Genomic DNA, 72089 nt, shown 5'->3' with positions numbered 1-72089 from the left:
TTTAAATCCTGGGGTAACTTATATTTAAATGTTGCACCAAGTTAGTCCGGTTTCCATGCTGTCCTCTTCTTTCTGCTCCAGCACATTCTTGTCCCGGTTAGCTCTTCCACTTCGGGGTGGTCATATTTGACCACCACTACAGCCATCTTCGGAGAGGAGTAAAATGCCAAGCCAGGGAGAGGAGATGCGGCTCCCCTCGACCCAGTTGGCAGTCTCCTCTTTCTTCACCACCCCTCAAGGGTGGTTCTGGCCCCAGATGCAGATGATCAGGGCCTTCCAATGGGAGAGCACAGATTGAAGCTGCAGATGATTGTGGTCTCCAGTCCATCTTCGAGGAAGTCCAACTGGAAGTCCCCCAATCTTTGCACAAAGCTTCTGATGTTTCTACTGACTCCTTTATTTTTAGGCACTTGACTATCCAGTCCAAACCAAGGCCCCACCCCCGGTCCCGGGAGAAAAGCCGAGCGACCAAAACAGCCCCCCCCCCCTTGGTTGGGGCCCCCCCCTTTTTTGGGGGTGGCGACCCGGGGCCCCACAAAAAAAACCCACAAAAAAAACCAACAAAAAAAAAAGAACCACCACCAAAAAACGGCGAAAAAAAAACCATTTCCCCACCAAAAAACCCCCCCGCACCCCGGCCCCCCCCCCCGCCCGGCAACCCAACCCCCCCCCCCCCCCCCCACCCCCCCCCCCCGAGCCCCGGCGCCCCCCGGCGCGCGGGCCCCCGGGGCCGCGGGGGGGCTGTGGCAGAGAGTCAAATGCCTTTTTGTAGACAATCCATGCTACATTCAGGTTGGTCTTCCTTCTCTTGCAGTTTTCCAAAATCATTTTGTCAATTAGGAGTTGATCTTTTGTTCCTCTGCTATTGGGGAGATTTCCTTTCTGCTCAGGTGGAAAAAGATTGTTTTCAACTAGATGCTGTTGATCTGCAGCAGCTACCACACCAGTTAACAATTTGAAAGTTGTTGGTAAGCAGGTAATTGACCTGTGGTTGCTGGTGCTGCCCCTTTTGCTGGATCTTTCATTATCAGATAGGTTTTGCCAGATGTTAGCCACTCTTCAATTTCATCTCCTTGTATCATGTTGATAAACTATTTGGCAATGAGTGGGAATAAATCAGTTAGATATTTCAACCAAAAAACCATGCAGTTCATCTTCACCTGGTGCTGACCAATTCTTGATCTTCTTTGCTCTTTTCTCTACCATGTCTGTTGTTATTACTAGTTCTTTCATTTCTACTTCTTTTTTATTCTTATTCATCTCTTTTAACCAGGTTGCATCCTTGTTGTATTTCTTTGGGTTATCCCATATCTGTGCCCAGAACTGCACTGTTTCTTCTTTGTCAGGTAATGTGTGGAAGATTTTTTTTTGTCAGGTAATTTTTTTAAAAAAATTTAAAAAAAATTTTTTTTTTGTCAGGTAATTTTTAAAGATTTTTTGTCAGGTAATGAGTGGAAGATGGCGGCGGCAAGGTGGTGAGGAGCGCGGCCGGAGGGAGGTTTGAAGGGCCGCAACGAGAGGGGCTGGTTTGTCGCCTGGTTTAAACGGCATTTTTAATGAAAGAAAGTAGTCTGTAAAACAACTTGGGGGAAAAAGACAAGACAGAACACCAGAACGGCGCCGCCTGGCATGAAGCCTCTTTGCAGCCGACCCTGAGCGAGCGGTCCGGGAATCCCATCTTGAGCGGGCTTCCTTTTGTTGGGTAAGGCGATCGAGTGATCGGCTGGGATCTAGCGGGCGGCCTGGCGCGCGCGCTTGAGAGCCTCTGCAGCCCGAGACGCTCCGAAAAACTTTCTTCGCCGAGGCTTTCTTGGAGAAGTCCCATTTTCCGGTTGCTAAAGGCAGAGGACAGAGCTTCATTTTGCGGGGCCACCTGAAAAGCCGACCTGACCCGTGGGGAGGAAAAGTGCGAGGGTTCCCAGCGAGGGGATTTTGCATTTCTTGGACCTCCGAGTTCTTTGCTGCTTCTCCCGGAAGGAGGCGATTTCTTCGGCGCTGAGCCCGTCCGCGGCGCGAAAGGAAACAGCCCCAGAGGGGAAAGTGAAAGTGCCGGGAAACGATCGGGAAGGGCCGGCAGAATCATCTCCCCCAAGAGAAAGTGAGGACTGCAGGCGCGATCTCTGCTTGGCGCCCTCGGGACTCAGACTCGAATAGAACTAGTTTAGAGTAAATGTTTGGCGGATTGCTGGCCTTTCAAAAGATACAAAGATTCATTCGTGGCACAAAGCGAGCGTTCTCACGACCCGCGAAAGAGCGCTAACAAACAGCCCGGAGGCGCAAAGGCAAGCGGGCGAGGCCATCTCATTCATCAAGGGAAAACAAAAACAAATAGTTTCCTGTGAGCTGTTCAATCTTTCCTTCACTCAGATAAAAACCCTTGGATCATTGTGTTACAACTTCCTGTTTACAGAGTAATAGCGATCTGCTTTTCAAACAGCGATAAATTCCTCCCATTCAGCTGCCAGTTAAACAATTAACCTGTTCCTTGCAGACTCTTAATACTACCTCATTACCTCAAATCTTTACAACTTTTCTACCTCATCAGCTATATCAATGATTAGATAATCAATTTCTATAAAATATTTTATTAATGGTTTAACTGATTTATTGTTTTTAATTGATTAGTGTGATTAGAGTGTTTAGTGCAAAATAGTGTGATTACTGACTAGTTTAAAAGATCAAAATTCATGTAATTTAATTGAATAGCAAAATCATTGATCTAGTGAATTTAAATGAACAGTGTGGTTAATGATTAGTGTAATTAATTGATTAATGATTAGAGTAATTAACTATTCAGGCTGATTGTTGCTCAGGAATATTATCTGACTTGGAGAGATTACTGCAATTGATTGTTTGATATAATATTGGCTATATAGATTACCCAAAATTGTTCCTCTAATTAATTCAATCAACGTACTATTTTAACAATCCTACCATGCCAAAAGAAAATCCTACGTCAAACCACAACCTAAAGAGAAGATGATCCCACCAATGAACCACAAGACTCCTGCACATGCCTTAAATGCTACAAAAATCTAAAGGATAATGAAAACTCCATCAAATGTTCTCTGTGTAAAAATACACTCATCATGACTGCTTGGGATTACCTGAGCAGATGATTCAATACCTAAAATCATCCAATGAGTTTCCACATATCTGCAAATCATGCAGACCCAAACTGGATCTGTCTGAAAGAGTTGATACCATTGAAACCATTGAAACATCCCCTACCATCGAAACCATTACAACATCCTCAACATCATAGTAGCATCCCTGGACGCCGTAAAAGAAAGAATATCCAACCTTGAAAAAAGGACACAATGCAAAAACCTGAACATCCAATAGCTACTAACCACATCTCTACCAATCAAGCACAATCCAATCCACAACCCAATCCACAAATAAACACAACCCAGACAAATATTGATATCCCAATTCTCATCAGAGAAGCCGTTGAGCGTGAACGGAACGCCCAAACGCCATCTTATTTGGTCTAGAAGACATCAATGTCAATGATGACATCACAACTGTCCGAAACATCATCAGAAATTATCAAGCATCAACCATCTCCGCTGATGAAATACTTGACATTTCCGCATTGACCGAGAGCTCAAAAATAGAGATGGCTCTGTGGCCCCACGCTTGTGCAGGGTCATTTGCAAAATGAATCAAGCAAACGTAAATTCATTTATACTATAAACTCACTCGCCAAAACCAACACCATCCATAAGAACCTCCGTTGCCGCCCTGACCTAACCATACAGCAACGTGCCCGCTCCGTGCACTCCGCAGATCGAACTCAAAAACCGTCTAGACAATGGAGAGAAGGACCTGTACATTGACTACCATGCTGACTGTATCAAAAGTAAACCACTCAACCCAATACTCAGCTTTTACCCTCAACCACAACCCTACCTCAACCCATCCACCATCACCCAAGACTAGGCACGCACGCCCCAACTACCTCAATTCCAACTACTGCCGGCCTTAAATGCAAACTACTCAATGCAAGAAGCCTCGTGAATAAAATACCTGAATTTCTCTTCCTCCTAAATATGGCTAACTTCGACATTATATTTGTCTGTGAAACATGGCTCAATGCATCTCTCCCGACTCCATTACCACAGTAAGAGACTATCATGTTTACAGATCAGATCGTGAAAATCGTCGAGGAGGTGGAGTTGCTATATTCTATAAAAAATCCTTACATCTAAAAAATATCCAAGTTACCCAGGAGTTTGCCCTTCCTGAAACCATCATCTGTGAACTATCCTCAAATATCACAATTCGATTCTTACTATGTTACAGAGCACCTGATTATGACATCGAACATGTAAACAAGCTAAATACATTACTAACATGGGCTGCATCCTGCCCATACCCTTTATCCTTCTTGGTGATTTCAATCTACCTCATATTAACTGGACCCTAAATGATTGTACAACTGAAATCATACACACAACCTTCTACAATGCTATTACAAATCTGGGACTGGAACAACTAGTAACCAACAACACTAGACTAAACAACTGCCTCGATCTCATCTTCTGCAACAGTTTGAACCTAATCTACGGAATACAATCTAAAGAACCCTTTTCCAGTAGTGACCACAATATGATCGACTTTTGTCTCAACATACATCCACACAAAAATCACCACAATGATGTAATCCCCTATTGTAACTTCAAAAAAAGGCAACTATGATCTTATAGACAACGATCTCTCATCCCTTGATTGGCAATCTCTATTCACTGGATGCAATACCGTTGAAGACCATTATAACATATTTTTACTTGAAGTCAAAAGAGTCATCAAACTATATGTACCAACAACAACTCCCAAAACAAAACAAAAAGCAGATTACCCATATCAATAAGGAAACTTCAATCCAAAAGAGATCACTCTGGCGGAAAAACAAATCTGGTCACGTTGCCAATTTCAAAAACCGATACAAAAATCTATGCCACCAGATAAAGACCGAATGCACCAATTATCACATTAAACAAGAGGAAAACCTTCTAAGCACCAATTCCACCCGCGCTTTTTACAATTTTGTAAACAACAAACTAAAGACTCAAGGTCCATCCCTCCCTTGATAGGACCTGATGGTAAAGACTGCAACGACGACACCATTAAAGCCAACATCTTTAACACATTCTTGGCTCAGTATTTGTAAACAGCAATGGATCATGCCCAATATTTCCTAGCCGTACCACAGATAACAACAATGATCTAATACATATCGATTTCACAGAAGACAATGTTGAAAAAGCAATACGCAACCTAAAACCATCTCTATATATTGGACCGGATGGAATATGTGCCTACTTCTTAAGAAAGCTATCCACTGCCATAGCCAAACCTCTAAGCATAATCTTTGAAAATCTTTCAGAACCAGCTCCTTGCCTAACCTATGGTCACAAGCCACAGTCATCCCCATCTTCAAAAGGGAGACCCAAGCCTAGTTGAAAACTACAGGCCAATCTCCTTATGCTGCGTCACCTGTAAAGTCATGGAATCAATTATTAACCAATCCATCATCCTTCACTTAGAGACAAATAACCTACTCTCCAATAAACAATTTGGTTTCAGGAAAAACTATCCTGTAATCTGCAACTCTTACACTGCAAAAACATATGGACGACACAACTCGACCAGGGCAAAACAATAGACGCAATCTACATAGACTTCTGTAAAGCCTTTGATTCAGTGGTACACGACAAACTACTCCTAAAAATAAAATCCTATGGTATCTCTGGACAACTGAATAACTGGATAGAAGCATTCCTGTCAAACAGACAACAAATGGTCAAAATCGGGAGCGTCCTATCAAATCCAGTACCTGTCAATAGTGGTGTTCCCCAAGGCAGTGTTCTAGGACCAACTCTCTTCATACTCTACATAAACGACCTCTGTGATCATATTAAGAGCAATTGCGTTCTCTTCGCTGATGATGTAAAGCTGTTCAATACCACAGACAATACTGCTACCCTACAAAAAGATCTTGACTATGTATCCGAATGGTCAAACAAATGGCAACTTCAAATCTCAACAAATAAATGCTCTGTCTTACATATTGGCAAAAAAATCAGAAAATAAAATACAAGCTGAATAGTCAAGATCTTGTTGATGACCCAAGCTCTGTAAAGGACCTTGGAATACTCACCTCTAATGATCTAAGTGCTAGAGCACACTGCAACTACATAGCCAAAAAGGCATTAAGAGTTGTTAACCTAATCCTACGTAGCTTTTCTCTGGTAATATCACACTACTAACCAGAGCATACAAAACATTTGCTAGACCAATACTCGAATACAGTTCATCAGTCTGGAACCCACACTACGTATCTGATATTAGCACAATTGAGAAAGTCCAGAAATATTTCACAAGAAGAGTTCTCCCTCCTCTACTCGCTGTAGAATACCTTATGCCACCAGACTTGAAATTCTAGAACTAGAAAACCTTGAATTACGCGTCTTCGGTCTGACTTAAGCATGGTATACAAAATCATACATTGCAATGTCCTACCTGTCAATGAATACTTCAGCTTCAACCATAACAACACAAGAGCACACAATAGATACAAACTCAAAGTAAACCGCACCAAACTTGATTGCAGGAAATACGACTTCAGCAATAGAGTGGTCAATGTCTGGAATACTCTACCCGACTCTGTAGTTTCTTCCCCAAACCCCAAAACTTTAACCTTAGACTTTCTACTATTGACCTCACCCCTTTCCTAAGAGGTCTGTAGGGAGCGTGCATAAGCGCACCAACGTGCCTACCGTCCCTGTCCTATTGTTTCTCTTATTCTTTTATTTTTCTTATATGTAACCATTTCATGTATTCACAACTATGTATACATTTATACTTATTATCTTGTAAACAATTGGCAAATCAAATCAAATAAATAAATAAATAAATAAATAAATAAATAAATAATGACTAATTCAATGCAGTTTTTCAATCTAATCTTCCATTTTTGTGATGCACTGTTTAATTTTTTTTCTTCTCTGTTGATTTTTCATCCTGGATATTCAGTTATAATTGCAGCTGTGTTGTACATTAGTTGGTTTGTTTCATGCAGTGAGTTGGTGATTGTGCTTGATATTGTTGTATTTGCATCTTTTAATGCTTGTGCTAGCTGTTTCTTTGGAACAAGCTTCAATGCAGACAGCCTTATTTTGATGTTTTTGTGCTGTTCTAGATGCTCAGTTATTCTTTGTTTCAGTTCTTTTACTTCTTTCATTTTGTTCTTCCTGTGGCAAAAGAGTGGGTGTCTGATTTCTAAATGAAAACAACTGTATATCTCTGTTGGATTCTTCTACTAACAACTTTCCCTGGTTTGCCTCTACATTCTGAATTACTTCTGGCAAGACTTTGGTTTCTTTGCCCTGGGTGAACTTTTGCAGTTCTTCCAATTCTGCTTCAGTGAATACTTTATTTTGTATTATAAATAGACATTGATCTACTGGCCTCTGTTCTGTTATTTCTGATTCTGGATGTTGTTCTTTCCAGAACTGATGCAGTCTTTTCAAATATCCTTTTCTTGTTTGGGCTTGCTCTGTAATAACAGATCATTATTTCTTTTTTTTCAATCACTGTATATTTGTGACAGTTAAGCACCTTTTCTTCCAGTAGTTCTGCAATTGCTGGCCCTGGTTGCTCAGCCAACAGTCCTGAGTCCTGTAGACCATTTTTCACCAGATATCCAGGGACTCCAACATCTAGCATGGACCTTGTTAATCCAGGAGACATCCGAGCCAGTATGGCTTTCTGAAATGTACCATATTTTTTATGGGAAATATGTCTCACCATATTTTTATGAGAAAGGTACTCTTTGTCTGACTCCTCTGATGAGACCTGTCCAGTATGGTTGAATCTCTGGCATATCTCTCATCTTCCTCAGAGCACACAAGCCCCACAACCTATTATTATTATTATTATTATTATTATTATTATTATTATTATTATTATTATTATTATTATTATTATTATTATTATTATCATTATTAGCATTAGCATTAGCAGCATTATTATTAGCATTATTATTAGCATTAATTTTAAAATGTTTTTAAAAACATTTTTAAATGTTCAGTTGACTGAGTTTCATGTTTAATGAATAAAAGTTTATAATAATGATAACAATGCTAACAATGCTAACAACAACAACAACAACAACAATAATAATTTCTGCTGCTTAACAGAAGACTGCTGAAGTGGCACCAGAAAATACTTCAATAACATCTGGAGCCACTGAACAGCCTGAATTTGAAGAAAATGCAGATATTTTGCAAGAACGGGAACAGTAAGAGCCTGAAGTCATCATTTAAACACCAGGAGTACTCAATGCCTGGCAGAAAGAACTGAAGGCTAAAATCTTGGCACATGCTGCATCAAATGCAGAAAGAAGAAGGCTTCCAACATTGAAGACTGTGCCTAGAAAACATTTAGCACCATTGATGATGGATGTGAATTATGCACTTGCAGCAGTTCAGATAACATCAATTGAACAAACAAATCAGCTTGCCTACAGTACAGCAGTCATAGTAACAGAAGAACTGGGGATTCAACAGCCACAGCCCCCTAGAAAATCGACTGGGAAAACCACAGTGGAAAATCAGGTTGGAGTTAAAAATCAAGAGCCTGCAAGCAGCTGCAAGCAACTTGAAGAATTTGCAGGAGAAAAAGTTGAAGAACAGCAAGATCAAGAATCATCTGATCAAACAATACGGGCTCAGCACAAGAAAAATTGATGAAGCATTGGAAATTGTGAAGCAGCAGATAACAGCAACAGCAAGAAAAATTGAAAGATACAAAGCCAGAGAGCCAGAGTCATCCAGTACAAACAAAATCAATTGTTCCAATCAGACCAAAGACGGTTCTTATCAGAGTCTGAATCAGAAGTTGAATACGAAAATTGAAAAACCTGAGAAAACAGCAACTATTCAGTTTTGGAAAGACCTGTGGGAGACTGAGAAATGTTACAACAGAAATGCTGGGTGGATCAGAGACGTTGAGAAGAAATTCTCCAAGAACAAAATGGACCAACTGGAAATAACTACTGAAATGAAAAGCAACAGAGTGAAAAAAGTCAAGAACTGGACATCGCCTGGCAACGATCAACTGCATGGCTTTTGGCTCAAATACCTGACCAGCCTGCACGAAAAAATGGTGGAACAATTAAATTAAATGCTACAGATAGGAAACATCAGTGAATGGTTAACAGCTGGGAAAATCTACTTGATACAGAAAGATCCAGCAAAAGGGGCAACACCTGCAAATTACAGGCCAATAACGTGTCTGCCAACCATGTTCAAGCTGCTGACTGGCATCATAGCTGACAGGATCCAAGATTACCTAGAAGCAAATGGCATCTTGCCAGTAGAGCAGAAAGGAAACAAATGAAGAAGCAGAGGCACAAAAGATCAGCTCCTGAGTGACAAAATGATTCTCGAGAATTGCAAAAGCTGAAAAACAAATCTGTGTACTACTTGGATTGACTACAAGAAAGCATTTGATTCACTATCACACAGCTGAATCATCAAGTGCCTGGGTGTCATCGGAATATGCAAATGCATTGGCACTTTCACTACAAATGTGATGAAACACTGGAAAACAGAACTCTTCATTGGAAGTGAAAACTACGGACTGGTCAATATCAAAAGAGGGATTTTCCAGGGTGATTCTTTGTCACCTCTGCTGTTCATCATCACCATGACCCCCCCCCCATCAACAATTTTATAGAAAACAAACTGCTAAAAATTCACAGAAAATCTCTCACCTGCTGTACATGGATGACCTGAAGTTATATGGAAAATTGAAAATCAAAATCCAGTCACTGACCAATACAATTTGAATTTTCAGCACTGACAAAGTGATGGAATCGAAATGCCCAATGGACAAACCATCAAGTGCCACCAACCTGAAGCCCACAAATACCCGGGCATACTGCAGATGGACAATGTCAAGCATGGGCAAATGAAAAATGTGGTCAGCAAAGGGTCAGAAAAATTCTAAAAAGCCAACTAAATAGTGGTAACACCATCAAAGCTATAAATATCTGGGCCATACCCATCATCAGATATACTGCTGGGATTGTAAACTGGACACAGGCAGAGCTGGACAGCCTGGATAGGAAAATAAGAAAACTGATGACCATACACTATGCACTGCACCCGCATAGTGACATTGACAGGCTATATTTGCCCAGAAAATCAGGGGGTAGAGGACTTTTGCAAGTGAAGCAGACAGTCAAAGAAGAAAAGCATGCTCTGGCAGATTATATGAAAGATAATGTTGAACCAGCTTTGATGGAGGTCAACAATAGGAAGCTGCTCAAAGTGCAGCAAACCAAGAATCAATACAGGAAAACAACGATGCAAACTCGGGCTGACAGCTGGTGTAACAAAGCACTGCATAGACAGTTCCTTGAAAAGATCCAAGGAAAAGTAGATAAGCAAAAGATCTAGTTATGGCTGATCAATGGAACACTGAAGAAAGAGACAGAAGAAGGCCTGATTCTTGCAGCCCAAGAACAAGCCATCAGAACGAATGCAATCAAAGCCAGAATATAAAAATTGGCTGATGACCCCAAATGCAAACTCTGCAAAGAAGTGGATGAAACCATCGATCACACACTGAGCTGTTGCAAGACAATCGCTCAGACTGACTACAAACAATGTCACAACACAGTTACTCAGATGATCCACTGGAACTTGTGTCACAACTACCATCTGCCTGTAGCAAAGAACTGGTGGGATCATAAGCCTGAAAAAGTGGTCGAAAATGAGCATGCAAAACTACTGTGGGACTTTCGAATACAGACTGACAAAGTTTTGGAACACAATACCCTGGATATCACAATTGTGGAGAAGAAAAAAGTATGGATCGTTGACATTGCCATACCTGGTGACAGCAGAATCAACGACAAACAACTTGAAAAAATCACCAGATGTCAGGACTTGAAAATCGAACTGCAGAGACTCTGGCATAAACTGGTGGTTCCAGTGGTTCCAGGATTTTGGAGAATTTGGATTGTACAGACTGGTATCTGGAAGTGGAAGAGTGTGTAGAGGGAAAGGCAAGAAAGAGACAAGCTTCATAAACTAACTGTGAGGCTGGGATTTGTTGAAGAAACAGAAAGGTGAAGAAACTGATAGGCCGAGAGCTGGTAGAGTAGAATGGTTGGAAAGTGGCAGTTGGAAGGTGAGACAATGGAGCAGAGGAAGTGGGCAATTTTATGATTGTGTGGCTTCCCTGATCTCCCCCTGGACTCCCCTGACTGAAGCTAAACCCTGGTCTGAGAACCCAAGAGTCAGCAGCTGCAGCTCTGAAATGATGGTGTGGGTCATCTGATGGAGGCAGATGGTGTTTAGTACCGGTCTCATGTTCTGCCCCCTTGCACTCACCTCATTTTCCTGATCAGCAGATCTGTGATGGCCCTGGTCTTAGACTGCTGCTTTTAAATGTCAGATCAGCCTGGGGCAGGTCAGACATTGGGTGGAATCTGCTTGTGAAAGAAAATATTAAAATGTGCTTAAGCTTATAAGTAAACATTAGGTATTGGAGGACATATATTTATACAGATACAGATTCAGATATTCAAAGAAAAATGTTTATATAAGTATCTCCAATGGGAAATTATCTTTGAATATAATTTAAGTAGAGAATATAATTTAAGTAGTTTTAGCAGGCTCAATTTCACTAAATCATTAAACTGTAGAGTTTGAAGCAAGACCTTTTTAATATTCAATGAAACCATTTAAATTGTCCACAAGGGATGGCTGTCCAGTATGTGTATATATGTGTATATATGTATATGTGTGTGTGTATACACACACACACGTACACCCATACAGATACATTTTTATTAAGTTATAGATTATTATAAAATACAAAATACAAAAGTAAATAGAAGAACAATGACAGGGAGGGGAAAGGGGGAAGTGAAGTGAGGAAAGATAGGGAAAGAAAAAAGAAAAAGAAGCATTGACTTCTGACTCTCTGTTACAGTAAAATAAGGCATTAACATCAAATCACAACTTTTTGCTTTTCCACAATAGTATAAACAAGTCATTTCTATAAAGATCTATCAGTCTAATCTATAAAACCCAGAGTTTCATTCTTTTTCCACATAAAACACGAAGTTCAGAAGTGGTTTCCATGTAGAAACAAAAGTATTTATGTTCTTTTCTTTAATCAAAGTAGTCAGTTTTGCCATTTCAGCCATCTCCATCAACTTCTGCAGCCATTCTTCCATGGGTTGTTCAGCTGTCCACCTTCTTAAAAACTTCCAAAGATAGAGAATACATAACTACAGTTCAGCTGTTTGACTATTTTACAAATATTGTAAGATGTTTTTCCTTATAGTTAAATAAAATCTAAGTAGTATCAGCCCATTTCTAGTTCTAATTTCTGTGGCCTTGGAAAATAGTTTGTCCCCATCTTCCTTTCAGTTTCCCTTTAGATACTCTAACATGGCTATAAAGGTAATGATAAAAGTTTCCCCAGTTGTGTCTGACTCTAAGGGGAAGTCTCCATCTCTGTTTTTTAGTCAAGGGAGCCAGTGTTGTCTAAAGACACTTCCATGGTCATGTGGCCAGCATGATTATATGCCGAGGCAAACAGAACACTGTTACATTCCCATCAAAGTGCTACCTATTTATCAACAGCATTTCCATGCTTTTGAATTGCTACGTTGGCAGGAGAATATGACTATATGTATCCCCTAAATCAAAGTTCCCCAACCTTTCTGGCTTTATGGACCAGCGCAGGGGGGAGACGGTATGCTTCTATGAGAGCAACCATCAAGTGTGTATGCACAGTTCCATTTTCATGAGCGGTGAGCACATGCACCCATTGCTCACACAAATGGAGTGTGTGTGCATGCATTTACCCACTACCTAAGCAAGTGAAGGTGCATGTGCATACATGCATGCTGACCTAGCATTTCCACAACCCAACCCACAACCCACTAGTAGACCATGGCCCAGAGGTTAGGGACCCTTGCCCTAAATAATCTTATCTTCAGATAGAGTTGCAATTAATTCAATTTTGGCTCCCCAGATTAAGAATCCTATGTACTTGATTTTTAATTTCTATGTTATATGAATAAAATGACATTTTATTATGTCATATACTTAGAGGGAAAAAATGTCATCTGAACTCTTTTTAAATCCGCATAAATATTTCCTTTGTTTTCTGTAGGGAAAATAGTATTTTTTTTTAAAAAACAACCATTTATTTGTTCATTCTTTATAAAATTAAATGAGAAGTAATCAGGAAATAATCTCTGTCTGGAGAACTGGATGATTAAATATCTCTCCCTGAATAGCACACGTGAAAAAGAGAGAAGACTATCAGTACAATAGTCTCTAAGCAAATATTTGACTTACTGTTTATAAAGAAGTACCACTATTAGTAGTAAATACTTTCCGCTGCATTGTTTTTCAACTCATGTTGAATATTATTTGTGTGCAGAAATAACCATTTAATTTATCTCAAGAAAATAGCTTATACACAAGGAAGATTTATTCAAAATATTATTTGTAACAATTGTTCCATTGCTAAGGAAAACCAAATGGATTCAGCAGAGTATTTGCTACTTTATTTTCAACAGTGCATAACAATCTACAGCCCTTGCTATGTTTTAAAACCTGGCAGAAGCTGCATGAGTCACAGGACTGATCCTGTCATTTGGCAGGTATAGTAAGCCATTGAAAAGAAGCAAGTTGTTGATGATGCTGATGCTTCTCTTGTTTTGTTTTTTTTTTTACTTCCAGAGAAAGGAAAAGTTATCTATGAAAAAATCGATTCACTACCAAAATAATTTATCCAGCTTTTGATATTATTCACTTTGATCAGGCTGTAAAGAATGAGGAAGGGAAGGAATTGTTACAAAGTACACAATATTCTAGATTGGTACTGTTGAGTCAATAATATGGTACATGAGTTTATATAAGGTACATTTTAATGGTTTTGATCAGTGTACCATAGGACGCATTTAATGGATTAATTTAATCACTATTTGTTCTTCTTTAGCTCTGCTGGTTCCTTTTTGAAAAATGCAAATTTGGAAACTTGCTGTCTATTTAAAGGTCCCCCAAAAATCTCCTTTTCTTAATACTTTTGAAATGATGGTTTATGTAAGTACAGCTGTTGCTATGTCTCAAAAAAAAAAAAATCAGCACTATTACAGCAGCATGTAAGTTTCCCCTTCTCTTTTTAATTAATAAAAGCACTGTTCAGTTTTACTGCATGCCCATTGACAATTACTAAAGTAGCCTTATAGGCATAGATAAACTCATAATTTTTATAAAAACCTTTGTGAAAAAGCATGGCAACATCTCATTATTACATGGATTTTAAGCATTTTGGTTTTTTGAAGGGTTGCCAGGCAGTTGTTTCTTCCACTATTTTAAAAAATCTAATAAAGAAGCATAAGCCATGGTTACCCTAAAATATATTGTCTATAAAAACAGCTTTTAGAACTGTAGAGAAAAAAGAATAAACAGAACCAGTCTTTTATTCAACTTTACACAAAAGTAATAACACAGAAAATGCCTAGTATTTAAAGGTCACATTGTAGGAATATAGGAAATCCTGAAGACCTGTGACTTTTGCCAAATAGATTGTGCCTACTCACTCATTGAGTAAATTTACTGCTTTCTTAGAAAATGATAGGTATTAAGTTGGCATTTTAATTGCTCTGGCACTTTGCATTCAAATCTCAGTAGAATTCTCTCTACAAAAATTAGAATCTGTAAATCTATGGTGCTGAAGTAAGTAAAATCTCTAACAACCTGCAAATGACATTATTTTTCTTCGATTCTTTCATAAATACAATCTCAATGGCATACTGTGTACTTAGCATGTTCTGTACTTAATAATTAGCATTCTGCAAAATTCTTGGGTATTGATTGTCAATCAAAGGATCATTGATCAACTGGGAGTCTAATCCCTAACCAAATACATACATACATTCAGTCCTATCCAAGATGGAGAAAGATCCACAAGGGATGTCTTGCACTTAACTATAGCATGAATACATTACCAAACTTTTTTTTCCTGCCATGTCCTAACGAATTATCACATCCCAACTCATCCCTGAGTCATCCTAAAACCATTTGTAACCGTCTTGGTGTTCAAATGCTAGTTGTTGTTTTTTAACCAGGCAACTTGTAGTAGTTCAGCTGTGAGTAAACTCTGTTGCACTTCATTTAAACAGTGTTGCAGCCTAATAATTTTAGATGCCCTTGTTACTTAGATACAAACACAGCCATCTTCTTCTCCGATATGTGGATATTATCTTCTGCCTTTGGAAACAGGAGAATTGGGTTCTTTCAAGCTTGAATCAGACTAAACATCAGTTGATCAGAAATGGCAGCAGGGAGGTGCTACCCAGTAAAGTAGGAGAGTGACTTCTGGCAATTCCCCAATGCTAATAAATCCTTATACCAAAGAAGAATAGTAACTGGGAATTAATAATTAGGGAAATTCACCAATTCCTGTTCTTGATGTGCCTTGCACATGCTAAATAAGACACCATTATCTAATGGCATTGTGCTTGCAGCAAGACCAAGGGAAGAGGGGTTGCCACCTTTCATGTCAATGTAGTTTTATGCTAAAATGCAGTGAAGTGCATTTTAGCTCAATCCTAAATCACCAAGGAAATCAACTTCTAGAAAGTTCATTGCTAGCTGAATACTGAGAAACCAAGGAGGTTATGTATCTGACTATGGTTTTAGATATTCCTTCTACTGCAGATTTTCCTGAGGGAAAGCAGTAGAAAGTGCAGGATATCATACATCATGATATTTTTGCACACATGACACAAATTACACAACCTTCTACAATTGTGTGATAATTTAAATGGTGAACAGCAATAGGTTTTTTTTCTTCTTTTTATGACCCTGTAATCCCTTTTTATAGGGGTGAAGTTTGGTTTCAGGAAAAAATTGTCCTGCAATCTACAACTCCTACACTGCAAAAACATATGGATTACACTACTCAACCAGGGTAAAGCAATAGATGCAATTTACATCGACTTCTGCAAAGCCTTTGATTCAGTAGTACTTGACAAACTACTGTTAAAACTAAATTCTTACGGCATTTCCAGATCCCTTCATAAGTATATTACTGCGTTCCTTTCAAACAGACAACAAATAGTAAAAATAGGAAGCGCCCTATCAAACCCTGCACCAGTTAACAGCGGTGTCCCCCAAGGCAGTGTTCTAGGACTCACATTCTTTATACTCTACATAAATGACCTTTGTGAACATCTTATAAGCAACTGTGTCCTCTTCACTGATGACGTAAAACGATTCAACACCACTGACAATGCTACCTTCAAGCAACCTTGATTATGTGTCTGAATGGTCAAACAACTGGCAACTCCAAATCTTGAACAACAAATGCTCTGTCCTACACACGGGTAAAAAAAATCAGTACACCAAATACAAGCTAGGTGGATATGACCTCATTGACGACTCTCACTCTGTCAAGGACCTTGGAGTACTGATATCAAATAACCTAAGCACCAGAGCTCACTGCAACAGCATTGCCAAAAAGGCTTTAAGAGTTGTAAAATCTAATCTTAAGAAGCTTCTCCTCTGGTAACACTGAATTTCTAACTAGAGCATACAAAACATTTGCTAGACCAATACTTGAATACAGCTCAGCTCTCTGGAATCTGCACTGTATATCAGACATTAATACAATTGAGTGAGTCAAGAAGTATTTCACGAGAAGAGTACTACACTCCTCTGCTTGCAACAGAATACCCTACACCACCAGGCTTGAGATTTTGGGCTTAGACACCCTAAACTACTCCACCTATGGTTGGACTTAAGAGTAGTACACAAAATTATCTGGTACAATGTCCTATCAGTCAATGACTACTTCAGCATCAACCACAACAATACAAGAGCACATAACAGATACAAACTCAATGTAAACCACTCCAAATTTTATTGCAGAAAGTACAACTTCAGCAACAGAGTGATCAATGCCTGAAATGCACTACCTGACTCTTTTGTTACATCCTCAAACCTCCCCACTCCTTAACCTCAAACTATCCCAATTGACCTCACTCCATTCCTAAGAGGTCTGTAAGGGGCGTGCATAAGTGCACAATCGTGCCTACCGTCCCTGTCCTATTGTCCCCATTTATTTTTACCCCATTTATTTGTATTTCCTGTATTCATTCTCATGTTTATTCTTATATCTATTATCTTGTAAGCGATTGATAAATCAAATAAATAAATCAAATAAATAAATAGAAGTTGGGGCAACTGAATGGAGCTGAGAGTTTACTTCATGACACCTATGCAGAGTTCACAGCAGATAAATTATAAAAGCAGCAATTAGTACTTGGTAAGAATTTAACAACCGAAATGGAACAAATTGACTGGATAACAACTAAGAATTGAAAATTTGAAGGAAAAAAGCTGATATAATTGCATTATAATGCCCTAACCTTATATTATCAAATATGTACCTTTTTCATTTGCATCCTTCTCTGCAGACTGCTAAGTTTATAACTTAACAAAAACTTAAAACCTGATTTATTTACTACTTTAACTAATTCTTCTTATCACATCACCATTACCATTAGAACACAATACGACACGAGTACTGTAATGAAATTATCACCATGCAGCACTTCATTTTAACACAGAGAAAATTTATACATAGTTATACTGTTCCATTGTTCTATTTTTCTCTATCACTTTGATAGATCAATAAGAAATTTACCCTTTCGATTCCGAGAAATAAGATTGTCTATGTTCCTTTTGTTATTATTATTGCTGGAAGAAAATCAAAGCCTCATCTAAATTCAAATCTAGTTAGTACTTTAAATGGGATGGGCAACCTGCAGGCTTCCACATAGGTCTTTAGCCTAATTTCACAGTTTTGGGTTTAGTTTGAAAACATTATGCAGGATTAATATTTAATTTAATATTAATTTAAATAATCTGATTTCCCCCTCTTCCTGGTCTAGGTTCCTTGCTGCTTGGCAAATAGATAAAAGGATATCAGAGGGGGGGAAATGTCTCCATCCACTTTTTATTCTAGTTCCATCTCCGAATTGCTTTGGCCCAGTCAGCAGGGGCTATCTATCAGATCATCTTAGCTATACTAATTATCCCAACAGGAAAAAAAAAATGCTGATACTGATTTAGGCTAATCCATGGATGGTGGGACCACAGTTGCAATCTCCTTTGTTTCTGCCTGAGCAAAAATGCTCACTTCCTGTAACGTTCAAACCCACTTTTGATAGGATTCAGTGATACAGTACAAAGCTGGAAATGATTTAGATCAGGGGTCTTCAAACTTGACAGCTTTAAGACTTGTGGACTTCAACTCCCAGAATTCCTCCTCCAGTCATTTTAGCTCAGGAATTCTGGAGTTGAAGTCCACAAGTCTTAAACTTACCAAGTTTCAAGAGCCTTGATATAATGGGTAGCTAAGAAAACAAACAAATGACTCATTGAACAAATAACTAAAGAAGAGGACAATCAATAGCAAAGTTGATGGACTCAGTGATAGTGATAATAGCGCACTAAGGAAGTCCTTAAGATTAAGATACAAATCACTTGATGGCACCTATTCAATCAATCATCTGTATCTCCTCATTGAAGTTTAGAAATTGCCATCATATTTCTTTGTGTTCTTTTGTGTAATGGATCATTTAGTATAAGTAGCATACATGGAAAAAGAAGAAGAAAACAAGCCCTTTTCTTCCATTCTGATAGAAATAGAAATAATAGAAAAAAATACAATATAATAGAATACAATAAAATAAAATATCAAAGTTGTAAGGGACATTGGAGGACTTCTAGTCCAACTCCCCTGCTCAGGCAGGAAACCCTATACCATTTCAGACAAATCGTTGTCCAATCTCTTCTTAAAAACGTCCAGTGTTGGATCATTCACAACTTCTGGAGGCAAGTTGTTCCACTTATTACTTGTTCTCTCAGGAAATTTCTTCTTAGTTCTAGGTTGCATATCTCCTTGATTAATTTCCATCCATTGCTTCTTGTCCTGCCCTCAGGTGCTTTGAAGAATAGCTTGACTCCCTCTTCCTTGTGGCAACCCCTGATATATTGGAACACTGCTATCATGTTATCCCTCGTCCTTCTTTTCATTAAATTAGACTAGGGCTGTCAAATTCACTTTGTCACAGCATCATCATGTGACATATCATGACTTTGACCCCAAGTCTAATAGAAAAGCAATTTGGCAGTACTTTAAATAAGTTTTATTATTTTTTGTAAAGTTTCATTATGTAATAGTTTTTGATTAATATTTTAAAATGTTGTAACAATATAGTTTTGTGTACTTTTTATTATTTAAGCATTAAAGACATGACATAATAAACTACCTTTTGTTTTAGTATATCTTTTTTTAATACTTAAAGTCATTAGGGCAAAGAAGTGATGTTGAGCTGGCCATGCCCAGCCGGTTACGTGATCACCAAACCACGCCCGGCTGGTCATGTGATCACCAAACTATGCCCAGCTGGTCACGTGATCACCAAGTCATGACCACCCAGTCACATGACCACCAAGCCACACCCACAAATTAGGCCATGCCCACAGAACCGGTTGTTAAGAAATTTGAAGCCCACCCCTGATGGTCCAGCCAGCTGTATTGCTTCTGCTGTGAAGCACCCAATTTAGAACATATAGAACATAGAATAATAGAGTTGGAAGGGACCTCGGAGGTCTTCTAGTCCAACTCCCTGCTCAAGCAGGAGACCCTATATCATTTCAGACAAATAGTTGTCCCATCTCTTTATGAAAGCCTCTAGTGATGGAGCACCCACCCTTCTGAAGGGAAGCTATTCCATTGGTTGATTGGACTCAGGAAATTTCTCCTTAGTCCTAGGTTGCTTCCTCTTTTTGGTTAGTTTCCATTCATTGTTTCTTGTCGTGCCTTTTGGTGCTTTGGAAAATAGATTGATCCCCTCATTTTTGTAGGACCCCCTCAAATATTCGAATAGTGCTACTTTATTGTGCTATTTTATTGTGAGTTGTGAGCACTGTTTTACTGTGAGTTGGGCAGATGTTTGGAAAAATCAATTAAACAGAAAGAAGGGCATAGTTGAATTTGCTTTTTAAATCCTGTCAGCACTTCTCTAGCTAAAAAGTGAAAGATCATTAAAAAGATCACCAATATTATAGATCTGGGCAATTTTTGCACTCTCAGTTTGAATCTCAAAATTTCAAACGGAAAAGGCACATAAAAGAGGCTTTCCAATCCTACCTTTCTGTAGTTAACTAGGTTTTGCCAGTTTGATGAAAAGTGGATGTTTCAACTCCTTTCTCTCTGAAATCCTCTGCTTTTTGCACCCTAGTGCCTCCATCTTTCTGTCTTAATGTAGCTGCTTAGTGATTTTTGCTGCCATTGCCTGTCAGTCACACGGATGTGTTTACCTGATGTTTTCCCACATAACCCTGGCATGTGAGACCAGTAAGAATTTCACTATGCCATCATTGAAGAATAAACTAAAAAGTAGAGAAAAATAAAGTGGATAAAAATGAAATAAATGCAGTAATGTAAGGCATGTGACAAGGCAGTCAGCACCCCTTCTCCTTTAGATGGACATCATTCTCACAAATGAGTTATTTATTTTGTTAGATGTTTATCTTTGTTAATTTATAAGGAATTCAAGGTGGAGAACTTATCTAATTTCCTTCCACCTCTTAGTTTCCCCACAGCCACAATCTAAGGAGCTGGGAGAGAGTGACTGGTCACTCAGTCACTTTTTCAAGCCTAAAATAGGACTAGAACTCAGAGTCTCTTGATTTCTAGGCCAGCACCTTAACCACTACATTGTTTAAAAAGGAGGAAGGAATGTCAAAATAACTTGTAAGAATTGTGTGCGAAAACAGAGTTGGAGAAAAGAAACTTATAAAGCTTCAAACATCACAGATGTTTGAAGAATAATCTCCCATAGAATGATGCAAAAGTCAAGAGAGGTTGTACCAAATTACAATCTGAGATGGACCTGCTGGTAGGAAAGGAGACTAGAATGAGTAGTAATACTTTGCAAGTTGCATCAAACCTGAAGTCAAGTCAAACGTTTGTTATTTGTTTGCACAAGACAAGCATTCTTTTTCTTTGAAAACTACTAACCCCTGGAGTAGCTGGGAGGGGAAGGGTGAGGTGAGGTGCCCCTCGATGTGAGTGATATCGAGTTGGCCATACCCAGCCAGTCACATGCCCACCCAGCCACGCCTACCCAACTGGTCATTAGGGCAGAGAACCGGATGTTAAATTATTTGAATCCCACCACTGGACTGGAGGCTAAAACATATGGTGAATGGTTGCAGGGATTGGGCATGGCTAGTCTAGTGAAGAGAAGAACCAGAGGAGACAAGATAGCAGTGTTCTTATATTTGAGGGGCTGCCACAGCATGGAGGGGATCAAGCTATTTTCCAACACACCTGAAGGCTAGTCAAGGAACAATAGATGGAAACTGAACAAGAAGAGATTCAACCTGGAAATAAGGAGAAATTTTCTGACAGTGAGAGCAATCAACCCATGGAACAACTTGCCTTCAGAAGTTGTGGGAGCTTCATAACTGGAAGCTTTCAAGAAGAAACTGGACTGCCATCTGTCAGAAATTATGTAGGGTCTCCTGCTTGGCCAGGGGGTTGGACTAGATGACCTACAAAGTCCCTTCCAGCTCTGTTCATCTGTTAATTAATATCCCTTATAGAAATTAGTATTCAGAAATGCTTTGTTTTTGTGAAGCTCAGCTATATTTATTATGCATTTATTATATTTTTAAAATTCTGCCTTATTTCTGTTATAAGTAACTCAAGGCACTAAACATACATGATACTCCTTCCACCTCCTATTTTCCCTATCATAACAATCCTGTGAAGCGGGTTGGGCTGAGAGAGAGTGGCTGGCCCAAAGTCATCTAGTTCATACTTAAGGAGGGAACTGGAACTCATGGTCTTCCTGATTTCTAGGCCACCTTAGCCATTACACCAACTGGCTCTCATGAAACAGTATTAAAGCATATTAAAGTATATTCCAAACCTTCCCCAAGCTGGTAGGTATTGGGGTTTTTCTCTCTTAGAATCTGAATCCAGTAGTTATCTTAATACCTTATCCCTGAAATATTTTTTTAAAATTTGGCCTAAGTATGTATTTCAGTAACATTCAAACAATATAAATATTGTCAAGAAATACACTGCAGACTAGAACTTGGTAGGGTAGCCATGAAAGCCTTGGGAAATATATTCAAATGCCATGATGTGTATATATCATACTTAGAAAATGTCAGCGTTCCAACCAAACTCTCCACCCCAAACACTCAGAAACAAAGTCCATCCAAGTAAGAATTTATTGTAGAAGTCATATTGGCACATCTGGGGAAAACCCGAATCTGAATTCCCACATTTTCCCCTGCTACACTAAAGCTCACACCCAGCCCCTATTGATGATCGTCAAGTCATGCTCTCCAATCCATCTCAATTCTGAACTCCTGCCAAGTCCAGTTACTTCTCTCCAAACTCCAGTGACTCGACCTTGGTTCTGGCGAAAGAATGTTGTGGCTATCTTCCCTTCTCACTACCTTCTCATTCCCATAGCTGCCTATCCCCCCTTGTGGCAGCCCTAAATCTGAATCAAGATGGATCTGGGGCTGACATAAAAATCAGGCCCATGCTTTATTGTATTAGGATATTATTTTTGTTATATTACTTTTTTTGCAATAGGAACTACTTTTGGTGAGGCTTGGTGAAATATAAAAATAATTTATCTTCATGAATGACACATCCCTGAGCAAACTACCTTTAGTTCCACCCTCTGAAAGTTCATATAAAAATGTATTTTAGAACAACCTTCTCTGGCTTTAAAGAAACAAAAAATACCTGCATTTGAAAAAAGTTGCTTCTTTTTCTAAATAAAGAATAGAACAATGAATATTGAAAATGAAAAGGCTTCCATAAGTTACAGGAATATTATATAGTGAATTGGAATTAACATGCAGGCAAAAATGCAAGGCCTTGTTTCTGGAAAACAAGCATCAAATTTACCATTACACTACCAATGAGTCATGTCCATTTATTTCCAAATAACAGTAACACAGAGCAGACCTTGGCTGTTGATTTATTACATCTGGGTAAATAATAAGCAGGCTTTCAAACTGCTTACATATATACTCGCCTTTCCTGGAACAGAAAGATAAAGATGGTTGTGTAAGCAGCTGATAAGTCAGTTAGGCATTTTATGGCAAAAAGCCTACTTTATCTTTTTCAAATCCAAATGCAGACTTTTAATAAGAATATACCAACCTTGTCTGAATATTTCCCTTATCCATATAATTCACTTTTCAATAATGAGTCAGAATTATTTATGTATGTAGGCTAACAGAAACATTTTTCATGTAAAGTAAATAGCATATGATTTGCCAAAGAAGATACATTAATCTTAAAGCATGGGACCCTATAAGTTGAGGGGACATGAATCTAGCAAACTAACACTGGCATATTTTGCTGTTATTGATAATGTACCGTCATGAAGCAAATTAAGTGATGGCCTCATAGAAGCTATACCTATGAAATTCTATGTAAGATACTTTCCCTTACATAGTTATGTTTTGTAGGTTGGTTTGATATGATTCTTCCATGGGCATGTCAGATATGAGATGGCCTGAGCTTATTTTTAAGTTTTGCAATTTAGTATGGGGAATCCTTATATGGGGAACACATCATTGAAGCTGTTTCATTTGCCTTAGATTTCTGTCTGTCCATAGTTATTCAATTTAAGAGTTCTTGTTCTGCTCTAAGCACAAATCCAGCTGTGTGACCTTGAGCCAAGTACTCTCTCTCAGCCCGAGGAAGCTGGCACTAGCAAACCATTTTCAAAATCTTGCCATGAAAAATTTCAGGGACTTGCCGAGGTAGTCATCAGGAGTCAAAGTGACTCAAAGACGCACACAAATACACACACACACACACACAGAGAGAGAGAATCCTATTTAGAATAAATATAATGCCACACAAAATGTGTCATGAAAACTTACTTACTTCACTGCAAATCAATGGAAAATGAAAACAATCTAGCTAAGAGTTTATTTCTTCCAAAGAATATAAGCTGACATGACTGGGCTGCTGACTGAAACTATCTGAAATCAAGATTCAGAAATGATCCTAGTGTGTGAAAGATGCAAAGATACAGAGATTATCAATCTTTTTCTCACTTCAAGAATCCGATCTTTAAAATGTTAATATAGGTGCTGTGACTTTGCCACAGCCAGTCCTTAATCCTAACATTTGGAAGAAACCCAATTTAGTGGCTTATTAGCTTGACCATATGGTTTCACTTTACTTCACTTCCTGAAAAGCCGCTCAGAGGATTAAAATAAACTAAACCAAAGATCACAGAAATACATTAACAGGAAGGTTTCTGTGTGCATATGTTTCTGTATCTGTATTTTTGTGTATGTACAGTATGTGCATGTTCTATTGAAAATCCTATAAAACGTTTAAAGGATGATCAAGAATTTAAATTTGACAAACCTTTCTATGTGTCAGCTGGATCTCCAGCATGGGTTTCTGAAACTTGCTTGCTCTCGGCTGCCATAGAAACAAGGAGCGGGGCATGGGCATTTGGGTTGGGAAAGCAACCTTGTGTGAAGTAATCCCATAAAAACTGGAAGGGAGATTTGCACTCATGAATTATAGTGCTGCTGAGTGGCGTTGTTTATACTGGGTCAAGACCATCAGTCCTGAGACTCCAGATGCAAGAAATACTTGCAGAGGTGTCAACCCTGAAGCTGACTGGCTGTCGCCATCTTTTTTTCTGTAGCTTTTTCTATAGAGATTTTTCTTCACATGGCCTCAGGCTTGCCATAGCCTGGAGCTGAGATAACTGGGGTTTTGTAGCCAAAACAAAATAGTTCTCTTATGAAGCAAGGACATTCCAACAGCTGGCTGGCTAAAGGAGTAGGAGAAAAGTAACCAGGCAACCCGCCAGCACCCAAACTGGACAATGTGATATTGTTTGGGAGAACAGGAAACTTTCACTTTTTAATGAGGTAAAAAATGTGGGAACTCTCAGAGTTAGTTTTTCACCAGTTTGTGCCACGAAAAAAAGGAAATACTTTAGGGAGTGACTGGGCAGGAAAGAATGCAGTCAGCAATGTCGGCATGCGCCCAATGTTATGCATACGCGATAAGGACTGACTGGGTGGGGAGGGCGGGGAGGGGCCAGCCAGGGGCACGATTTGCCAGTTCTCTGAACTGTGCAGAATCATAATAACTAGTTCTATAGAACCTGTCCGAACTGATAGAATCCCACCCCTGATAACTGGACAATGTGATCTGTGAGAATGAGGGAGGGAATTATCCATTCTTTAATTATACTTAAAACCATGGGAAATATTTAGAGCTGGTTTTGTTTTCATGCGTGACAGAATGTTGTACTTAATAAAAGAGTTATTTCAGAAAGTTGAACATCTCGGACTGCTGCATTGGTTGGGTTCATTACTCGAACCTGGACATAATTATTCAAATTGGTTGAACATTTTTAAGAAATTGGGAAAAACTATCTGTTACCTAAAAAATACTGTCATTTTCCCTCCATTTTTCTTATGCAAGAAATTGTGAATCAATTTCTTTTGATAACTGCCAGATCTGTTATTATAAAAAACAGAAAAATAAAATATAAATTTTATTAGATCATTTCTATTTCAAGATTGAGAAACTGAGATTTGAAAAAACAAAGAGCTTTGCAAATGCAATGACAAATATATAAATTTACTAGCTAACCTCTCTGGGATTAGCCATTTGAATATGATTCTATTCTGATTTAGGTAAGCTGCTAAGAATTTATAATCTCGTCTTTGCTTTCTTACTTTTCTTGGTATTTGTTTGAGAACCAAGACTTCTTTGCCTTTATACGTGATTGTTTCATCTCTTGACATCCTATATATGATATCCCAGATACTCCTTTTCGCAAATCGTATATGGACTTCTCTTGGGCATTTTTGGCGTCTCGCATAATTAGTGCTAACCCTGTAAACTTCATCAAACTCCCTCAAGATGTCATCTTTATCCTTTTCCAATAGTCCAGACAATATTCCTGCCATTAGTTCTTCCAAGTCTTCTTCTTTGGATTCCACTACATTTTGGAATCTCAAGTATGTAGCAGCCTTATCCATCTCTAGGTAGACCAGTGAATCCTCCATTTCTTTACTTACATTCTTTAATTGTTCATCTACCCTTTCTAATTTCCTTTCAGTTCATTCAGTCCTTTTCTCTACCTCTTTTATTGTTGCTTCATTTTTCTCCAAGGCCTGCTGTAATAATCCAACTTTGGCCTTGGAGATGTCTGCTTTCATTTCTGCTTTTAATTTCCCCATCTCCTCTTTTAGTTCATTGATATCTGCTCTCATCTCATTATGGTTTTTCATCATTGTTTCTTGCAGCTTCATTATCGATTCCTGTAAAGTCAGCAGAATTGATTGGATGTTGGCATTCGAGATGTTAGCTTGTTTCTCCACTGGTAATGTTTCTTCTATGGTTTTTTGTGCCATGGGCGAAGCTGTTGCCAATGTAGTTGTTAACATCGGGGTGATCTTTCTTCCAGTTTTCAGATCTGTAGTTGCTGTGGAAGTCATTTCTTTTAAGATTTGTTTCTGTTGTTGTAATATATTAATTATATTATCCCAAATTAACATTCAGTGATGGAATCTCTATATTAGGATTGACCAGTATCTAATTACTTAATCTATTTATCTGCTGGATAGCTGTGCTCTTAACTGGTTACTGGAGTATAAGTTCTTATAGATAAAAGTATTATCACTGTATTATTTTAAATCCAAATTCTAAATCACATATATAATTTTGTAAGGTCTCAATGCTCAGCCTCTATACATAATTTCACGTTTTATATATATATATATATTATCCAAATCCAACTATATTTAAATATTATAAATAAATATATGTATTATCTAACCTTATTTTAAATATTCTTAAACACAAACAGTATTACATTCGTCCCCAAGTGGATTAATTGTGATCGCACAATGAATTATAATATTAATATATAAAATCCTATAGTTATTAATTAAATAATACTTAATGTTCTTATTATTTTCCCTATATATCTAACCAAAGTATAACTATCACTATTATTCATAAATCTATTAAATCAGTTAATTCAATTATTTAACAATCAATTACAACAATCAATTTTCCTTTCCCCAGTATACATATTTATAATCATTATAAAGAGAGATTGAGGAAGGAGAGATAGTTCATCATAGCGCCGGATGGTGGGGGAATAAAGAAAAAATGAGCAAATGTATACAGAAAAAGGGGAGTAAAGAAGGGGAAAAAGGAATTTTAAAGTAAGTTTTTAGCTTTTTGTCTCTAAGTTTAAGAGCTTTCACTCCAAATGCACCAGAAGTGGGGAGGTAAAAAATGCTGAGTAGTGACTGTAATTACACGGTATCTCCACGCATTCAGAAGCTTCCACTTTTACTTTTGTCTTAGCGTTCCTAAGTTCAATTTTCCTGATTTTCTTCAGATGGGACCACCTCCTCAGTTAGATCAGTATGCTCCCTGAAGGGCTGTTAAGTGGTTTATATCAGTTATATTGTTACGATAACTTCAGGGTTTCTAAATATCGCCTGTGGCACCACACTGTCTCTGTTCTGTCAGCTCTGATCTTCTTCCCGTCTCCTCTTTAATAAAGTCTTTCAGCATAAAAATCGAATGAAATAGTCCAAATCCTCCACGCCTTCCAGTCACCTTCCAGCCGCTAGATTCCCTTCTATTATTATCGGTGTGGTATATCTCCCTACCTCGTAAACTTCCCTTTTTACTCGTTATTGTCCTCTATCTTTCTTCTGTCTGCCAAGTCCCTTCACTTTCACTTGCCTCGCATCCGCTTTCTGGCCGCTCCCTTTTAGGGCTCCGGACAGACACTTGTAACAGCCTTATAAAAGTCTATAGCATTCCAATCATCCTCTCTGCCACTAATTTTCTCTGCCACACTCTTCACCAATGATCCCACAAACTGTCACTCACTCACTTCTTACATCAGTGGCAGTCCGGACTTCGGAGCTGCCATTGATAGGCGGCTGTTTCTTGCTCATTGGGCTCTGGAGGGCTCTTCTTCACTTCAGGGGGGTTGCCTTCCCCACACTGCAACCCGAGTCTCCCCCATGCCGGCACGGATATCTCCGGGACTTGTGCACCCTCAAAGGATCGCACCAACTGCAAAAAGAGATTAACTGAAACCACGGATGGGCTTCTGCACCTCTGTTCGTCCTTGCCTTACCACCGGAAGTCCCCAAGTTTTATTTTCAATTTGGTTGTGGCAATGTATTTTCTAAAAATGCTGAGTAGAAAAGACAAAAATACTCACCTCTCTAAAGACAACTGATGGATTTATCATATGCTGTTACATCTACTTGCAGCTTCTACAATGCCAGCTTATCTCTTTATTACTATTTTTTTTTTGAGTGCACATACTTTCAAATAACAATTTTATTCTCTAACAATGGATATTGGAAACTAGAAACATTCTCGAAATTTCTTGAAAATAAATATGATACTGGAAGCTACTTATCTCCTGAATAGTTGTCATCTTCCCAGAGTCCACTTGAAACACTTTTTTTAAATTAAAAATATGAGCTAATGCAGAGAAGTTGGAGAACATTATGTTCCCATTTCCAGATATAGATCTAGGCTTAATTTTTTGTAGATATCAAAGTATTACACCTTCTATAATTGTCAATTACTCAAATACTAATTTACCTGTTGTAAATTTCCTCTCTGCCAACAGGATATATACATTCGAGTTAGCAGATAGATTTGAAAAGAATACCCAGAATATCTAGTTTTGTTAAACTGGATTGTGTTGAATTTATCTTTACCAACAAAGAAATAAAGGCTCCTGGATTGAGGCAGAAAGGCAAAAGCAGAAGCAGTATGCTCTGTCCCATAATTGGGCAGACCAGGTTGCCCTGATACACCTGGTCTCACTGGAAAAAACAGTTAAGGTGGATTGTTAATGAAGAAAAGGGTTTTCTGGCTGGAAGCATCACAAAAACGTCAGCCCAGTTGTATGGGAGAGGACAGCTTCAAGGACACAATAAATAGCCAAAAGTGTAAGCAAGCCAGGTAGGCATTTTTATGTTCTACTGATTAAGTATGAGATTTTTTCCCCCAGTTACTATGACTTAAGTGTGGGTTGATTTTGAGTATTATTAATTTGCCTTATTCCTTCTGTTTATCATAATTTTTTCAGAATTCTGACATTTTCTTCCACTTCAGAAAGCTCTAACATGGTATTCTATCCTAGCAACTAACTGAACATTTATAAATATTTGCAGGTAGGAAAAGTATTTCCTGGTGAATCTTGGAAATAATTGAAGTCCCATTTCTTTCAGACCTAAAGCACTAAAGATATTCATAAAACAAATTAATGTTCAGTTAAGTTTTTGTGTATGGGATAGAAATTATTATACAACAAGGTACAATTAAGTTCTTTAAAAAGGAAAGTATTTGCATATACCTCATTGAAAGAAAAAAATAATTGTGTTCCTTTGTATTATTTATATTTGAATTAAAAGAGTCAAGTGACCACGGGTTGTTTGTTTCTGGACACCAAAGTTCGGTAACGTGCCTGACCTTCACATGTTTTATTTAGAATCAAATATTTTCCTTGAAAATTTGTTGTTCAATATGGTTAAGAATGGGATAAGAAGAAAATTAATGACAATCAATGAGCTTTTATTTATTTCATTTGTATCCTGACTTTATTATTTTTATAACTAACTCAAGGCAGAGAACAGATTCAAAATACCTTTCTTTCTCCTCTTATTTTCCTCACAACAATAACACTGTAAGATTAATTGGGTGAAGAGAGAAAGTGATTGGCCCAAGGTCACCCAGCTGGCTTTTTTCATTAAGGAAGGACTAGAATTCATGGTCTCCCACTTTCTAATCTGGTGCCTTAAGTACTAGACCAAACTGGATGCTTAGTGGATACTGAGCAAGGACTAAGGTGTGTGGTAATGTCCTTGGTTGTTTAAGCTATTTATGGATAAATGTATAAGGAAAGGTTGTGGTGATATTACAGGTCTTGGGGTTGGGAACATGAATGTATGTATACTGAGATGTTACCAAGTTGTTGTCTAAGAACTTGAATTATTTCAGCAAAAGTTAGAGGGTTTGCTGAAATGAAAAGTATGGAGCTGTAAAATGTTGGGAAACAAGGAAAGTGAACCATAATAAATTATACATAAATGTGGAAAACTAAGCAAGATGAATTTGTATGCTCATTAAACAATTATGATATTTTAAGATATGCAAATGATGGTAGAAAAATAACATTTATACAGCTAGAAATAGAATTTATATAAATAGAAATGCATTTATACAAATTTAACCAGACAGAGAATCCTACATATACTAATTCCACATATGTAGAATGTATTTTGTTTTTATTTATTAAAATTTAAGGGAAAAATACCCCACAAAATTCCATAAATTTTCAGTTTTACAGGGATATGTCAAGGATATGCCTCATACGGGAAAATTAAATGATAGCATTAGACTTAGCATTAAAACAAGTACAGATACAATTTATGAATATGGTGGATTTGATCTTGACTACTCCATTACTCCTGTGACTGTATGCTGTTTATCCATTTAGGCAGAGCCATTCAATTTTATTTCTTATTAGTGAATACTTATTATTTTTAATAATGAAATGTATTTAATTATTTATTCCTTTACTCATTATTTCTTCATTATAAATATTATTTTATTCATTTCAATCTTAATCCTGATAGAAGTTCAAGCCATAGGAGGGTCATAGAGAGTAATAATTAAGGGTGCAATCCAACAAGCATAAGCACAGTTCAATCATAATCAAATCATATATGCCTTAAATTTTTCTTGCTGAGATCAGTGCAACCTAAAAGTATTTGACTGTGATAAATGTTAAGCCAATATATTTTATACATGAATGGCATGCTTGGAATTCTTATTATAGACGACCTTCATACAAACAATATTCAGTTTTTATTAACAGCATGTAATGGTTGAATTAACACCCTTAATTGAGCAAAATCAAAATGACTTCACATCTTTGTAAAATGACATTTTTCTGATTCCTGCCACAAAATCCAGAAGAATAATTAATATCTTTGCAGTCTTTAATAATTGCAGGGCATTGCAGATTGAAATATTTGAAAACAAAATAAAAGGGAAAAGATAATAACTGAAAAAAATACTGGGGAATAGATCCAATTTCTACATTGTTAATTTGGCCCTTTCTCTATAAAATATTTTATCACATTCACTCATGACAATGATCTATTATGAGCCAAAGTGGTATCATTGGTAGACATGGTTAATATTTCAGCATATCCTGCAATAAAGTATGACAACTTCTCTTGTCACATTGCTCTTTATCTTTTATCTTCTTTGCTGACATTTACTAAAATTTCCAATTTATCTGAGAAGCAAGCACTGAAACAGGTTTATTTCCAAATGAAATGTCTCTACTGTAGCACCAAGTTTAATTTGCTCACACTTATTAGCAGGAAGCAGAGGTGGTGTCTAGTCAACATGACACATCTATATATTGTATATGCCTTTAGAGGAAATGGGCAGATTTTAATGCACTTTTCAGTGATGTATCATTATACCTTAATTAAGTATTGGTAAGGCAATGTACCTCACAAGCGAATGTTTTGGAGTATGTACAGAAGCCAGTGTTCTTCAGAAAAGTAAATAGCCCTGATTACTGATCTACTAATTGCAAGAAAGCTACATCTTTACTTGGCAAAGGTAGGTTTTCTTGAAACTCAAGATTTGCCCATGTTCATGTTCAGTGTGTTTTCCAGGAAATGGAAAAACATTGTAGAGAGCAAGAGACAGAGAGCAAGACAGAGATAAAAACTGTGTACAGTAGAAGACATTGTACTTGGAGAAGTTTGATGAAATGTTAGGAATGCTTTCCCTTTTTTCTATTGTTTAAAATAGAGAATATCCAGTTGCAGGACCATTTTAGGCTTTGCAGCATAAATCCTTTGCCTTAAAATTTTTACTTCCTTTAATCCTTATTAATCCTTTGCTTGCTTGTTACAAAAATAGAAAGTGCATTCATGCAATTCAATTTGTATGATCTAAAGAGTATCTGCTTCTATTTTCTATGACCAATATTAGCTACTCTTGAAATAATTGTTTCTTTGTCTCCTTCTGGAATGCATCAACTTTTAGTCCCACACAGGAATTTACTATTTAATTAAAGGACTCAAACTACCCCTTTCATTTTCTTACTAATTGCAAAACAAGCATCACAATATATTGAACTTTTAAGAAAAAAGTTTACTGTTCTGAATGGGGAGAAGTAAAACCAAATTTGGAGGTGTATATAGTTAAGCAAGCTTATGAACAGAAAATGCCTCATTGCACCTCCTTCCCTCTTCCCCTCTCTTCCCAAAACACATTTTAACATATTAATTTCAGATTAAAGAAAAATGGGATCTAGGATCAGAAATTACCTTAGAACTGATCATTTAGAAATTATTGTTAGCTTAGTGATGCTACCATAGTGAAGGTAGAGATGATGACTCAAAACACCCTGCTTTTGTATCCCTTCCTGTGGTGCTGCTTTAACCAGGCTCCTTCAGCTCATTCTATAACATTATTTCTGCAGGTTTGTCATTGGGTTTTTGTTTTTGTTTTACAAAAAGTATAAAAGATATAATAGCAGATTCATTCTATTGCACCCTGAGAGAGGGGAGGATAGATAGATAGATAGATAGATAGATAGATAGATAGATAGATAGATAGATAGATAGATAGATAGTTAGATAGATAGATAGATAGATAGATAGATAGATAGATAGATAGATAGATAGATAGATAGATATGGTAGAGAGCAAAGTTTAACATTTTTAATTAAAAATACATGGATGTTAAGTGTCATGCCACAACATATAATTTTATGTTGTTGCTCTCTAGCCTCATCTAATGGCTGGAGAGACAAATATGCTCCAATTATAATGTTTGAAGCTGACTCCAGCTATTTTACCCATCAGCATAGACTCTCAAACCAAGTGCATGCTGGGAAGCCATTTCCTTTAGCATTTAGGGAAGGCAGAAGCACAAAGCATCAGCCATTTTAATATGTGGCACATGGTCATCCAAGGACAAACCCACATCCCACACACAGAGCATCACTAGTGAGATTCAAACTGCTTGTATTTATTAATTGTTATGTTCAACAGTAGCTTAATACTGTCTATCTTATATTTGATTCTCACTATATATATCCTATTTTCCTCAGTTTCACCATATCCTTTTCTCCCAATAAAGCATTCAGACCTATGCACACGGTCCATTTTATAGGTGGGTTTAGATAGATAGGTGGGTTTAGCTGCACGTCAAGCTGCACACAGACTAATGTGTAGGGGGGACAGAACATTAAGCATATATTAAGCCATTATTTCCCATTTCTAACTATCTATGGCATATGCATAACTTAGTGAACAGAAGGTGATTCCTGTGAATACAACAATGCTAACTTTTAGCTTTATCATCACCATCACCATCATCACCATCTTTTAATGACCCTGGGCAACTGAATGGAGCTGAGTGTTTACTGGCCAGATGCCTTTCCTGTCTCCAATGCGAAGTTATATTCAGCAGATATAATCTCAACATGCCCAGAGAGAGAATAACTGACTCTAGCTAGGATCGAACTCACAGCTTCCTGATTGTGAGGCTAGAGCTCCACCTCTAGGCCACCACACCACTAACTTTTAGCTTTATATGGATATATATTTCCTTGTGCTGAGTAACAGACACACTGTCTACTTTTTAGTCTTTTGTTTTTTTATTTCTGCAGTTCCATAGCTCATGTTCCAATATGAATTGATACAGATTCAAAAATTGTCAAATAGCATAAGTATCCACCAAGCACAAAGTGGAACAAGAGTGTGAAAAATAAAGAGCCTTTTCAAAATGTGAAAAAAAGAAGGCAATTAGGAGGAGGGGAAACAGAAGGAGACTTATGCTACCCACATGGCAAGCATACAGATACCTTTTTCTAAGTAGTTTTATTACATCAAGTTACAATATAGGATTTGTTCTTCAAAATACCTTATTTGCCCTTAAAGTCATAGCCTTTAGTTTTCTTTCTATAGATAATAATAATATATCATAAAGTCAAAAATAAAGATTCAAATAACAACGGAATCTCAGCACATCAACACACATAACAATAATTTTCTTTGTTGGCCTGGTTAATATTTCAGTAATTAAGACAACACAATGCAATTATACCACTACCTTCATTGATCACTGAGAAATTTGTAGCATCCAAGAGCCATGGCAACCACATCATCAGCACCACACAATGAAAGTTCAAAAGTGACAGAAAAGTGTCTTACAGTTGATGTATGCTGGTACTTCCCACTGACTGCCATAATATGAGAATTCCCTAGCTATCACACTTAACAGACATGATAATAGAGAATTATGAAAATTGCATTTGAATGTACTCTGTAGCAAGATGTGACCTTTTTCATTTGACATTGGGCCAGAGAAACAAAATGAAGATGATGACCACCATACATTTCCTGATAATCTTCCTAGCTAAGCTTGCTATAATGGTCTCAGCTGTATTGAAAAAAATCCAAAGATATGACCCTCGAGAACCTCAGGATTCATGTGGATTTTACTTTGCCAGTGTATCTTTGGGGTATCATGCAGGGGTGGGATTCAAAAATCCCAGCAACTGGTTCGTTGCCCAGTTGCTGGGTGGGCATGGGCATGGCCTGCCAGAACTTCCAGGAGGGCCATTTTTCACCTTCCCAAGGGTCCAGAGGCTTCCCTTGGGCCTCTGGGAGGGCAAAAACAGCCTCCCCTCCAGAAGAGGCCCTCCAGAAGCCGGAAACAGGCCCATTTCATGACTTCTGGTACTTCCAGAAGGCCCATTTTCCCCCCTCCCAGAGCCCCCGTGCAAACCCTGCACTTACCTGCATTTAAAATGGGCCATGCAGAGACTCCTGGGTGGGGAGGGGCAGGTGGGTCCAGCAGGTTGGTTCAAAGACCGGTTTGGCGAATCAAATGCAAATTTAACATCCAGTTCACCCGAACTGGTCCAATCTGGTAGAATCCCATTCCTGGTATCAGGGCTTCCATGAGAAGATGGCATAGTCTCAGTATGGAGGACTGGTTAAACTGAAGTCCTAACTCAGATCCATTCTTAGCTATGGAAATGCTGACTGGCTAAATTTCGATTAGTCAACTTTTCTCTCAGGCAAATTGACCTCGGAAGGTGATGGTGAGAATAAAATTGAAGCAATAGATATTATTTATACCGTTTTATACTTCCGAGGAAAGATCAGATGTTAATGTAACATATAGATAAGTATGCATTGGGATTGCTTTTAATGATATAAAATTAAATAATTGAGATCCTAGCATATTAACATCCTAGCAAATTACATATTACATCTTTTTGTCAAAATGGGTTCAGATGAACAACTTCCTAAACTAATTTATTTGGACATTGTATCATATCCCATTATCCTGCATAATATAGGGTTAATTCAGAATAACATAAATGTAGAATTTATAGTTCCCTACTATAAACTTGTTTTATAGTAGGAAAACCAGAAAAGGTGAAAATGCATAAACAAATGGAAGTTATAAGCTTATAAAAAGGTGTTTTTTCCAATATATGTATGAAAATGTGTTCAAAACCCACCAACAGGAGGGGGATTTCCGGTTTGTCGGCTTTGCGAGCGGTAGGGATTCGCGAAGCTGGGCAATCCCTGCCACGCTAGTCGTTTTGGGGCTCCGACCCGAAAGGGTGCGGAGCAAGGCTGCACTGCAGGGGCAGCTGAAGGTAGGGGGATCCGGGAAAGGGTTTGGGGTGCTGCAGACCCCTCCCTAGCCGGCAGAACCTCCTTTACCAAGACGGTGCAGCGGCGGTCCGTAATGGCCGCCACAAAGAAGCCGGCAGCTGGGCAAGTATGCGCTGGAGGAAGAGGAGAAAGTTTTAAAAAGTGAAAGTCTTCTTGGTTGACCCAGGACTCTAAGATATATTTAATTTAATTCCTGAAAATGATGGCTTTTTGGATGATTCTTTCCACAAGAGGAAATAAGCGGCAATTCTGAGGTGCTGAAAGGAAAGTTTACTCTCCCCGACGGAATTAATAAATGGATATTGAGAAACCTGTTTTTTTTTTCAGGTAAAACTAGCTTTTGGGATAAGTCGGAAGGAGAGGACAAAAATATATTTATCTGGTTGGATTTTGTTGGAGGAGATGCCTTAAGGATTTGAAAACAGAAATAAAATCTTAATAAGGCTTCAAAACACAGATTTGAACTTTCTTTTTCCTTTGTCTGATACTACCCCTGGAAGAGAAAGGGGGAATTTTGGCTTGGCTTGGATTGATTGAGGATTGTGGACTTTGGGGTTGTCTTGTTTTTCTTTTGGAATATTTTGGTTGGTGTGAGAAGAAAGAGGGAAAAAGAAAAGAAAAGATCTATAATGGCTTTTTCTTTGGAGGAACTGAGGGATGAATATGAGCAAACAAAAGCAGCCTGCAAAGATGGTATGGAAAAAGCTTTTCTTTTTTAAAAATGGCGTTGGTTAACTATGAACAGACAATACAGATGGAAGCTGAAGAACAACAAGAAGAAGATGAAGACGCCATCTTCAATGAATCCCAAAATTCATCTAAGAAAGAAGGAAGGAAGAAAGCGAGGAAAATGAAGGACTTAAGATCTAAAAACATTTAAGAAAGAGAAAAATATGATGCAAAATAAATACAATGATAGCAAACAAGAGAAAAAGGGAATACAACAGAGAAGGGATGCCGGCAAGACAGAGGTTAGAAGAAGTGGGGGTAGGAAGATTTGGTGGGGAAGAAAGAAAGGGGAAAGGCGGAGAAAAGCCACAAAGTTTTAAAATTAGATGGGAAAAGAGGAATCCTTTTAGGGATAATGGGTAAAGCATAAATTTTTTAAAAAAGATTCTGCAAGGTACACAAGATGGTACTGTAACAGCCGTATTAGAAATAGAAAATTAGAATGGCTTAAGAGTTAATAAGAAATTAAAATGTTGAAATGTTTAATAATGATTGATTTTTAAAATGTAATAAAATATTGAAGGAAAGGCAATGAGAATGCTATAAGATTTATTATTTAGATTTATTATTTAACTACGTATTTAGGAGGATATTATGTATTTAAACATTTTTGATTTTTTACTCTGTTTTTATTGTTACTAAAAGTAAAAATTAGTAGATAGAATGTACCAAGCAGAATCAAATTGGGTATTAGGTGTTATTTTAAATGTTAATTTAATTAATTTAGGGAGAGGATAGAAAGGCATCATACTCTGATTAGAGATTTCAGGAGAAATTCTTTTTTTTTTTCATTATAAGGAATGAGATAGAGGGATAATAAAGGATGGGCAAAAGATACAATTATAATGATTTAAATCAAGATGGATTGAATAAGAGAGAATTATGAAGAGTGAAATGTATGGAGAAGTTTATATGGAAGATACAGAATGGTAAATAAAATAAGTAATGATCTGTAAGATGAGCATGAATATAATTAAAGCCCATATAAAGAGAGGTACCTGGGGCCAAGTTACTTTACTAAAAGATTTTTATATGTATGTTTGTGTTTGTTTATGTCTTTGAGAGTATTGGTGAAACCTTGTAGAAACATAGAAAGAGAGTGATGATAATCAAGTCAGAAAGAAATAGATGAAATAATATAGAAATGTATTGTATAAGATAAGGTTTTATCTGACTTGTTAAATCTATAATGGAAAAAGGTTCAAATATGTAATGGTTGATGATGATTTGTTTGTTTTTTGAAATTAATAAAACTTGCTTAAAAAAACAACAACCCACCAACAGTTGCAGATGGAACTAAATACGCTGGCAGTAGTGTATAGGTTTCATTTAATAGTACACATACAGAGACACATGCATAATATATTTACAAATTCTCAGTTTCTTATCTGGAACTTTCCAAAAATATGCATGGCTTGTCTTCCTTCTCTTCCCTTATTTATACAAAGTAACATGCATTATGTCACAGATAATAGCAATAGCACTTACTTATCTACCACTTTATAGTGGTTTACAGCCCTCTCAAAGCGGTTTACAGAGTCAGCATATTGCCCCCAACAATTTGAGTCTCATTTTACCCACCTCAGAAGGATGGAAGGCTTAGTCAACCTTGAGCCTGGTGGGATTCAATCTGCCAAATTGCAGTAGGAGTAGCCTGCAGTACTGTACTCTAACTATTCCCCATTTCAATTAATATGTGGACACTGAAATAACAGATAACAAATAATCAGAATTGGAAGGGACCTTGTGGGTCATCTAGTCCAACCCCCCTCCCAAGCGGGAGACCCTACACCATTTTTGACAAATGGCAGTCCAATCTATTCTTGAACGTCTCAAGTGATGACACTCCAACAACTTCCGAGGGCAAGCTGTTCCATTGGTTGATTGTTCTCACTGTCAGAAAGTTTCTCCTTATTTCCAGGTTAAAGCTCTCCTTGTTCAGTTTCCATCCATTATTCCTTGTCTGGCCTAGAGGTACTTTAGAAAATAGCTTGACCCCTTCCTCTCTGTGGCAGCACTTCATATATTGGAAGACCACTATCATGTCTCCCCTGGTCCTTCTCTTTACTAGACTAGCCAAGCCCAGTTCCTGTAACCGTTCTTCGTATGTTTTAGTCTCCAGTCCCCTAATCATCCTGGTTGCTCTTCTCTGTACTTTTTCTAGAGTCTCAACATCTTTTTTATAATGTGGTGAACAAAACTGGATGCAGTATTCTAAGTGTGGTCATACTAAGGCTTTATAGAGTGGTATTAGTACCTCCCTTGATCTTGATTGTATCCCTCTGTTAATACAATTTAGGATTGCATTAGCTTTTTTGGCTGCTGCTGCACACTGCTGGCTCATATTTAGCTGGTTGTCCATCAAGATGAAAGGGTAACACAGACTTTTAAAACAAGCTGAACACATTTTTTGAAATATTTGAGGCATCAAATAGCACACCTGCAAGGAAAACTGTGCCTCATCCTGACAAGCAAGTGCTTAGTTTTGATGTTACCTCAGTCCTGAGGACATTACAGAAAATTAACATTTGGAAGGCGGCAGGCCCAGATAATATCCCTAGGCATGTTCTTAGGGAATGTGCAGATGAATTGGCTTGTGTTCTTACAGATATTTTCAATCTTTCATTGCAGAAGGCAGTGGTCTCATTGTGTTTTAAGACAGCAATTATTTTGCCAATGGCAAAAAAGTCTACAATTATGGGTCTCAATGATTACGGTTGCACATACATCGATCATTATGAAATGTTTTGAGAGGCTGATAAAGGACTATTGTATCCAGCCTCCCTCCAGCTTGCTTCAGTTTGCTTACCCTTCAAATCACTCCACAGAAGATGGAGTGATCTATTCCATCAGAGCTTGGCGCACTTAGAGGAAAGTAATACTTATGTGCAAATGCTTTTTATCAACTTCAATTCAGAATTTAATACAATCGTTCCTCAACATTAAGTAGACAAACAGGGCCTTTTGTATTATAATTAATATTCCTTTGTGCAACTGATTTTTTTATTGACAGGCCGCAGTATGTGCGAGTTGGGACTAACATTTTTAACACCATTTTCTTGAGCAGAGTTTCTCCTCAGGGCTGCATCCTAAGTCTGCTTAGGACACCAGCCCTGTTGACCCATGATTGTTGTGAGAGGTTGGCCACCAACCACATTGTGAAATATGCAGATGATACAACAGTAGTGGGCCTTATTCAAGATGACAATAAGGGTCCTTACCACAAGGAGGTAGAGAGTTTGGTGAACTAGTGTAATAAAAACAGCCTTGTTTTAAACATTGGAAAAACATTGTCAATTTCAGAAAAGGCAGGCATAGCCACCCTTCTCTGTGTTTTAATGATTCACCTGTGGAGATGGTTAGCAGCTTCTAATTTCTGGGCGCGCAGCTAATGAGTAGGCTAGCTTGGTTGCTCAACAGTGAGACACTAGTGAAGCAGGCATAGCAGCACCTGCATTTTCTGCAACACATGAGAAAAATACATATTTCTTCCCCTGTTCTTACCATTTCCGAAAGAGGAACGATTGAAAGCATACAATCATATTACATTACAGTCTGGTTTGGAAGCATTACTGCTTCAGATAGGAAGGCACTGTAGGGAGTGCTGCAGATGGCAGAAAATATTATTGATAGTTCACATCCTTCTGTCCCGGGCATAGCAAATAAGCAAAGCTTGAGCAGGATCTGCAAGATTATCTGGGAAGCTACACATTTTATTTATTCATTTATTTTATTTTGTCAAGCGATTATAAGATAATAGGTATAAGTATAAACACAGTTATGAATACATGAAATGGATACATATAAGAAAAAAACCAGAACAGGGACGGTAGGCATGTTGGTGCGCTTATACACACCCCCTACAGACCTCTTAGGAAAGGGGTGAGGTCAATAGTAGACAGTCTAAGGTTAAAGTTTTTGGGGTTTGGGGAAGAAACCACAAAGTCAGGTAGAGTATTCCAGACATTGACCACTCTGTTGCTGAAGTTGTATTTCCTGCAATCAAGTTTGGTGAGATTAACCTTGAGTTTGTATCTATTGTGTGCTCTTGTATTGTTATGGTTGAAGCTGAAGTATTCATTGACAGGTAGGACATTGCAATATATAATTTTATGTACTATACTTAGATCGGACCGAAGGTGGCATAGTTCTAGGTTGTCTAGGTCTAAAATTTCAAGTCTGGTGGCATAAGGTATTCTGCAACGAATAGAGGAGTGAAGAACTCTTCTTGTGAAATATTTCTGGACTTTCTCAACTGTATTAATATCAGATATGTAATGCGGGTTCCAGACTGATGAGCTGTATTCCAGTATTGGTCTAGCAAATGTTTTGTATGCTCTAGTTAGTAGTGTGATATTACCGGAGAAAAAACTACGCAGGATTAGGTTAACAACTCTTAATGCCTTTTTGGCTATGTAGTTACAGTGGGCTCTAGCAATTAGATCATTAGAGATGAGTACTCCAAGGTCCTTGACAGAGTTTGGATCATCAAGAGGGTCTTGACTATTCAGCTTGTATTTTATTTTCTGATTTTTTTTTTGCCAATATGTAAGACAGAGCATTTATTTGTTGAGATTTGAAGTTGCCATTTGTTTGACCATTCTGATACATAGTCAAGGTCTTTTTGAAGGGTAGAAGTATTTTCTGTGGTGTTGAATAACTTTACATCATCAGCAAAAAGAACGCAGTTGCTCTTAATATGATCACAGAGGTCATTTATGTAGAGTATGAAGAGAGTTAGTCCTAGAACACTGCCTTGGGGGACACCACTGTTGACAGGTACAGAATTTGATAAGACACTCCCAATTTTGACCATTTGTTGTCTGTTTGATAGGAATGCTTCTATCCAGTTATACAGGTGTCCAGAGATACCATAAGATTTTAGTTTTAGGAGTAGTTTGTCGTGTACCACTGAATCAAAGGCTTTACAGAAGTCTATGCAGATTGTGTCTATTGTTTTGCCCTGATTGAGTTGTGTAGTCCATATGTTTTTGCAATGTAAGAGTTGCAGATTACAGGATAGTTTTTTTCTGAAACCAAATTGTTTATTGGAGAGTAGGTTATTTGTCTCTAAGTGGAGGATAATGGATTGGTTAATAATTGATTCCATGACTTTACAGGTGACGCAGCATAAAGAGATTGGTCTGTAATTTTCAACTAGGCTGGGGTCTCCCTTTTTGAAGGTGGGGATTACCGTGGCTTGTGACCATAATTTTGGAAAGGATCTGGTCCTGAAAATTTTTTCAAAGATTACGCTTAGAGGTTCAGCTATGGCAGTGGATAGCTTTTTTAAGAAGTAGGCATAAATTCTGTCCGGTCCAATAGATAGAGATGGTTTTAGATTGCGTAGTGCTTTTTCAACATTGTCTTCTGTAAAATCGATATGTATTAGATCACTGTAGTTGTCTATGGTTTGACTAGGAAATACTGGACATGATCCATTGCTGTTTACAAATACTGAGCCAAAGAATGTGTTAAAGCAGTTGGCTTTGATGGTGTCGTCATTGCAGTCTTTACCATTAGGTCCTTTCAGGGGTGGGATGGACCTTGAGTCTTTTAGTTTACAAAATTGTAAAAATCGAGGGTGGAATTGGTGCGTAGAAGGTGTTCCTCTTGTTTAATGTGATAATTGGTGCATTCAGTCTTTTATCAAGTGGCATAAATTTTTGTATCAGCTTTTGAAGTTGGCAATGTGACCAGGTTTGTTTTTCCACCAAAGTGATCTCTTTTTGGATTGAAGCTTCCTTATTGTTATGGGTAATCTGTTTTTTCTGGTTTTGGGAGTTGTTATTGGTACATATAGTTGCCAATCAAGGGATGAGAGATTGTTGTCTATAAGATCATAGTTGCCTTTTTTGAAGTTACAATTGGGGATCACATCGTTGTGATGATTTTTGTGTGGACGTATGTTGAGACAAAAGTCAATCATGCTGTGGTCACTGTTGGAAAAGGATTCTTTAGTTTGTGTTCCGTAAATTAAATTCAAACTATTGCAGAAGATGAGATCGAGGCAGTTGTTAAGTCTAGTATTGTTGGTTACTAGTTGTTCCAGTCCCAGATTTGTAACTTATTGGACTTCTAAAGCAAACAAGGAGGTGAAGGCTCTGGAAGAGTGAAGTCTGACTTTCAAGTGGTTACATGAGTGGGGCAGCTTTGCTGGGAACATTTATTGGCTTCTGTTGATCTTTGTTTTATAAACCAAGTTACAAGCACAATCATTTTTTTAAAAATTTCAGAGTTATGGACATGATGTGATATACCCAAAAATTCCATTCCATGTTAGGAATATGATGAAATGCTGAGGTAGTTCTGGAGAAATTTTTAGGTTTATATCAAATTAAAATACTATATGTGTAAAACCATGTTGGTGGGCTTTTTACCATTTGGAAAATAAGAGAAAAGAAGGGTAGAACAAAGTAAAAGAAATCTCTTGCCCACTGTCATAAAGCAATAATGTAGATCGTGTTAATTTTTCCCAGGGTATAAAATAAAAATATTTAGATAAGGTTAATTAACAACACTGCTCACTTCAATAGCCAACAAAATGTTAAATGCAGTTATTTCATATTTTCTGCTAAAAGTATAAGTGATCTTATATCTCTCAGTCTATGTAGCTTTATTAAAAAATAAAGTTTGTTTGCAAAGATAAAAAAAAAGAAATATGCTATTGATATTGAAATATGATCAGGAAAATCTATGATAATACTAAGACATCCAAAATAATATCTTCTAGGTTTGGAAGTTGAGGCCAGAGATAGTGACTTATCTTTCTAAAAGCATACACCAAAGAAATGAATTATCACTTCTCTGTGTAGGTTCTGAGGAGGGCACTTCTACAGGAAATGTAATTTTAAAAATGTCTTCTCCACTGACATACTACTTTTAGCAACAAACAAATGTTTCTAGATCCATCTCAATTGCAGCATTCTGGATTTCAAGAGTCACAAGTCATCATTTTAGCACCATTTGCTTTTATTATATTTACCACTTGTAATCTCCTTGTTGCATCTCAGGACTCTGGAGCAAATGAGAGAATTGAGGCTTCATTGAGGTCAAAATGTGAGTACAAAAATAAAATCCAGTCTGAACTGGGATCCAAATTTTCACAAATCCAATAAATGTATTTAATGTGTGGCTATATAACTTATCTAGGAGAAGTAAAAGATTACTCAAAGTTTATTTTCATACATAATTTATTCTGTCCTGGATGGACTACTACTACTTCTAATTGTTCACTCTATCAAGGAACTGGTAACACCCAAATATTTCCAACTGAAGCTACATTTAAAATGAATCAGCAATTTTGAAATCTTTTCAAGAACTAACTTCTGTTTTATTAAATTGCATTGCACTACAATTCTGTTAAATTTAGACATTGGCAATATTTGGCACCTTATTATAAAATATTATTCAGGCCCACTAGGAATCAACAAACAAGTTATCTCCAGAAGCAGTTGCCTTGACAACTGTAATGCTGCATTATTAAAAAAAACATTTTATGTCTGCAGTTGGAGAGCATTTACAGGGGAATGCCTGTAAAAAGAAAGAAAAAATATGCCTTTAAGAATAATATTATATGTGATATCCTGATCCAAAAATCCACCATCACGTTGTTAAATGAAATAAGTATCAAAAGGAAAGAAATCTGCTAAATTTCTATTTTTATTTTAAGCAGTTTTGTTTCTATATAAAAACCAATAAATATTCATTTGAATTTCATATCTCATGAAAGTAATTAGCTTGTTTTCACGAGACTTCGTTCCAGCTATATACAATACCTATCTATTGTAGGGATTGCTGGAAATTAGTTCATGAGATAAATGTACAGTATGTAGAGTAATTCACCTTAACCCAAAAGTATGAGTTTAAATCACTAAGTAAAACCATTTAGTTCTACGAGAGTAACTTGTATTGGAAAATATAAATGATGAATTGGGAAAGCATAGATATTTGAAGAAACAGTTTCTATTATACACTGATATTGCAGTCTTAATCTAGAATTGGCAAACACTTGAGTCTAAGAGCAAGCAATATTTCTTGGATCCAATGCATGCTTGTATTACCCACTACCTCTTGTACAGTGGTCAGTTAACTATGGCATGACAATGCAACGGACAGTTCACAGACTCTGATACTAAGCACTTACATGACTCTCATCATGTCATTCATATTATCCTGGTAACCTATTGATCACATCCCCATTATCATTTCAAAGAAGATACATCTATGCAGGTAGATCCAAAAGTCTGGAAGCAGGGTCCCACAACATAGAGACTGGCACCTGCTTTCTTCCTGCTTTGCTTAAGTAGCAGGTTTTGCAGTTTTAATAGCTCAAGTGCCCTTCCCCCCCATTGCCTATGGTAGGAATGTCTATCTGATTCGTTCAATAGCGTTGTCCGTTAATTCTTGCAAATATTACTTCCCTCATTAAGTAATATCTGCTTCAGGAGGGAAGGAATCATTACCTTTTAAAAGTTGTTCTTTCCTTCCTTCCTACTTCCCTCCCTCCTTCCTTTCTGCCTTCATTTTGCAACACATCTTCATTGCCTTTATATTAGATGTAAATATTATAAAGTTTCATAAATCATAAAGAAAATGATTTTGTCTTCATTCTACTTCACGTTATTGACTCCCTTGTAATTTTAGGGAAAGACTGGCAAGAAGAAATTGGCAATTTTGTTCTTAATAATAGCTTGATCCTGGAAAGGTTTTATTAAATTCTATTTTATTTTTATTATTCAATAAAATAGACCAACAGGGATGCAAACGATGCAAGTCTTTTTGTAAATGGAACTTTAAAGTTGTCATTGTAAATTAATGTACAGTATTATTTCTCAACAAATAAATTCTATTGCAAATTTATATTCCATGGAAATTAGTAAATGTGGTTTAATCATTTTTCAAACAGTTTTTATTAAATATTAAACATATAAAAATTAATATAAAGTACAAAAAATAAAGTAATAGAAAGAAAAACTGCAAAAAGAAAAAAGAAAGATTATAACAAAAAGAAAAAAAAGCAATAGAAAGAAATAACTTCCCCCTTCATCTCAAAAAGCATAAATAATTTTAACAATTTATCACTTTTTCTTAAAATACAACAAACAATTTCTTTGTACCCTGTCACATCTCATAAATATAGACAAAGCCTTAAAATCTCACCATTCAATGCTGGTCAGCAAATTCCATTAAGGGTTATTAGAAATAATAATATTTTAATGTTGATCTTATAAATCAACTTTATATTCCTTCTCTTTATTCTTAACAGTCTTGCTCTTTAATCGCTTCAAATAATGTACTAGAATTTGATTTTTCTTTCTTTTTTTTCATTATCCCTTCTTCATGAAGTCTTTTAACACTTTTAACTCTTTTATAGATCTGATATGGGAAAATTATCCAAATCACGGTCATGTTTAGTTGATTGGCTATGTCCCTTCTAATTAAAATGTCTCCCATTTTCATTCACACTTTCATTTACCTGAATTTTTACAAATCATTCTTATAACCTATTGTTTTTAAACCCACATTCAGATAGATCTATTTTTATCTTATCCAATAGAATTTGTTCCTTTTTTGTAACACCATTCATAGTCCATTGTCCACATATGTCTTTCAGTACATTCAATGTTAAGGTATTTTTCTTCATTCTGTGTTAACAAGTCAAATATGTGTTCTCCTTTAATGTAATCTTTACTCCCTTTTAGCTCCCCCTAGTGAACAATCTTCAAATCCCATCCTATCATATTTTTTTTTTCAGAATTCAAAACATGAATTGTTTTCCTACAGGAAGGATTCATTCAATTAATTTCAAAATCCCATTTCAAGTCCACTTAATCCTTAGTCTATTTATAGTTTTCCCAAAATAACATTCTGATCATCCTTTTACTATTTATTCTCCAAAATTATTAAGTCCTTAAAAGTTGCACTTAAAATATCTTTTGTTAAAGATTGAATGGAACTCTCCCAGGGAATGCCATCAAACTTGCTGTTCCAAATATGATTAAGTAATGAGGTTCAGCCAAGCTTCATGTCCACACAGGCTACATTGTGATTATAGGCATAGTTGGAATCCCTCAACTTGATGTTCCACTCACCAGCCAATCACAAAAACCCTGTTTCTATGGTTTATTCATGAGTAGCAGCTGTCCAAATTACATACAGGTGATCCCACAATCTCTCCTTTCTCCAGAGAGATTTTACCAGCTAAGATCCATTGTCCGGTTGCCAATTTTAGCTACAAAGCTGCCCCCACTCCTTCAGGGACATGTAGCTCACCAGAACTTGTTTGTAGCTTAATCATTTTTGTTCCACAGTAGAAAACTAAGTTTTTAATTAGGGCCAATTTACTGTAATGTCTTTCAGCTTCTGCTGCAGTCACTGTCAATGTGCAAATGATCAACAGGACCATGCATGCTTTATGGGAAAAAAATAGTTGAAGTTGTCTTTAGTAAATTTCATTAAATTAGATTATCAGAGACCAATTCATGTTCTTTCTCCAAATTAAATTTGAAAACATTTTTCCAGATGCAAAGATTTCACAAAAGAAATTCTCAGAAAGACCAAATAGACATTTAGCAGCTTCTCCCAGTTCTTCAAGCACCAGTGTCACATGTTTTATAACTGAAAGGAATGTCATTAGCTATCATTTATTGCTTCGATCTAAATATTATCTCACAGTTATCTCACAGATAACATTAGCCAAATTACACCGAAAACATTCCTTCTCTGTCAGACTGTAGAACATGTTTCCTTAGAAGTAATGTAATACATTTTTATTGCTTTCCTCTCTTCGACATTTGTCATAAAATTTGCATTTTTTTCCTCTACAAGATAGGTTTTCAGTAGAATTTTGGATTACTAGTTTCTACATTGTGTTATTTTTTAAAATAATATCTGTTAATTATATCTGCAGAAACACCTGTCACTCAGGGCTGCTCTGCTCTGCCATGTCAAATCCATTTTTATTAGTACTTTAAAGAATCTTATACCAGAAGCTAGCCTACAAAAGGCATGAAAATGAACTGAAAAAACTTTTACAGTGCTTCTAGCTGTGAATGAGCTTTCTAGGTCAAGTTTAATTGAAAATCACATCCCAAGGTTTCCAAAATACATGGAGATGCTCTCTGTCCAAGCAGATAGCATTCATATACTAAGAATGGAAGGGCAGGGGGTGGGGGAGACAGTACTCTTATTACTCTACATTTCGTGTGGTTAACAGAAAGAAGTGCTATATGCAAACAAAAAAAACCCCAAACATTTCAGAACATGTTGCTGCATTGTTAACATCTACAAGATTCAGTGAATGGAAGCACAAAAGAAAACTTGCAAGTTCATTTTTGGACATAACACAGGCTTATTTTTTTTTCCCTAAGGTATTACAGCCATTATCAATTGTGATCTCTGAAGTCATAAAGAGGGGGAAGCATTGTGATTCTACAAAGCAGGAATGAACACCGAGAGCACTGATTGAAGAACATTTCTTTGTGGCTATCCCTTGGATGTGGTTTATTGTCCTCCTCCTCTCTCCATATGTTTCATTAAGGAGTCCAGGACGCTTAGTTCTTGAAAGAACTTGTCACAAGGAAGGTACAAATTCCTTTGTCTCTCAACTTACACGTCTGTGGATTAATTGCATAGACATATTCTATCTAAAGTATCATACATTAGATCATATCAGAGCAGAGCAGATTACAAACCAGGAGACAGTGAGTTCTAGTCCTGCCTTAGGCTTGAAAGCCAGCTGGGTGATTGTGCTTGTCACTCTCTCTCAGCTCAACCCGACCCCAGGGTTGTTGTGGGGAAAGTAGAAGGAGACAGGAGTACTAGATATGTTCAACAGCTTGAGTTATTTATAAAAATAACAGGAAGGATAAAATAAATAAATAAATAAATAAATACAAAATAAATAAAATCAGTTAAGAAAGAAACTCAGCATTAGTTAAGAAAGAAACAGAAAATGGCAGGTCTCCCACTAAAAGAAAAAGCTAATTTCTCTGGGAAAAATCACTAGGATGATATTTTCCACTATAGATAAACAATAGTCTTATGGTAGCAGCCTTTTCAATCTTATGTGAATAAAGTTCTTTTGCCTGAACATCATCATAATTTTAGTTCCCTAAATTCTGTCTCAAGGATGCTTTAGAATTACATCATTGGCCAGTCTGTTACCAGAATATACAGTTCAGCTCTAAAAGAAATATCATCCATTTTATCTTACCAATAACAAAAAAAAAAACATAGATCTTTAGGATAGGTTTGGTATGATTATATGATTTGTTATAGAATAAACTGTTTAAAGTATTGTTATCTCATAAAGCATGAATGATTAAAAGTATAGTCAAATGATTTATTAATAGCGATATTAGGATATATAAGTTTGGATTGACAATATGAGTTGTTATGTAACATAACTGTAATTGAGACTACGAAATGAATGCACAAAACTGATGAACCAACCGACACACTGTACGTACATAAGAGAGTTGATGTTTTAATGTTTTGTTTGTTTTGTTTGTCTGTAGAAAATCAATAAAATTGTTTAAAAAAAAAACATAGATCTTTGACAGCAGTGTAGTCATTAAAAGTGTAGTGCAGTGTAGTCATCACTGCAGTATAAACAGCAGTGTAGTCATTAAAAGAAAAAGTATAATTTATTTTCAGGGACATACATTAATTTATCTACTGTGATAAGAGAAGGTCAGATATTTGCCTTCACTAATTCACTATTCACACCAGCAATTCCTATTTGGTCATAGTAATTGCAATAGTAAAATATCACACTATGAATGGAAGAATATCATATATATATTTTTTTAAAAAACAAATCGTATATGCAGAATAAAGAAGTTTTATTAAGGATGAAAGGATACACTATATCATTTGAACTGATAAGATTTAGAATTTATTCTATCATTTGTTTTTCATACATGCTTGAGAATGTCTATAACTTTAAAAATACACTTAAGGATTTGAAATATATTAAAACTTCCCAGATACATTAGTTAAATAATCCAAAAGAATAAATAGTCAGCGATAAATATAATGAAGTCAAAGGGGTGGGGTTTTTTTTTAAAAAAAAATTCAAATCAAGGTTATTTTCTTGGCAGCAGTATGGGTGATTTCCCATTACTTTCGGGAATATTTTTCAACTCCCAATCTAGCCTACATTTATTATTGATTTCAGGTAAGTGTTTAGTAGCACTCATAATTATCTTTAGCTTTTCCATCTATTACCTTTTAAGTTTTCCTTCATATAGCAGAGAAGAACTCAAGTTATAAACTGATAATTATTCATGAGAAGACATGAATAGACCAGTTTTATCTAGTTGTTAAGGCATCAGGCTAGAAACTGGGGGACAGTGAGTTCTAGTCCCAAAGTGATGCACTACAGTAACCCAGCAGGTTCCCAGGAAGAAGGGCGCATATTCCAAGGAGGGGTGAGGCCAAAAAAAGCAGAGTCCAGAGCTGGATCATGGAAAGAGAAAAGATTGAGAATAAACACTACCTAGAACAGTGACGGCTAACCTTTTCATCATTGCATGCCAAAAGTGCATGCTTTTGTGCATGCGTGCACCCATAATGCAATGTGCGCATGACCCCTGCCCCTGCACATATGTGCGTGACACCCCCCACGCACCAAACACCTTTGTGCATGTGCACTCGACCCCCCCACACCGCGTGCCTCTGCACATGCGCACACCCCCGCACTTGTCCCACCCCCTGCGCATGTGTGGCAGATACTCAACAATCATCTGACTGGCGGGGCACATGCATGAACTCACAGTGGATCTATTCCAGGCGACGGCTCGCATGCCAGCAGAAATGGCTCTATGTGCCATTTCCGGCACATGTGCCAAGGTTTGCCATCGTGGCCCTAGAATCTTCCAGAGCAGGGGTCACCAAATTTTTGGACCTCGGGGACCACCAAACTCATAATTTTAAATCCCGGGGATCACTAATATGAATTTTGACTGACGGTAGCTTGCTGACGGTGGGAGAGAGAGAGAGATCTGATCTAACTTCTCTCTCTTCCTCTCTCTCTCACACACACAGAGGCAGGGGTGGGATTCAAATTTCTTAACAACCTAATTTGTGGCAGTGGCTTGGTGGTCATGTGACTGGCTGGGCATGGCTTGTATGTAAATATTATAAATATTTATGTAAATATCGAATCTTTTATAAAAAAAGCAACTTTTACCCAAAATCAGGCAAATCAGGCAGGCAGATTGAGTTGCTCACAGAATCACAGATTCACTCAGAGATCTATCTTTCTGCCATTGGCTACCTGAGTCTGCACTGAATAATAGAAGCTTCAGTCCTAAGGAAGGTTCGGCTCTGCTTAAAAGGAGAGCCGAAAATCTAAAGATTAGCTAGAAAGCAAGAAATCCAATCCAATCTAAATCTCCTGGCACAGCAGAACAGCTGATGGTCGAGGGGGAAAAAAGGAAAAATAGCAACTTAGCAGGCAAGTTTGCCAGGTAAGGAGTGAGTGGGTGGGGAGGGTTCCCGTGGGCCATGTGGGTGGCACAGCCTTGTGTTCCTGCGCAGCCCTGATTAATTGCTTTGGGGGGTGCTCTGGGGGTGACATTTCTTTGTGGACCGCCATCATTTTCTCACGGACCACCGGTGAGCTGCGGCCCATCGGTTGGTGGCCACTGTTCCAGAGTATATCCATTAGATTAGACTAGTGTAGATTTACACTGGCAAGATTCTATCTATGTGGTGTAAACAAATAAAGAACTGAACTTTGACTAGATTGTGTTTTGTTGTTCTTGTCCTAGACCTGACATCTATCTTAGATATGAAAGCCAGCTGGATAATTTTATGTCAATCACTCTCTCTTGGGCAACCCACTTCACAGGATTGTTGTTGTGGGGAAAAGAGCATTAAGTTTGTTTGTTGGCTTGAGTTATATTTGAATGAATTGGCATCTTCAGTCTCAAGAGACTATGGTATCGTGCTCCGAAAAGAGGTCCCAAGACAGCATCTAGTGTGGCTAAAAAGGGCAATTTAAGAGTGGCAATACTTTCCACACTGAGGACAGATAACAGTCTGCCTCCTGTCCAGCCCCCGGATTTCACTGGTTTCGGGACTGCCTGCTGAATAAGTGTCTCTTCGAATTGAAGAAGGCCATGCTGCATCTTTAGCCTCCAAGCTGAACGATCAGAGGTCAAGGTTTCCCAGCTGTTGATGTCCGTTCCCAAAGCCTTTAGACTCCTCTTGCAGATATCCTTATATTGCAGCTGTGGTCTCCCTCTAGGTTGCTTTCCCTGCACTAATTCTCCATACAGGAGATCTTTCAGAATCTGACCATCAGCCATCCTCACGACATGCCCAAGCCAGTATAGATGTCACTGTTTCAATAGTATATACATGCTAGAAATTCTAGCATGTTCCAAAACTATGCTATTTGGAACTTTGTCATGCCAGGTGATGCCAAGAATACGTTGGAGACAGTGCATATGAAAGGTGTTCAACTTTCTCTCCTGCCGTGTATAAAGGGTCCAAGACTCGCTGCAGTACAAAAGTGTGCTCAAGACACAGGCTCTATAAACCTGAATCTTTGTATGTTCCATCCGCTTAAGCCATACTCTCTTTGTAAGTCTGAAAAATGTGGTGGTTGCTTTACCAACATGTTTATTCAGCTCAGTGTCTAAAGAGAGAGTGTCGGAGATAGTTGAGCCAAGGTACACAAAGTCATGGATGACTTCTAGTTCTTGTTCAAAGATTGTAATACAGGGAGGTGAATCCAGGTCCTGACCCATGACTTGTGTTTTTTTCAGGCTGATTGTTAGTCCAAAATCTTGGCAGCCCTTGCTAAAATGATCCATAAGTTGTTGAAGGTCTTCGGCAGAGTGAGCAGTAACTGCAGCATCGTCAGCAAAGAGAGAATCCTGCAAGCATGTCAGCTGGACTTTGGTCTTTGCTCTCAATCTAGAGAGATTAAAGAGTTTTCCATCTGATCTGGAGATAAATACCTTCTGTTGCAGTTCCAAAAGCGTGTGTCAGCATGACAGCAAAAAAGATCCCAAATAGAGTTGGTGTGAGGACACAGCCCTGCTTCACTCCACTTCGAATATCAAAGGAATCTGATGTTAAGCCATCAAAAACTACTGTGCCTTTCATTTCCACATGAAAGGACCTGATGATGTTGAGGAGCTGAGGTGGACATCCAATGTTGGGGAGGATGTTATAAAGGCCGTCCCTAATAACCAAGTCAAAAGCCTTCATAAGATCTATGAAGGTTACAAAAAGTGACTGTCTTTGTTCCCTGAACTTCTGCAACTGTCTAAGGGAAAATACCATGTCAATAGTGGACCTATTGGCTCAGAATCTGCACTGTGATTCTGGATAGACTCTCTCTGCAAGCATCTGGAGCCTCTTCAGTACAACACAGACAAGCAGCTACCCTACAACACAGAGATGCTGCGGTAATTATTACAGTCACCCCTGTCACCTTTGTTCTTATACAGCGTAACAATGCATCCTTCATGTCCTGCGACACTCCACCTTCCCTCCAACAAAGACAGAAGATTTCATGCAGTTCAGTGGGGATGATCTCTTTGCAACACTTCAGAACTTCAGCAGGGATGTTATGTTTCCCGGGTGCCTTGCCAGAGGCAAGGGAATTCAAGGCCCCGTTGAGTTCTTCTAAAATTGGTTCACTCTCAAGCTCCTCCAAGACAGGCAGGCATTCAATGTTATTTAATGCTTCTTCAATTACAACACTTTCTCTGGAATATAACTCAGAATCGTGCTGCACCTATCGTACCATCTGCTGTGCTCGGTCCTGGATGACCTCACCTGTAGCCAACTTCAGGGGGGCAGATTTCTTCTGTATTGGACCTAAGGCCTGCTTGATGCCATCATACATCCCTTTGATGTTGTCTGTGTCAGTTGCTATCTGGATTCGAGAGAAAAACTGCAGCCAGTAATCATTAGCACGTCTCCTGGTGGTCTGTTGGGCATTACTACAAGCAGCTCACAAAACCTGTAGGTTACACTCACTGGAACAGGCTTTATGTGCAATTAAAACTCTCCTCTTTTCCTCGATGGCTGGTGTCAGCTCCTCCAAGTGGGCTTCAAACCAATCTGCTGTCTTTCTGGTCTTCTTACCAAATACTAACAAGGTGGTGCTATAAACAGCATTCTTGAAATGTTCCCATCATTCAGGTGCATTTGTTTCAGCTGGGCCTGGGAGAGTTTCCTTGAGTGCTTGAGCAAATTCCTCCACTTTCTTCTGATTGCAAGTCTTGCTGATGTCGATTCGTGGTCTTCCTTCTTTGAGTGATAGAATCTCTTTGTTTGCAGTTTTATTCTGCTGCACACCAAGGAGTGATCTGTATCACAATCAGCATCCTGATAGCTGCATGTGATCATAATACTGGGAAGGCTGGGGCACCTGGTGAGAATCAAGTTGAGCTGGTGCCAATGCTTCAATCTTGGATGCCTTCAGGAGATTCTGTGTTGAGGCTTTGTATTAAAGAATGTATTGCTAATGCAAAAACCATAATAGCAGCAAAACTCCAGCAGGCGTTGGCCATTTTTGTTCGTCTTCCCAACACTGAAGTGACTTAAACAAGTGGGCCAAGAACTATGGTCAGCTTCAATTCTGACATTGAAATCGCCAATGATAAACCATAGTTCTTTCTCAGGGATTTTCTTAATAGCAGCAGCCAGATTGTCATAGAATTCATCTTTAGTTTCTACTGAAGATGATAATGATGATAAAATAATAACTTTGACTAGATTGTGTTTTGTTTTGTCCTAGGCCTGACACCTATAGATATGAAAGCCAGCTGGATAATTTTGTGTCAATCGCTCTCTCTTGGACAACCCACTTCACAGGATTGTTGTTGTGGGAAAAAGAGGAGGAAAGAGCATTAGATTTGTTTGTTGGCTTGAATTATTATTACCTTTATTGTCAGAGTACAACATGTGTACAATGAGATTGGCTGAGCCTCCCTTCATGTACCCCCCCCCAACACAACTCACAGGGAGGACAGAAGTCCCTAACCCAGTCCTAATCTTGACCTTGTTGCACAATGTGCCAGCCCCATTAGTCTATCATACTATGTTGACATGAAGTTATTTTCCATTCAACACAACTCACAGTGAAGACAAAAAAGAAAAAATGCTAATCCAGTGAATCCTACTAACAAACACACTATCTTATTGCACTATGTGAACTTATTGCACAGCGTGCCGGTTCCACAAGTCTATCATACTATGTTGACATGAAGTTATTTTCCATTCAGGAGTCTTCAGCCTGTTGGTGCATCTGGATATGCTTCTTTTTAAAAAAAAACAAATTTTATTGATTTTCAAAGACAATACACAAACAAACAAAACATAAAACATAAAAACATAAAACATCTTTTCTGAAAGGTGCTTGATCCCGGGTTACATCTCTTCATACATACAGACACAAATTCAAATTCATGTTCATTTTATATACCATTCCATATCTTATTACCATTTTACATTCTCTATATAGCTTCTCCCCTCTTTTGATTTTCTTAGTTTTATTTTATTTATCTCATCTCAGTTCAGATCATTATGCTTATTATTCTTTGTCTGTTCTGTTTCCAGCTATCTATTTATCTTTTCTCTTTAAACAAAATTTCTCCTGTACACTAATTGGAGTATGACGCCTTTGTCTCTTTCCCCTAAATTTATAACACTTAGTATAGTACATAACTTCCATTTGGATTCTGCTTAGTACATTCTAAAGTTACACATTATATTTTAAAGAAAGAAAAATATATATAAATATGTAATATAATTAAAACAACAATCCATACCAATTCAAATCTATCATTAATATTAATATTCATTTGAATCTTAAACATTTTACACATTACTTTTCAATTGAATATCAAACTTTTATGGGAACACTTATAGACTTTCCATAATTATTTTTCCCCCACTTCACATATTTTAAAACATTGTATCATTAAAATGTTCCCATTCCTTCCTACTTCAACTCTCATTTATTTCATTGCCTTCCTTTTATTCACAAAAATTTCACTAGATTACACTGAATATTTTATCCCACTTTTTAATCACATGTTGTTTTCAATTTTCTAACATTTCTAAGTACAAATATAACAATACAATCTTATGTACCTTTGCAGAATCCTTTTTTCAATTAAGTTTTTACCCATTATCTCTAAATGAATCTTGTTTCTTTACATCTTGCTCCACACCATTAAAGCTTCTCATCCCTTCCTTCCTCCCTTGCTTCTTCTTCTCCCTGCCCTTTTTACCCCCTTGTCTCTCCACCTCCCTTTCCCTCTTCTGTATTCCCCCTTTCTGTTGTTTTCTAACATTATATCCACTTTTCACCTTATTTTTCTCTTTTTTGGTTGTTGTTTTTAAATCTTAAAGTCTCCTTTTTCTTTTTCTCCTTTTCCCTTTCTTCCCCAAGTAAAGTTACTTGTTCATCAAAGATGGCTTCTTCTTTGTCCCAATCATCTTGCTGCGCAGTCAATTTCTCATAGGTGCAAATTGCCATTTCTAAGAATTGAAAAAGAGAGCCAAGAGAGCTCTTCCCTTCTTGTTCCTCTTCTTTGTATTTTTTGAATTCAATTTTCAATTCATCCACAAGTGATGCCATTGTAGAAAGAAAAATTTCTTTCAAAACAACCACCCAAGTGTTTTTAGTCCTTCAAAGATAATTTCCAAAAGTACCAAAGTTACCAAACAGTCCAAATAAGCTGTTTCTTTTAACACTTTCTTCTTTGCACTTTCTCTTTCTGGGGTTACTGTTTAGTTACAAAATTCCAGTTAAAATGTATCTTTTAGAAGTTTTGTTAGTATTTAATGATTCTTTAAAATTCTAGGCAATCTCCTCCTTGCTTCCAAATCCTGCTCCAATTCTTTTCCTCTCCCTTCCCACTTACAGCAAAAAAAATTTTTTTTTAATGTTCAGAAATCCTTATTATCCCTTTGACATTTAGTTATCCAGTTTAGTTACCTATTGATCCAAAGCGGTTTTTTCCAATTTCTTTCTGTTCGCTGTCAACGATAGGAAGGAGAGTGAAAAAAAAAAAAAGAACTTTCCCTTTTAACTTTCATCCGCTGCTTGTAAGTCTCTGGGAACGATGTATCTTTTGCAAATTTTAAATTCCAGGGTACCTTCATTATTGCTTTGTCCCGGTCAGCCAAAAAACTTTCACTTCTTAACTTCCTCCTGCACTTTCTTTTCCGGCTGAGCGCTTCTTTGTGGCAGCCATTTCTGACCGCCGCTCTTGCCGCCTTCGGAAAAGGGAGTTTAGCCAGCTAGGGAGGAGAGGTGCGATCCTCTCGACCCTGCCAGATCCCCCCTGTCTTCACCACCTTCTACGGAGGTGGCTTAGCCCTGAAGCCGGGTGGCTCAGGGCACTCCAGCGGCGAGCGCAGGCAGAAACCGTGTACGATCGTGGATTCCTGCCTGCCCCAAAGCGCTGCAAACTGGAACTGCCTCCATCTGGCTCTGCTTCTATATCTCCTACCTGATGGCAGAAGAGTGAAGAAGTGCTGACGGGATGTGAGTCGTCCCTGAGAATTTTCCTCACTCTTCTAAGGCAGCCAGCCCTAGCAATGTTATCTAGTGGTATCAGGGAACAGCCCACAATGTTTTGTGCTGTGCTCACCACCCTCTGTAATTTCTTTCTATCCATGGCTGTCAAACCAGCATACCACACCGTAATGCAATATGTGAGGATGCTTTCTCTTGTGGACTGGTAAAAGGAGGTCATGAGTCGTTGTTCCACTTTATTATTTCGCAAGACCCTAAAGAAATGGAGTCTCTGTTGGGCCTTTCTGGCCACCTGGGTTGTGTTGATTTTCTGGGTAAGATCTTCACTGAGGTAGACTCCCAGGAATTCAAAAGAGGAAACTCTCTCCACACAGCCCCCCTCAATGTAAAATGGGGCGGGTTCCTCTTCTTCCAGAAGTCTAACACCATACAATATACATAAAAATAATAAATGTGGAATTAAAAAAAAAATCCAGAGATGGAAACTCAGGACAACTAGTTCTGGTGAAAATAGGGTACAGGAGTCACATCTGTTGGGACTAATTTATTCCAAAATGACTGTCTCTTGATCTTAATGGGATTTAAATAAGAACTGAATTTGGAACTATTTTGGCTACAAATTCTGCCCTTTGGGACCCAGTATCAAATGAATTGTTTAGGTGCATTCTGCCTTTCCTTCATGCTTCCATTTATTTATTTATCTACAGTATCTATTTATTTATAATTTATAAGGTCGTCCCACTCAAATAAGATGGCATGTGTGGCATGCAACATAAAAACAAACAATGAAGAAAAAAAATCTTACCATGTAACAATAAGCAAATACAAACTACTGTATAAAACAGTGACCAAGCACATAACAAAAACTCATAAAAAGCTCAATGAATTTTCAAATTCACTTAAGTTCTTTCTGTCTTCACCACCTTCTCCAAGTTAGAAGCTACTGATTTGCTTTGCCTTCTTTTCTAATGCCAGTAGGGTACAGAGGTGGGCTGCTGCTGGTTCACACCAGTTTGGGCATACTGGTTGTTAAGATTCTGCACAGTTCGGTGAACCAGCAAATCCCACCACTGGCTGGCCTCGCCCAGCCCAGCCCACCCTATCTCACCTCGCCCACCTTGGCTGGTGACTAGAGCCATGCCTGTGCCCAGCTATTCTCTGGATCCTTCACTCGCTCACCCAGACCATGTGGCCCAGCTGATCTCCATGCCTTGCCCACTCTGCTCTCTGTGGCTGCCCATGAAGGTAAGGTGCTTGGCTGAAGGGCCGCCTTGGGATGGACACAGTGAGGCTCAGCTGCCTTTTGGGCCTGGCTCTCACCATCCTTCCACTCGCATGCTACCCGCTCGCCCTTCGCCTTGGGTCAGGGAACATGCCAGTCCCTGGCTCTGGCCTTCCCCAGGCCTCTGCCAGCAGGCCAGGCCACCGCTGTGAGAATGGCGTGAGCCTCATGCGCTAGAAGATAAGGGCAGGAAAGGAAGATCTGCTCTGGGCTTGCTGTGCTAAGCAGAAGGACTGCCTCAGTTGCGGGGGAGACACATGGCAAGTCTCGGCCTTTTGGGCCCAGCTTCAGCTTCTGCAGGGCTTTCTGGGTGCAAGGCCTGAAAGAAAATGCCTCCTCTGAGGGCAGCCCACTCACCCATCTGCCAGCTGGGCTGGCCTGGAAGCAGCATGTCTTTGTTGTGGGCTGGATGTGGGACCTGAGGTGGAATGGAGATCGAGCAGGCAGCAGCCCAGAGCAGGGCCCAAAAGGCAGCTGAGCCTCACCATGTCCCCCCCCCCGAGAAGCCTGCAGTTGCCACCTCTGCCGGCATGAAAAGCCTGCAGCCACCAGTCTTCGCTAGCGCAAGAAGCCTGCAGCCGCTGGACTTTGCCAGCACGAGAAGCCTCCAGCCGCTGCTCCCGGCTCAGTTTTGGCTGGCAAAGCTGTGGCTGCTGCAGGCCCTTTGCAGCAGCAAAAAGTGGCGGCTGCAGGCTTCTCGTGCTGATAAAAGCAGTGACTGTGGGCTTCTCACACTAAGAGTGGCGGCTACAGGTTTCTCATGCTGAAAAAGCGGCAGTGGCTGTAGGCTTTTCACGCTGAAAAAGACAGGAGGCTGCAGGCTTCTCACACTGGAAAAGATGGCCAGTGGCTGCAGGCCAGTGCCTCAGAGCAGGGTCATGTATCCAGCTGCACTAAGAAAGGCTGGAAGTAGCCACCCACCATTCCCTCCTGCAAAAACCTTTTTAAAAAATCCTGTCAGGCAGTGAGCAAGAGATGAGGCTTCGAAGAATCACTGTTGTTGTTGCTGCACAAAGGTAAGTCTAAGGCTCTGGCCACCGCTGCTTCAGCTTGCCTGCGCCACCCCACCTTGCTGTGAGTGACATTGAGTTGGCCACGCCCACTCAGTCACATGACCCTCCTCCCCAGCTGCACCCACCTGGTCATTAGGAAAAGTCAGAGTCAAAGCAAGGAGGAGCGTCCTCAAAATATTAAAATCAAAACTGAATGCTGGAAGCATAATTAAAGCCATTAATGACATAGGCAATTCCAGTGATACGCTACCCAGCTGGAATCATCAACTGGACTATGGCTGAACTGGAAAACCTGGATCGGAAAACGCGTAAACTTTTGAATATGTACCACGCTTTACATCCACAAAGTGACATCGACAGGTTATTCCTGCCAAGAAGAATAGGGAGCAGAGGGCTATTGCAAGTCCATCAAACTGTAGAAGAATAAAAAATGAAGTTTGAATGATTATGTGAACCAAAGTACAGAAAAATTGCTGCAGGCTGTGAAAATGGAGAATGGTATAAAAACAACAGAAACAAAGGCAGAAAAACAGCTGGATGACAGATTAAATGGATGGAAAACCAAAGTTTTGCATGAACAGCACTTGAAAAACATTGAAAGAAAATGTGATAATAACTTGACAGGGGCATGGCTTAAGATGGGAATTATCAAGAAAGAAAGGGAAGGTTGTATCCAAAATGTCATGGGAAGCACCAAAACCTGGTTCAATGACCGTGGGATTACTGTGCTTGATTGGCCAGCAAACTCACCTGACCTGAACCCCATAGAGAATCTATGGGGCATTGCCAAGAGAAAAATGAGAGACATGAGACCGAACAATGCAGAAGAGCTGAAGGCCACTATTGAAGCATCCTGGTCTTCCATAACACCTCAGCAGTGCCACAGGCTGATAGCTTCCATGCCACGCCGCATTGAGGCAGTAATTGCTGCAAAAGGGGCCCAAACCAAGTACTGAGTACATATGCATGCTTATACTTTTCAGAGGTCCGATAATGTTCTATGTACAATCCTTGTTTTATTGATTGCATGTAATATTCTAATTTTCTGAGATTGTGGATTTGGGGTTTTCATGAGCTGTAAGCCATAATCATCATAATTATGACAAATCACGGCTTGAACTATCTTGCTTTGCATGTAATGAGTCTATTTCATATATTAGTTTCACCTTTTAAGTTGCATTACTGAAATAAATGAACTTTTGCACAATATTCTAATTTTTCGAGTTTCACCTGTATTCCCTCATCTATGTAATTTATGAAGACGTTGAAGACTTCTGGGCCTAAGATGAAACTTTGTAGTACCCCACTGCTTAATTCCTTCCATGTAGATATAGTACCATTAAGGACAACTCATTGAGTACAGGTTGTCAGCCAGTTACAAATTCATCTGGTGGTAATTCTGTCTATTCCACATTTTCCTAGCTTACCAAGTTGTGGTCTATTTCATCAAATGCTTTGCTGAAGTCTAGGTATATTGTGTCCACAGCATTTCACTGGTTTACTAATTTAGTGATTTTGTCAAAGAATGAAATAAGATTGGTTTGGCATGATCTGTTTTTAACAAATCTGTGCTGGTTTTTAGTTATAACTTTATTTTTTTCTAGAAGTTTGCTGATTTCTTTTTTATTATCTTTTCCAGTATCTTGTCGAGTATAGATGTTAAGCTCATTGGTCTGTAGTTTCCTGTGTCTATTCCCCCCCTCCTTTTTTTTTTTAAAGATGGGAATCATATCAGCTCTTTTCCAATCCTCAGGTAATTTCCTGGTGTTCTAGGATTTTTGAAATATATGGTACAATTGTTCTGAGATAACATCTGCCAGCTCCTTCAGAACTCTGTGATTTATATTCATCAAGATCAGATAGGTGTTCTCTAACCATTTTCTTGCTTATTTTATTTTTTTATTTCTAGTCTGTTGTTTAGGTTTTGGGTAGGTTGGGCAAATTACGTTTTAGTTGAAGACTGATAAAAAGAATGAATTAAACAGCTCTGCTTTCTCTCTGCTGTTACTTCCTTGAAATCTTCTCTTTAGTGGACTGACTTGTTTCCTTGAATGTTTTTCTTGTTATTAAAATTATTTTTGCCTTTTGTTGCAAGTCTATTTTATTATTATGAACCTTGGCTTTCTTGATTTTTTATTCTATTTCCTAGATTCTGAACATTTTCCCATAGAGGCTAATATGGACTTTGGAATTGTCACTTCATAATTGTTTTTTTAAACTGAAAAATTGTTATTCTTTTAATTTCCCCTAATGTGAATGCTGCTCATACATGTCTCCTTCAAGGCTCCAAATAGTACACACAACAATTTATCCAATGGAGATACAATGGAAATAGATGTGAGACACTGGTTAGATTGCCTTTTATTTCTTGGAGGGTACAGTGATCAGCACGTGTGGTACTCTGAACATTTAAAGAAAAGATGATTTTGGGTTAGCATGAAGTGGTTCCTAAGAGTTTGGTGTTGTGGAAGAATCCTGTGAAGTTGTTGGGAAGAATACAAATTTTATAAATAAACGTAATATAATTCTACACAATTACATTTGATAGATCTTATGGCATCACAAATGTTCCTTGTATTTTAAAAATCAAGTAGGAAATGTGCCGTTATTTTTTCCTTTACAAATATTCCTGTTCTAATTCATTTTATATTTACTATATGTAACTTGTAGCTTATTTTTTTAATTGCTTCTACAGCACATTTAATTTTGCTAATAATTCTATTAGTCAATTGTGAAACAGTCATTTCAACCAAATCAACTGATTTGGTCCAAATGCACTGAGTATAAAGTTGGAGCAATTATTTATTCAGGATATTGTACAGTCTTGCTGAAATGGAAGTCCCACTGATATCACTGAAACTCACTATCATGGAGTAAGTATAAAAATAAAGCTAGATAGTTCAAGGGACAATATGTTATCGAGTTCAGTGAATTATTTAAATAGATAAACATAAGATTCCATTGTTAGAAAAATCATCACTATTTTATCACTGAGGGCATGTAATGTAGATCAGTGATCCCCAACCTTTCTACGCCCTCAGTACCACAAAGGGACACCACAAAGTTGAAAGAAAAAAAAAACAATGAAGATTTGTAAAAAAATCTTGTATGTACAAAGGAGGGGGCACCAACATTTCTCAGTGCTTAGGGCACCAATGAGCCTTAATATCAAATATTGATATCCTGCATATGCAGTTAATAAGAAATGGAGAAATGATTAGGACAGTAATGGTACGCACCGGATGATTAAATTTCAGTAAAGTGAATAGAAATTTGGCATCATAACCAAATGTAGAATTACAGCCAAACATATCCATACTAAAGAACTCTTTTTGGCTTGGTGGTCATGTGACTGGGTGGCTGTGGCCAACTCAATGTCACTCATATCAAGGGGTGCCTCGCCTGCGCCCTCCCCTCCCAGCCATTTCTTGTCACACCCAGCCTCAACATATCTATAATTCTGTAAAAATGTTGTTCACATTTTTTTGACTTTATTATCTACATACTATGGATGTACTTTCATGGACTACTGAAAGGAGGAAATGACTCACATGCTTTGCCCAAGAGTGTGATAGGCAATAGGCTTTTAAAGGGCTACCACAAAGAAGCGGGGGCAATGTATTTTCCAAAGCCCCTGAAGGCAAACAAGAAGCAATGGATGGAAACTAATCAAGGAGAGAAGCTTGTAAGGAAAAACTTCCTGACAATGAGAACAAGTGGAACTGCTTGTCTCCAGAAGTTCTGGGTGCTCAATCACTGGAAGTTTTTTAAGAAAAGACTGGATAGCCATTTCTCTGAAATGGTATAGGGTTCCCCTCAAGGTCCCTTCTAAGTGTTATTCTGTTATTCTGACACCTTTCCCAGGACCTCTACACAGAGTTTGGCATCCCGAGTTTTCCTGCCTGAGCAGGGGGTTGGACTAGAACAGTGGTCCCCAACCTTTTTTGTGCCAGGGACCAGTTTCACTCAGAAACACTTTTTCAAGGACTGGGGGGGTGTGTGTCCGAGTTTGGTGGTTTGCTTGCAGACGTTTCATTATCTGACTAGGTAACATCTGATGTTGTTACCTAGTCGGGTAATAAAACGTCTGCCAGCAAACCACCAAGTTCAGGAACGCCAATGCCTCCTCATTGCAACCCCCGAGCGACAGATAGTCCCTGCAGGACGGCTGAGAAGCCTCGCCTCGGCCCTGCCTTCATCAGCCCCATCCCTCAGGTGTCTCCCTCCTCCCTCAGCCTCATCCCTCAGGTGTCTGCCTCGTTCCTCTCTCAGTCGCTCTCTCACTCCTCCACCAGCCCAGGAAGAAACTGCTTCAAAGAAGCCGGCAGGGTGGCTTTTCCTGTCGGCGCAGCTTCCCAAAAGCGTCCGTTCACCCCCACCCCGCCGCCCACGGTTCAATCCTCCGTTCTGCCTGCCTGCCTTCGTTTCTGGTGGTTTCGGAGCGCAGCTTCTCCGAGCGCCCGTTCACCCGCCCGCCCCGCCCCGCCCGGTTCAATCCAGTGCTCCGTTCTGCCTGCCTGCCTTCGTTTCTGGTGGTTTCGGATCCTCCGGCGCCCGTTCACCCCCGCCCTGCCCCGCCCGCCGCCCGGGGGTTCAATCCAGTGCTCCGTTCTGCCTGCCTGCCTGCCTGCCTTGGTTTCTGGTAGTTTGGGAGCAGCCGCTGAAAAAAGAGGCGAATAGTTATTATTCTCAGCGGCTGCTCAAACTACCAGAAACGAAGGCAGGCAGGCAGGCAGAACGCAGCACTGGATTGAACCTGGATTGATTGGTGGCGGGGTGGGGGTGAAACGGCGCTTCGAGGAGCTGCGCCGACAGGAAAAGCCACACACCCCGGCTTCTTTGAAGCAGTTTCTTCCTGGGCTGGTGGAGAGAGCGAGAGTGACTGAGAGAGCGAGGCGGGAGGAAGCCGAAGCCACTGAGCCAGAGAGCAGGACAGGCTTCAATTGCTTCCTCCCTCCCCTTCTCTCATTTGTGTCCTTGATCCCTGATCCCAGCATTCACCGAAGGCGAAGAAAGCCGCCATTTTTAAAAAAATTTCCTTTGCGGCCCGGTACAGAGTGCTCCACGGACCGGTACCGGTCCGCGGCCCGGTGGTTGGGGACCCCTGGACTAGAAGACCTCCAAAGTCCCTTTCATCTCTGTTAAACACAAGTATATTTATGGTCTGGACTATAGACATTGAATGTATATGAACTGTGAAAAATTTGTGGTAGCCCTGGGCAAACAAAGGCAGTAAAATCACTCTAGGTATAGGTGTTAGGTATAACATTGATACCAAATATGGTTTGGGTGAATAAATATATAAAACTTAGATATCATGGTTTAAGTGCTTATCACTTTAAGCACAATGCAGCAGGCAATTAGCCGATTAAGGGTGCGGTTAGAAGTTACAATATAAGGAAGCATTAGAAGCTGGAAATCTTACTGACTGTTACTGTATCTGGCTGTAACTGTGTGCTGCTGCGACTTACTGTGTGCTGCTGTGACTAACTGTGTGCTGACTGTAACTGTGTGCTGCTGCGACTAACTGTGATTACTGACTGTGAGTGCCTGTGACTGAACAGTTATTGTTTGCTACTGTTTGCTGATTACTGCGTATTCTACTGAATATCCAGCGTTTGTTTCTCTGGAGAGTGAAACCGGAGGAGGAGAAGATATCTTTATCGGCTGATAAAGATATTGCAAGGACTCTTAACTTGGACTATACTAGTGAGTCTTACTGGATGGAAATACTGTGAATGAATTAATGGACTGAATGACAATGCTTAAACTCTAACTGGATTAAAAACTATTTAAACTACAAACAGTGTTTGTGTTCAGTGTGTGTATACTCTGGGGCCCTTCCACTCTCGTTTTGGCTGCCTGGCTTGACTACTGCTGCAATACTCTGCTAGGGGTTAATCTCCAAACCCTAACATTGGTTATGGGCCCAGCTGCATAGTCTAACTAACCAGGATATAGCAGAGAGAGTTGGTGTGAGTTGCACATTACTGTAAAAACAAACTGTTTTAATTAGTTTAAAATAGTCAAAATATCTGAAGAGCAATGGCACAAGTAAATTTGTCACAACTGTCCATGATATCCAGGCTGGATGGAACAAACTATGTTTCATGGTCAATGAAATGTAGTTTACTTCTACGCAAAGAAGGTTTGTGGGACATTATAGCAAACCCACCAGATGTGAGTAGCTGGGATCCTGCTAATGATGATGATAAAGAAAAGTTACAAGACTTTAAACTGAAGAATGAGCAGGCTTTATGCATCATAGGACTGACTCTCTGTGATCAGCAGCTTGTCCATATTCGTGGAGAAGAAAATGCTGCAAACTGCTGGGAGAACCTCAGGAAGATTTATGTTCGGGACAGTGTAGGAGCACATATAAATCTTACGGAAGCTTTTGAACGCATCTTCAGAGGAATGGAGATATGTTAGTTCATTTAAACTGTATGAAGAGCATTTTTCAAGATTTGCAAGAAAAAGAGCTTATATTTAATGAACTGCAACAAGTCTACATAATATTATCTTCATTAGATCAAAGCTATGATGACTATGTGACTTCGTTAGAGTATTGCCAAAAGAAAGCCTCTCATTAACCGAGATTACAGGCAGGCTACTAGAAGAAGCCAGAAGAAGGCGTGGCGTGACGAGCTGAGAGAAGATAAGAAAGAAGAGAAATTATCTTCAAAGCTTGAAAGAAACCAGCAAAGCAAAGTAAAGCACCTGGAAGAAGAGAATTTATCTTCACAGCATACACAATTAAAAGTGTTTTAATTGTGGAGGCAGAGACATTTGGCAAGATTCTGCAAAAAGAAAAAAGCCAGAATGTAAAAAAGCCAAAGAAAGCATTTGAACTAGCCACGTTTAGCAACTCTGATGTGAAGAATAATTTATGGGTGGTTGACAGTGGCGCATCCCACTGCATCACAAGAGATAAGACAAAATTTATAAAAATGTCTACAAGCTCTCAACATATATCTCTTGCTAACGGGCTGGAACCTGAAAGCGAAAGGTCAAGGTTTTGCACGTTGTCCGTACATAAACCAGGATATAAAAATGTTGTATGTACCGCAACTAAAGTTTAATTTGCTTTCAGTAAGGGTATTAGATAAATTAGGTTATGTAATTACTTTTAAGGATAATAATTGCATAATTGAAAAAGATAACAAAAGGGTAACTGCAGCTTTAAATGGAACATTATATGTCTTAGATAATAGTAAGAAAGGGGAGGCTCAAACTGTATTTAATAATATAAAGCCTCATGAAGAATGTATCCATTTATTGCATAGGCGTTTGGGGCATGTAAATTTTAAAATGCTAAAACGTACAGTTGAGTTATCTGAAGGAATAAGGTTAAAACCTTGTGATAAATATTTGCGTTGTAATGTTTGCTGTGAAGATAAGAGCAAAGTATTGCCTGCAAATAGGCTAAATGGTTTCAAAACAAAAGAACCTTTAGAAGTAGTATTTGCAGACATAATAGGTCCAAAGAAACCCAGTATGGGGGTGCTAGATATATACTGAGCATTATGGACCATTATTCTAGATATGGGTTTTGCTATTTAATGAAAAGCAAAACTGAAACATATCAACATTTTTCAATTGGCTTAGGTTTGCTGAAAGAAAGTCTAAGCGACAACTGATAACCCTGGTGACAGATAATGGCACGGAATTTATTAATAACAAATTCCAGAACAGACTTAAGATAGCTGGAATAGAGCATAAGAAGTCTGCTCCATACAGGCCAGAACATAATGCTTTTATTGAAAGAAGAGGCCAAACACTACAGGCAATGGTTAGAACAATGTTAAATGATTCTGGGTTACCTGATTCTTTGTGGGGGAGGCTACAATGTGTGCTAATAACATATTGAACAACGTTGTTAATACAACAACAGGTGAAATTCCATTTACCAGGTGGCATGGCAGGAAACCTGATCTAAGTTACCTGCACACATTTGGTGCACCAGCATGGGTGCATATTCCTGCACAACTCAGAAAAAAGGGCAACATAGAGCTAAAAGATTTTTCTTCGTTGGTTATCAGGCAAACCATAGGGCATATAGATTTTGGGAGAAAGGCACATCTAAAGTGTTATGTAGTGCTAGTGCCCAATTTCTAGAACATGAAGGATGGGAGAAATTAGAACAGGATGCCAATAAAGATGTAATTATTGAATCCTATAGAAATCCCATTAGTTATCCCTGTAACTTTAAAAATAAAGTAAAGAGACAAATACAGGATGAAATAGTGCCCATAAAGGAAGAAACAGATTCAATAGCTGAACAGGATGAGGAAGATGAACAGGTAGTAGTTCAACAAAGTCCTCCTGTAAGCCCTGTAATTCCCAGAAGAACTACACGTGTATCTAGACCGCCTGATAGGTACCAGGCTAACACAGTGTGCCAGATTAATCAAGTTCCTAATTCTGTTGAAGAAATTAAAAAGTATCCTAATAAGGAAAAAGAAAAATGGTATGCAGCAATGAATAAGGAACTGAATTCATTAAGTGATATGAAGGTGTATGAAAATGCCAAATTACCTGTAGGAAAGAAATCCATTGGCTGCAAATGGATATTTAAGGTAAAAATAGATAAGGATGGTAATTTAATCCATAAGGCAAGGTTAGTAGCCCAAGGTTTTAGGCAGAATGCTAATGACTATGATGAGGTGTTTGCACCTAGTCTTAAGGCAACAACCTTGAGAGCAGCTTTAGTGTGGGCAGCTAGTAAAAACTATATAGTTAACCATTTAGATGTGGAAACTGCTTACTTGCACGCCCATTAAAACATATTATTTATATGAAAAAACCTGTTGGTATTAAAAGTGAAAATAAGGATAATAATGATTGTTGGTTGTTAAAGAAAAGCCTCTATGGTCTTAAACAATCAGGCTATGAATGGAACCAGTATATTGTAAAGGAACTAGACAATATAGGATTTAAAGCTGGTTTAGCCGATCCATGTCTGTTTAAGAGGGAGACAAATGGGAAAGTATCATTATTATTACTATTCACAGATGACATTGCATTGATAACTGAAACTAATGATGAAGCAAATAAAATAATAACATCATTAGGAAAGAGAATAAAGATCAAGCAATTAGGGAGATAAAGAAGTATCTCGGTTTGAATATAAAGAAAACACGGAAAGGTTTTAAGATATCTCAGGAAGATAAGATAAGCAAATTGCTAAAAGATTACAAGATGGAGCTTTGTAAGCCAGCTAAGACTCCAATGAGTCAGGAGTTTAGCAACACTGATGTACAAAGCCCTGAGTTTGATAAGGTGATTTATCAATCTTTAATTGGTAGTTTGAGTTATATTAGTAATTGGTCTAGACCAGATATATCGTACTGCGTGAATCAGTTGGCTAGATTCAATTCTGCACCATGTGAAAGACACTGGAATGCAGCTAAGAGGATATTAAGATATCTTAAAAGACAATGAATTATTCATTGTATTTAGAACCAAAGGGTGATTTAATTTTGTGTGCTTATGCAGATGCTAGTTTTGCATCAGAAAGAGACACTAGAAAGTCGACTTCAGGAACAGCCATAATGCTGGGTAATACATTAATAGGCTGGAAGTCAATTAGACAACAGCATATAAGTTTGTCTACTATGGAGGCAGAATTCTCCTGTTTATCATTGTTATGTACAGAGTTAATAATGTATAAACAAATGTTAATTGATATAGGTATAACTGTAGATTATCCTATAATTATACATGAAGATAATCAGGCAGCAATTCAAATGGCCACAAATATTGGAGTAAAAACAAGGAGCAAGCATACAGATCTAAGATACCTAAACGTGAGACAATCTGTAAGAAGTAAGATGATTCAGCTAGAGTACTGTATGTCGGAGGACAATTTAGCTGATAATTTTACTAAAGCCCAAGGTGCCAGTAAGCACCAGGAGAGTTGTGAAAAATATGGGATAAGATTGTAAGGTATTATATATTTATTTCACCCAAAAGGGAGTATGTTAGGTATAACATTGATACCAAATATGGTTTGGGTGAATAAATATATAAAACTTAGATATCATGGTTTAAGTGCTTATCACTTTAAGCACAATGCAGCAGGCAATTAGCCGATTAAGGGTGCGGTTAGAAGTTACAATATAAGGAAGCATTAGAAGCTGGAAATCTTACTGACTGTTACTGTATCTGGCTGTAACTGTGTGCTGCTGCGACTTACTGTGTGCTGCTGTGACTAACTGTGTGCTGACTGTAACTGTGTGCTGCTGCGACTAACTGTGATTACTGACTGTGAGTGCCTGTGACTGAACAGTTATTGTTTGCTACTGTTTGCTGATTACTGCGTAATTCTACTGAATATCCAGCGTTTGTTTCTCTGGAGAGTGAAACCGGAGGAGGAGAAGATATCTTTATCGGCTGATAAAGATATTGCAGGACTCTTAACTTGGACTATACTAGTGAGTCTTACTGGATGGAAATACTGTGAATGACTTAATGGACTGAATGACAATGCTTAAACTCTAACTGGATTAAAAACTATTTAAACTACAAACAGTGTTTGTGTTCAGTGTGTGTATACTCTGGGGCCCTTCCACTCTCGTTTTGGCTGCCTGGCTTGACTACTGCTGCAATACTCTGCTAGGGGTTAATCTCCAAACCCTAACATTAGGGACAGTGTAAAATATTAACATATGATAAATAATGGAACAATTAAAAATAATAGCACAGAGTTTTCTCTCTCTCTCCCTATTTCTCTCTCTCTCTCTCTCTTTCTCTCTCTCTCTCTTCTTTCTTTCTTTCTTTCTTTCTTTCTTTCTTTCTTTCTTTCTTTCTTTCTTTCTTTCTTTCTTTCTTTCTTTCTTTCTTTCTTTCTTTCTTTCTTTCTTTCTTTCTTTCTTTCTTTTCTTTTTCTTTTTCTTTCTTTCTTTCCTCTCCTCTTCTTGTCTCTCTCTCACACACCCACCACCCACTCTCTCCCTTCCTTTCTATAGGAGGGCGGTGGAGATGCTGCTGCAGCGGGGCTACTAGGGAGGCAGCCAGGTCCCCACCTTCCCGGTCAGAGCACTTCGCCACCGCTAGCTTCTCCCAAGGGACGAGATGTTTCATGTTTCCTCCCTTCAAAAAAAAGCCCGATGCCACTTTCTCCTTCGGACACAGCGGGACCCCACAGCCCGGTTTCCTTCCAAGAGGAGAGCCTTCCGTTGTCTGCAGCTCTGCTGACTCCCAGAAAATGGGGCGTTCCGATCCAGCACAGGAAGGTGGGAAAGCCGGTAACCTCCAAGGAGCTAAAACCTCATGCATGCCCATTGCAGCAGACCGCCACAAGGGCCCCGCAAACGCCCCAGACAGTGTCCAGCAATCCAGACTTGGGGCGCCGAGGCTATGTGTACTTTGCATCGGGTCCAGCCCTCGGCAGCAAGATAGAAACTAGGCTGGGGAGACAGGAAGGATAGTCTCTAGGTGACTTTCTTGGTGCCCTGGCTCTTTCCACCTCTGAGACAAGTGCCAAAAATGCAGGATGAAGAAAGAAGGAAAAGAGGTGCGAAAAAGCCCAGGAAAGCAAGCAGGGGTGGACCAACCTTCATTTGCTCAAGGATGGTTGCTTTGCACCACTACAGCATGATCCGGGCTACAGTGGAGACACAAGTCACATCTCAGCACTTAGTTCAGTGCCCAATCTCCCCCTGCCCTCCCTGAGGCACTCTCTCTCTCTCTCTCTCTCTCTCTCTCTCTCTCTCACACACACACACACACACACACACACACACACACACACACACACCTGGTCCGACTGGTACAGAATGATCCGGTGAGCTCCAGAGCAGTGGGCAGTGCAAGAAGGCAGAAAGCAGGTGGTAGGGATGGCGGTGGAGGGCGGAGCATGCTTCAGCCGTGGCCACTCGTGTTCTTCATTTCGTTGTCCCCCCGGGAGAAGGAAGAAGGCAGCATGCTCCAGCCTCCCCCGCTTGCTTCTTCCTTCTCCTAAGGGATGACGAAATGAAGAAAGCGAGTGGCCATGGCAGCTGCATGCTCTGGCCTCCACCACCAAAGGCAGCCACTGTGGCCGCTTGCTTTCTTTCTTTTGTCCCCGGGAGAAGGAAGAAGTGGGTGGCAGCGGTCCTGGGGGACGAAAGGAAGAAAGCAAACATCTGCAGTGGTGGTATTCTGAGAGGGCGGAAGTACCTGGACTGCTGCACATGGGCACCTCCGCTGCCCCTCTCAGCCCCAGCACAGCAAAGATGCCCCCCAAGGGCCAGCTGCCTGCCCACCCGCTGGCCAGGCCAGGCCAGAAGCAGCGCGTCCCCTGGGAGAAGGAAGAAAACAAGTGGCACTGCTGCTCCAGGAGCCATGTCCTGATGCTGCTGCAAATTGCGCACATGTGCAGCCTGGGAACATCCGCCTGCCCCCCGGTCCCTCCAGGTGAGCTCGGTGATTGCTGCCTGGGATGGGGCCATGCCAGCAATGAAGTCAGCCAAGTGAGCCTGGGAATGGTGGGGGGGGGGCTCAGCAATCTTGGGGGGTGGTGGGGGAGGGGGAGGCTAGTGTGGGCTTACCTGTGAGCAGGAAGATCAGAGCTGCTCAGTTGGGGCACAGGCACCATGTGGGAAGACAGGTTAAGCCACGAGGACCCA

This window comes from Notechis scutatus, chromosome 6, assembly GCF_049901735.1.
Source record: "Notechis scutatus isolate UNSWTSFEM ecotype Mainland chromosome 6, rNotScu1.2, whole genome shotgun sequence".
NCBI classification, from domain to species: Eukaryota; Metazoa; Chordata; class Lepidosauria; order Squamata; family Elapidae; genus Notechis; species Notechis scutatus.
The sequence above is the reverse complement of the archived record's forward strand: the minus strand, read 5'-3'. Positions refer to the sequence as shown.